General features: G+C 47.0%; 1 protein-coding gene and 2 long non-coding RNA genes across 4 annotated transcripts; 1 reads left to right on the forward strand and 2 right to left on the reverse strand.

Annotated features, from left to right (window-relative positions):
- Positions 1-8,237: 8,237 nt before the first annotated feature.
- Positions 8,238-11,464, reverse strand: LOC128403827 (uncharacterized). Its single transcript, XR_008328010.1, has 2 exons — positions 11,354-11,464; positions 8,238-8,670 (listed from the first exon to the last, which is right to left on the reverse strand). It is a non-coding gene; the product is annotated as an uncharacterized LOC128403827 (long non-coding RNA).
- A 12,510-nt stretch (positions 11,465-23,974) lies between these two features.
- LOC128403791 (uncharacterized) lies at positions 23,975-27,398 on the reverse strand. The gene is made up of 2 exons (XR_008328006.1): positions 27,185-27,398; positions 23,975-25,562 (listed from the first exon to the last, which is right to left on the reverse strand). It is a non-coding gene; the product is annotated as an uncharacterized LOC128403791 (long non-coding RNA).
- Positions 27,399-27,430: 32 nt separating this feature from the next.
- On the forward strand, positions 27,431-47,379 carry LHX5 (LIM homeobox 5). Of its 2 annotated transcripts, none has more exons than XM_053368869.1 (5): positions 27,431-27,940; positions 30,968-31,191; positions 34,367-34,611; positions 38,996-39,161; positions 46,018-47,379. In XM_053368869.1, the coding sequence occupies exons 1-5, from the start codon at positions 27,768-27,770 to the stop codon at positions 46,374-46,376; spliced, it is 1,167 nt and encodes a 388-aa protein (XP_053224844.1). In that variant the 5' UTR covers positions 27,431-27,767; the 3' UTR covers positions 46,377-47,379. The 2 variants fall into 2 exon arrangements, with proteins under 2 accessions (XP_053224844.1, XP_053224843.1); XM_053368868.1 differs by having other exon boundaries at positions 27,434-27,940; positions 34,334-34,611.
- Positions 47,380-60,948: the final 13,569 nt, after the last annotated feature.

The raw sequence follows: 60,948 nt of genomic DNA on the forward strand, positions 1-60,948 counted from the left end.
GGGGCAGTTTCACTATGTTGTTGGTCCATTCACCCCCAATACATAAATGTGTGGGTTCCAGGCTCACTAGCCAGTGCATGCTTGCATTTGACTTTCTGTCTTGTTGTCACACAACAGTGAGCAGAGAGAGGGGGGGGGATGGAGCTTTTATTTTATATATATATATATATATATATATTCCTGCTGCTTTTTACCTCTTTCCCACATTGCAATCCTTTGGGGATATCAAGGGCAAGCCAGAGAAGGGTTACCTGGAGAGAAGGGTTGCTAGGCAACCAAACACCCACCGCCCCCCCAAGCAAGCACCAGAAAGCCAAAACGCGTTCCAGGCCTGCAACCAGATTAGCATATTAATGAGGTTGTAATTTCCCCGGAATTGTCTGCCTGTACACGTTTTGCTCCGGCTACACGCTGGCCCAGGAGTTTGCTATGCAAATAAACTGGTTTTTACAGGCTCTGGCTTAATTAACTCATCAAGTTCATATTCCTAACCACACACACACAGAAAAGTGAGGCTAACTACAATTTAATGGACCTGTGTTTTTACTCTTCCCTCACAACTCTCTGGGAAGGCCTTTGGTTGAAACATTCCCCTTTTCTCTCTCTTTCTCTCTTTCTCCCAAAGACCCTCTGACAAAGTAGGAGCTGTCACTTTGACTTTTAGGTTGTCCCTATTTTCATTTGAGAAATCTTGGGGTATATGGCATTATCCAACCCTAAGCCATCTGAAGGCAATCCAGTACAGAGAAAGGTCTTTTAAATGTTTAATGTTTTATTATGTTTTTATATATGTTGGAAGGTGCCCAGAGTGGCTGGGGCAACCCAGTAAGATGTGTGGGGTATAAATAGTAAAATTATCATTATGGAATGGGGATGTCCCTATTTTCAACGGAGAAATGTTGGAGAGTATGCTTTTATTGACATTCCACCATCAAATGGAAAATCCTAAATATTCCAAGAAAGGGAAATTGCCTTTTGGTTCCATCAAAATCAGTGAGAATTCAATGGCAGGAATTAGCAGGCGTATGACTTCAGATTTGGGACCTGGGTGTCGGTGGGGAGGGTAGTGGGGCTGCAAGATTCTCCATGAGGCTTACAGATTGCTGTGATTTATTACTGATGCCCTCCTGTACCTGTTTACCCAGGAGTAAGTCCCACTGATGTGCTTGCGCATAGGAGTGCAGCCTATGTTTCTATCTCATCCTTAACACAAAGAGTGGCACACAACCTTCTCTCCCCACCACGTCCTCATTTTATCCTCAAAACAAGCCTTCAAGATAGGTTTAAGGAGGGAGAGAATGACTCACCCAGGGCCGCTCAGCGAACTTGGAATTCCATAGGGATGCTAGGTGTCTGTCTCCACTGCACTCCACTCTGTAGATGGGTAGTCACATTTGGTCAGATCCTTAACTGGGAAGATAGCTATAGCTATAGGGGAAAGTTTTTTTCTCCCTCACAGCACTAGAACTCATGGACATCCAATAAAGCTTAATGTTGGAGTATTCAAAACAGCTAGAAGAAAGGACTTACTCACCTAGCACATAAACTATGGAACTCTCTTCCTCAGGAGGCAGCATGGGCTCCAACTCCTAGGGGCTGAGGTCTCCCCCCCAAATGTTGATGGGCATTGCCATTCAAATGGTGTGTGTGTGCCACGTCATGTGATTGATTTTGTGGAGTGGGACTTACCTGGGCCACCCCAATATTTTATTCAAGTTGGCACCCCTAGAAAGCAGTGACAGCCACCATCTTGGATGGCTTCAAAAGAGGACTGGAAAAATTCATGGAGGATGTGGCTACAAGCCATTATGGCTCTGCTCAGCTTCCATGGTTGGAGGCAGTAATGCTTCCTGAAGACTACAGGAAGGGAGAGTGGCCCTGTGCTCAGATCCTGCTTATGGGTTTCCCATTGGGACATCTGGTTGGCCACTAGCCATTGGCCTGATCCAGCAGTCTCTTCTTCCATTCTTATCTTCTGCTTCCTCGAAAGATCAGGCTTTGCATGATAAGGAGAGTGAAGGGGGAATGCAACAGAAAATGTGGAATGGCGCTTGCTTTGACACAACGTCATCTAATCTCCCTGCCAAAGAATCAGAATGAATGGTCATAAAATAGCCACTCATCATCTAATCTCCCTGCAAGCGAACAAGGCTGGAAGCTCAATAAGTAGGTAATCTGGCACAATTATCATAGCATTAAAGTGAGCATCTACATCATATACTTTCATTGGTTTAACAATTATTCTCTCTCCCCAAACAAACCTTGGGGACTGTAGTGGTTCTATGAGTCTAAGGATTTCTAAACAGAAATCTTAGTGCCACTGCCAAACTACAAACCCCAGATTTCTTGGAGAAGAAATCAAGACAAACATGCTGCATAGTTTGCCCTCAAACCACGTCCTCACAGAATCATAGACTTGTAGATTTGGAAGGGACCCTGGGGATCATCTCGTCCAACTTCAGGAATATGCAGCTGTGCCATACGGGGATTGAACCTGCAACCTTGGTGTTATCAGCACTATGTTTTAACCAACTGCACTATCCAAGCTTATGCTCAAAAGAAAGGAACCAATGGCAAGCGTGTGTGTTTCTGTGTGTGTGTAAAAAGGGAAAGGACCCTTGACAGTTAAGTCCAGTCTTCAACAACTCATCTTGCTTTACAGGCTGAGGGAGCCGACATTTGTCCACAGACAGTGGCCAGCATGACTAAGCCGCTTCTAGCAAAACCAGAGCAGTGCACGAAAATGCCATTTACCTTCCCGCCGGAGTGGTACCTATTTATCTACTTGCACTTTGACGTGCTTTCAAACTGCTATGTTGGCAGGAGCTGGAACCGAGCAACAGGAGCTCACCCCATCGCGGGGATTAGAACCGTGGACCTTCCGATCAGCAAGCCCTAGGCTCTGTGGTTTAGACCACAGCGCCACTGGCGTCCCAGTGTGTGTGTGTGTGTGTGTACCTTCAGACCTTTTTTTAATATCTTTGAATTACTACTTTATTTCAAAATGCAATTCTTCCTCCAAGGAACTCAGGGGAGCTTCCATTTTATCCTCACAACTGCCCTGTGAGGTGTGTTAGGTTCAGGGCCACACTGGAATTCAGGATTTGAGAGTCCTCAGAGTAATGGCCTCTTGTCTGGAGACTTTCCTTTTTCCATGCCAAAACCCTGTCCTAGAAGACTGGAAGTAATAATCAGAGGAGAAGAATCCTCTAAGTATGTCAAGAGTGCATTTTCTTCACCACTAAGTAACTGAAAGTTGTTCCCCAATTTATCTGGGACTAAAACGTCAAGGAAGATTAGCATACATTCCTTAACACCTGGTATTCTCTCTTTAAAAGCATTAAGCACTTGGGACATTGTCTGAAGCATTTAGCATGAGAAGAACTCCCGAAGCTGCTGTAGCTCCCCATGTGTAAACCTTCAGGAAAATCGGCCAGACTCCTCTCCTGTTTCTGAGGCTCTGAACTGCACTCAGACTTCCCACATATGAAATGTCTAGACTCTGCTGCTGTATAATGTTCTTTCATTCCCTCTTCTCTTTGACTGAGATTATAAGAGGTTCAGAGATCATTCTGACATGCGGTCAGCAAAGCAGCTGAATAAAAAGTTATCCCTGGATTCCATTGGGCTGGTGGAAATGATTTGGCACTTTTGCTGTGGGGGAGGCTTAAGGTGGCAATGAATCATTGCAGAGCCACAAGAACATAAATGCAGACAGCCTAATGTGTTTAAAGTGAATTCACTGAATTGAGTATTAATAAAATGCAATCTAATCTTGCATTTAAGTGGCATAGATAGGTAGGTAGGTAGGTAGGTAGGTAGGTAGGTAGGTAGGTAGATGATAGATGATAGATAGATAGATAGATGATAGATAGATAGATGATAGATAGATAGATAGATAGATAGATAGATAGATAGATAGATAGATAGAGATAGATGATAGGCAGGCAGATAGATAAATAGATATTGGGCTGTGTACTTGCAATAAATTCAAAGCACATTTAAAGTACATGATTCCCCACCCCCCAATTATCCTGGGAATTGTAGTTTACCCCTCCTAGGGGTGCAATTCCCTACAATTCCCAATATTCTTCGGAGGACGATATCTGCTTTAAGTGTGCATTAAATGGGCATTGTGTACACAGCCTAACTGTATTTGCCATCATTGGCTGGGATTGGAAGAAGAAGGGCAGGATATAAGCCAACTAAATAAAAAACTTGCGGCCTTAAAGCATCTAGTTAGCCACTGTGAAATCAGAATTCTGGGCTAGATGAGTCTTTGGTCTAATCCTGCACTGCTCTTCTTATGTTCTTCAACAAGGCAGGATCCTGCAGGAATGCCTTCCCTTATAGTTCTAAAAGTACAAGGATTGGTGGAACCTCCTTCTTAACATTAAAAATTAAAATCCTGGGATTGACCTGAAATTAGAGGCAGCATCATATAGTGGTTAGAGCACCCTCCTCCTCCCTGCTTCCAAATTGGGTACTTTCCAAATGTTTTTTTCTACAACTTTCATCAGCCCCAGCTAGCACAATCATGCCATCTGAGGCTGATGGGGACCCTAAAGGTAAAGGGACTCCTGGCCATTTGGTCCAGTCGTGGCCGACTCTGGGGTTGCGGCGCTCATCTCGCTTTATTGGCCGAGGGAGCCAGCGTACAGCTTCCAGGTCATGTGGCCAGCATGACTAAGCCGCTTCTGGCGAAGCAGAGCAGCACACGGAAACACCATTTATCTTCCTGCCGGAGCGGTACCTATTTATCTACTTGCACTTTGACATGCTTTCGAACTGCTAGGTGGGCAGGAGCAGGGACCGAGCAATGGTAGCTCACCCTGTCGCGGGGATTCGAACCGCCGACCTTCTGATCGGCAAGTCCTAGGCTCTGTGGTTTAACCCACAGCACCACCCGTGTCCCGATGGGGACCCTAGTCAAGGATAAATAGAGGGCACTTGGTTGGGGAAGTGTATTAAGAGTGTCAGGGTAGAACTGGGAAGTTCTGAGTTCAAATCCTCGCTCATCCATGAAGCTCATTGGGTGACCTTGGACCAGTAACTGAGAACTGGATGGGGCCAATGGACCATCTAATCCAGCATCCTGATCTTACAGTGACTGATCACTATACCTGCAAGCATGGTGTTTGTAGGACTTCTTCCTTTGACTCATCCTCTGCATGTTAAGAGATCTCTTCCTGACTGAAGAATAGTCCAGGAGGAGATGCCCACGCAGAGTAACTGGCAACCTTGATTCCTCTTGGCCTTGCTTGGAGTCAGTCACAAGTGGGTAGCAAAACCAGTCTAAGTGGGTGGCCGGCTTTATAAATAAACCCCAAATAATTGCTTTTGATTCTTGAAAGGTGACGAATACCACTTGCAACTTGCAACCCAACGTCGGAAATGCTCAAGTCTTACATTTCAGCTTTTGGGAACTGCTCTCTGTGGCTACCAGACAGTTCACCATGAGCTGCTCAGACAGGTTCAGGAAAGGGTGACTCAAATGACCAAGCAGGTGAAGCAGCTCCACTATGAAGAAAGGTTGCAGCATTTGGGACTTTTTAGAAGATGCCACAGAACAGAAGTTTATAAAAGGATGCATGGCATGAAGGAAGTGGATAAAGGAAAGTTTTTTCCTCTGTGTGTCTCATAGCACTAGAGCTTGCAAGCATCCAGTTGAAGCCGAAGGTTGGAAGTTTGTATGTGAATAGATGCTAGGAGAGAATACATTTATTAGATATTACCATTCCCAGTGCCGGATTTACGTATAAGCTAAACAAGCTAGAGTTTAGGGCCCCATTTTCTTGGGGGCCCAAAAAAAATTTAAAGGAAAAAAGCCTGGATGTACATTTCCAGAATATAAGATAAAAAAACCAATAAAATAAAACCTACATACTGTTGGTTTGCATTGCCCCCTCCACAGAGACTGGCCCCTCTCACTGTCCTCGGAGCTTGCATACCGGTAACCTCCTCTGGCTGATATCCAGACAGACCAGGGAGATTTTGATAGGCAACATTTTCCCAAGCGTGGGTAAAATGCACAACCCCTCCCTCCTGCTTCCACAGGGGAAAGAAAAATAGTCAGAAATATATTTACATGATGTTTATTTCTGACATTACAGCACTTGAGAAAAACACGTCCTTTCAGTTCAGTTCTTCCAGCAGGTCTGACAAACTTCCTGAGCATGCGCAGTCAGAAGGTTTCAAGTTACACTCTTCACAAAGACTTATCCAGCCTGTGAACGTCCTGGGAAATTCTTCTTTCCCACAGACAGGCGCATCATGTGATGTCAACAATCTGGCTGTCTGCAGTGGTGATGTTTCCATATACTGACACATACAGCAACAGTGTTTTGTGTTGTGTAGGCTCCTATGATGTAAGTAATGGGCCCCGCCTGCTAGCCTGCTCCCTAAAATATCATTGGTTTGCTCATTTCTATATATAGGGTGCCTACATTCTGCATGGACTGGTTGCATGGCAACATGTAAAACATTACCTTCAGTAGCTTAAGGGACCCCTGACCATTAGGTCCAGTCGTGGCCGACTCTGGGGTTGCGGCGCTCATCTCGCTTTATTGGCCGAGGGAGCCGGCGTACAGCTTCTGAGTCATGTGGCCAGCATGACTAAGCCGCTTCTGGCGAACCAGATCAGCGCACGGAAACGCCGTTTACCTTCCCACCGGAGTGGTACCTATTTATCTACTTGCACGTTGACGTGCTTTCGAACTGCTAGGTTAGCAGGAGCAGGGACCAAGCAACGGGGGCTCACCCCATAGCAGGGATTTGAACCGCCAACCTTCCGATCGGCAAATCCTAGGCTCTGTGGTTTAACCCACAGTGCAACCCGCATCCCTTCAGTAGCTTAGGGCCTCATAAAACCTAAATCCAGCCCTGACTCTTCCTCACATTTGTGAGCTTAAAAGAGGAGCTTAGATAGGCTAGTTCTAGCCTTTTCATTTAAGTAATCCAGGATGCTTTAAGGCAGACCAGATTCTCCTGGTATTTCCCCCTTTTTTTCCCTTAATATACAAACAATCTTGTAAAATGTAAAAATAACATTTACTCACTCGGAATACTTGAAGAGTAACAGATACAGCAGCTTTGTTCAGTCAGGCTTAAGATGGTAATTCAGTTACAAAGACATGCTTAAGTCTAGCTTAAGATGGGGTCTGACCATTGGAGCTCAGACATAGCAGATTCTTCTTCACGTTTCCGGCTTGGTGATGAGATGAAGAGTAAGAGTGTAGAGAGGCAAAGGAGCAAAGAGCGAAGAGGAAGTGCCCAGCTAAATGAGGAGATTCCATTTTCTCCAACTTATCCTCCAAAAAACCCCTATCTCTGACATAGAATGCCTCATCATCTAAAAACAAATTGTTGTTGTTGTTGTCATTTATTAAATTTGTATACCACCCTTCATCCAAAGATCACAGGATGGTTCACAATGAAAAAATGCAAACTGAGAACACAAAATATAATGGAGGGGTGTGCTTCAGAAGTATTGTTTTTACTCAGATCCAAAGAAATACATATTTACCAGCTGATTAACAGCTCGAGCCTGTACGTGTTTTTTTTCAGAAGTCAACCCTACTGGATTCAATAAGACAATCTCAGGAAGCTGTACACAGGATTATAGCTTAAGTAATAAATGAATTCGAACCACGATGTAGTAGGAAACACATGTTCCTGCTCCTTTCATTTCAATGGGGTTTGTACAGCAGAACTTAGCCATGGATTGCCCATGTCCTTTATGAATGATCAGAAGTTATTATACCTGCAGACCAATCTTTTCTGCATGTTTTTTGTGAAGTACGTCCTACTGTGCTCAGGGGTCTTACTCTCAGATAAGCGTGCACAGGATCACAGCCAGCAGCAATGCTCCCGAACTTAACTGAGGTTTCACCAACACCGCTTACTGTTTGCTCTGATGGGAATGGGCGGAGCAACTCAGTCTAGCTTATCTTGCCAGGAACGTGAGGCGGGGTGGGTCACGCTGCAAGAAATCTGGAGAAAGCAGAGAGCGTTATTGGTGGTCGGTCCCTCTTTCGCGGACGTTATAGTTAAGGAACCTAGAAAACCAGGAGCTGCTTTATACTGAGTCATAGTATTGGTCCATGTAGCTCAATATTGTCTACACTGACTAGCAGAGACCCTCCAGCGTTGCAGGCAAGAGTCTCTCCCAGCCCACCTGGAGACACCAGGGATTGAACCTGGAACTTTCTGCATTATATACACACGTATCTCACAAATTCCTGCAAAAGAAAGAAGTATTTATTTCCTCCTTGCTCTAAACTCCGTCTCTTCTAGGGCTTAGCATCTTGGATGCTCTTCGCGTCACTTGTGAAGGACTAGATGAAAAGCTACAAGCAGACGCGTGTTAAGGTCTCCTGACATTTCCTTCTTCCCTTCCTTCCAAGGAAGCATGGCATCGGGGAACACTTAGCCCTTTCCCCTCCGGTCGTTTTCTGCTCCAGGCGCACGACCCCTCCTCCGCCAGCACTTGTTTCACCTGCGGGTGCCAACGCAGAGTGGGAGGGAAGGAATGACCAGGAGGAAAGGGTCACGTAGCCTTTCCCCTCCATGGAGTTGCTCCTTAGCTAAAACTCCATCCTTCAACAATCGCCTTCCCTCTTCGGGGGGGGGGGGAGTCCTGGCGTCTGCAGTGTAACGTCTAGCTGGGCCCTGGAAATTCAGCCGGGGAGATGTTGAATTCTTCCCTACACCTCAGTGCTTCCGCTGCCCCCCGAAGATATCAGCAACACGTAAGAGTTAACCTTCCTGTTTTTAGTAGTAGCAGAAGTAAGATTGCCATCCTCTGGGCCCTCGAGACCCAAAGTTTGCACATTTGTATTCCAGAACCTTAATTTTCCAGCCCTCTGAAAACTCCCTCTAGGAAAAGCGGTCCGTTATGTTTCCGGGTTGTAGTTATACAACTTCCCAGCGTTTGTTTTTGATTACCTCCCCTTTTCCGTTAAGGGTATTAGCGTGCTTCAGCTAATGAACGACACGCTGCCTACCATAAACATTATGCAGCGGGTGGGGGAATGAGCTAAGCCATGAGGCAATAAAAGTTAGGGACGTCACGGAGCACTCTGTGGCTTCATTGTCGCCTAACTGAAATAATGAGGCTAAAATAGAGGTTAAACACACGCACGCACAGACCCCAAAAGGGAAGGAAGGGATGAGCTTATGGAATCCTCATTACGGTCAATAGAACGACTTCAGCACCCTGGTCAGCTCCCGAGCGCTCTGCGTGAGCGCGCCGGCAATAAAGGCAAGGAAGTATGATGGATCTGTGTCCATTCCCGCCCCCACCCCTCCGCAAAAAGCTATCAGGAAGGGGTGGGATATGTCCCTCCCTCCCTCCTCTTTGGGGCAGTGAGAAAGCGGGCGGTATGTTATTTATTTCTTTTAAGGCGCAGGGTATTATTGTCAGCCAAGCGAGGAAACTCAGGTATTTATATACCAGCAGCGCTCCGGCGGTGTTCAGCTGTGATGGAAAGGAATAATAATTATTAGATCTATTTCAGATTAGGGCTTCACGACAAACAAAAGATTTAAATTACAGACCAATGGGGCGTGTGTGCGCGCGTTTCTTCATGAGTCTGCTTTGGTTAGAGGCTCATTCCCTGGCAAGCTTAAATATTAAATATTAAAGTAAATATTTTAAAGTAGGAAACCCATGTTTCTGAACACAATAATGAATATTAAAATATTGTTATTTATACTAATAATGGCATGGTCCAAGGGAATACAAACTCTCTTTAAATTGATGGGATTTTCTGTACTTGAAATACTCATACTAAACACTTTTCTTCTGGGATACAGCAGATTTTTAAATCCCTAGGTATTCACCGCCTGGTTGTTCTTGGTTTTTTGTTTGTTTTGGGTTGTTGTTGGGTTTTGGTTTTTTTAAAAGGAGGGAATAAACTACAATATGAAGGTTTTCAAAAAAATATTTTGGGGTCTCAGCAAAATTTGCCAGATTTCTACAGGTTCAAAATTCGTTGGAAGGATTTGGTTATTTCACTTTCCATGGTAGAATTCTTCCCCTTTTTTCAACAATGGGGAAAATGGAAGAAACAGGAGAATGAATCCCGAAGACAAATATGTGAGGATGTGACGTGAAGCGTCATTCGGATATTTAATGTGAAAATGCGAGGGGTTCAAACTAAGCCGGGAGAAAGAGCGCGTTGCTCGGGCTGTGCGATTTAACAGCGGCTGGGGGCGAAGGAGAGACAGCTCCTCCGCCGGCTCTCCGGTAGATCTCTATGTCCAGAGCAATGAAAGGCTGAAATCCTTTGCTCGCTTACAAGGGAGTAAGCCCCGTTGAATGCCATGGGATTTACTCCGAGCGCAATCAGCCTCCCAGAGAACCGGCCTCATTGAATCTAACGCAAAAGATTGCTACCCATAATAACCCCTTCACCACCGTCACTACCCCACTCCTCCAAGCAGCTTCGTTCCAAGAGAGGCAAAAAAAAAGATCTGTTTTGGTTTCCCGCTTATAATGGGCAGAAGGGAGGAGGGAGAGAAACTCGTCTCACTACTGGTCCACCGATGCCTGCAATTGTCTACTCTGACTGGCAGCCCTTGAACCCAGGATCTCTTCCTCTTCCTGAATGGAGATGGCAAGAATAGAAGCTAGGACCGCCTTGCATTGGCAAGGCACGTGCTCTGTCACTTTGGAGAGAGAAAGAAGCTTACATTAAAACCCACCATACGGCCGGAGCTTCTCCTGCGCAAACCCACCCACCCAGAGCCGTTTCCTTTTATTTCGATGGGACTCTTCTGCGCGAGAACTTCCACCTCGCCCAGCATCCTGCCCCCGCCACAAGCCCTCCAATTCCCTCGGGTGCTTTTTAGGAGACCCGTGACACACACACATACACACACCAAAATTCCCCAGTTTTATGCTTCAGTCCTGATTTCGTTTCTTCCCCGCTGGGCTCTCTCGCGAGCGGAGTGGTATTGTGGGGAGGGGGAGTACTGTAGGAGTGGGCATCGCCTCGTCCACGTGAACTGCTCGACAACCCGCACCCCCACCCATGCAACAATCCCCGCAAGCCACACGAAACAGCAACATAGGACGTCCCCCCCCCCGCCTCCTGCCACCTCCCAGTCACCCACTCTCAGCCTGTTAACATTGAGACGGCCCTTTGGGGTGCAGTTCCAGCTCCGGGGGAGAAGGGAGAGGACTCCAGATTAGGCCCCTCCTCCGCCTCCCCGCCTCTGCCACCCTTGTTACGGATTCCCCCTGGAGGGGCAACTGCTTAGCTCGGCCAACCCTCTCCGCCTTTCCCTCCCTCTCCCCTACTGCTGGAGAGCCGGTGAGTCGTCGATCACGGATTTCCCTTTTTCTCACCTTCTAAACAAAGGCAAACGAGGGCACCGCCGCGCAGGATCAACACGCAGTCATTAGCGGGAGCCTGGCAGGGAGAACGAGAAGGAGATTTCTCTTTTCCTCCACCGCTCCCAGCTCAGGCAACTCAGAATGTTCCATGGATCATTCGCCTAGCGCGCCAGAATCAGCTCGTGTGTGTGTGTGTGTGTGTGAGAGAGAGAGAGAGAGAGAGACACAGAGAGAGAGAGTTTGTGTGTTATAGACAGATGGACAGATAGATTTGTTCTTGTCCACGGCCCATCGGAACGAATGGGGAAAAACTGCTCACCTTCCTTCATTCCAGTGACAGCTTGACTGGGTTGGCGCGCCCGCAGCAGAGCCTTTTCTGTGGTGGCCACAGGTGCCAATTTGAACAAAATATTGTGGGGGCCCAGGTAAGCCCCGCCCTGCACAATCGATCACATAACGCAATGCGCACACACCATTTGAATGGAAATGCCCATCAACTTGGGGGTGCAGCCCCCTCATATATTTTATAGTGACTCGTAGAAGTTGGCTCCGGTGGTGGTGGCCCCACAGGTCTATGACACCCTTGGCCCAATGACGTATGATTGGCCCCCTTCCGTTCGGGATTTTTGGAGGGGATGGTGTTTGTTTAAATCTACTCCATCCATAGAAGCCAACTCCTAGGGACCCGAGATCCCTTCGGCCCCGCCCCATAAAATATTGGAGCGGTCTGTCTGCCGCCGCGCTCCCCCCAGCCCTATGTCGATGGGCATTGTTATTCAAATAGTGTGCGTGTGCCACATCATATGATTGATTATGTGGGGCGGGGCTTACCTCCCCCCCCCCAATCATTTTATTCAACTTGGCACCCCTGACTCCATCTTGCTTTTTGTGATGGTTGTAGGATGATGCTGCTGAATTTGTTTTTGTTTTGTTTTGTTTTCAGATGGGGAAGTGGAAGGCCTTAACGCTCAGTGGTTTGAGCATGCCCAGGTTCAATCCCCAGCGTCTCCAGGGTGGTTTTGAAAAAGGCCTGAAACCCCGGAGAGCCGCTGCCAGCCAGTGTAGGCGATGCTCAGCTGACTCGAGATAAGGCCGTCTCCTGTGTTCCTGTAACGATATGGGGTTATCTGCTGCCGGTTTGCTGGGCGTTAAAACAGCTGTTTGGGTTCAATGATCTGTGTGTGATGGTTGAATGAGCCTCAACAATAGTTTAGGAATTAAACATTAAAAATAAAAAGAGCCATGCTGGGTGACGTCAAGGCGCCATCCGGTCCACCCCCCTTTCCTGTTTCCGGAAGTGGCCGAAGCTCCAGAAGCAGGACTTAAGGGATACGTCTCCTCTTTGCTCTCCCCACGCCACCGCAACTGTTTGTTGCAGGTACACTATTCCTAAACATGGAGGATCAGCTGGCACAGCTAACGTAAGAAGATATCTGACTAAGGGTATCTCTTGGTGCTGGAATTAGAGGGGGCCTGGATAGGTATTAGCAGTGCTTTTGAAGAAAAATGTTTAGGGGTACTCTCATTCTCCTACTCATATTGAAATACTGCCCCTCAATGAGGCCAAACTTAGATTCACAAAATGTTTAGGGGTTTGCGTACCCCCAAAAAAGCACTGGTTATTTGGGAGGGGGCTTTAATGAAATCAGCAAGTCCAGACTTCTCACCAATCTCTGCCAATATATGTCCCTTCCTGTAGCCTTATTATTTAAAATAAAACGTGACGAGAAGCTGTTAGGGTTTGGGTGGCGAGATCCTTGTTTTAGGAGCAGTAGTGTAGCAGTCATAGTCCAAGCCTGCTCAGGCAAAGAGAGCGTGAAAGGTGAAATCGTAGCCCTACCAGGCTAGAACTTCATCTTCATAGCTTGGTTTAAGGCATCTCTAGGTCTCCTCAATGTTTTTCACTCGTGGTCAAGAATTAGAGGCTCCCTGTCATGGAAGACTTCCAGGTAGCCGACAGCCTGGACACTTCTGCATAACAATTGAGAATGACCCTTCCTCTCTCGGAAAACTAAAGCAAAACAAAAACAAAAAACGGGGGTCTTTTGGAGAGAGACGCCACTTCAGATTTGGGGACTTCGTTTTCAGCAGAGTTTTAAAAGCCCCTTTAAATTCAACCTAAAGTTGAAAAGGAAAATGAGTTTATTTGCTGTCGTTGTTTTTAATGATGGTTTTAACTAATAAGTGATTTCTTTGTTGAAGGCCGGAGTTCAGCAGAGTTATAACAACAAATTAATAGTCACCTTTTGTGTATGCACCAAGGCTGGCTACACTGACCCATTCAGTTTTTTGTAACCACCGTCACACAGCGTCTAGTTCTGCAGTGGTCCTTTCTATAAAATATGAGGTGTAGAGGGTGCGGGGCGGGGATCACATTGGTCAGAAACACAGAGGAAAGGGAAGAGAATGTTGACGTTGTGTTTAAAATTACATAAAAGGCTGCGAATTCTAATTAAATTGTGTCCAACACTGTAAAGAATGCTTAAGCGCATGTCAATAATTTTCCATGAGGCTTGTGTAGAAGGCGATGTGAATTAGACCTTAGGACCAAACCACAAGGTTTGGATAGAGTTACATACTGTTTGCATATGTTAATAAAGTTGCCCCCCCCCTCCGGATCACAGAGTTTTTAGCAGTGCTTAGCTGGGTGTGGTTCAGCATGTATGTAGCTTGAAGCAGGAGAGGGAGCGAGAGAGACAGAGTATTGTGGATTTCTAGCTGGAAAAGCTATATTTTAGTAAAATATACTGTTAAGCGGACACTGTTCTAAGACTAAAACAAAATGTAACAGAATTATTCTTTTCGGAACGTTTAAACTAAGTTCTGCAAGTAAAGTTTGTGATTTTCTCTGTGTGTGTGTGTTGCAGAAGATTTATTTCTACACAAATGGTCTGATCAGAGAGACATCTTGCAATTTATATTTTTATCTGAAAAGCTCTTCCTACATCGTGGTAAAATATATATATATACAGCGCTCCCGCATTATTCAGGGGGCTCCTTCAGCGCTTCCTTTGTCCGGGTTATTTTGCTGCGCTGGAATTCGTCTACAGACTTTCGTCGGAAGAAGGAACCGGAAGTTTGGGAAATAATCCGAGCAAAGATAAAGAAAAGCCCTGTGGCTATTTACTTTTTCTCCCCGCCCCCTACACACACAAAAAACCAACTCCCGCGAGACCTGAGACTTCTGGTCCAAACCAAATGATTAGCTTTAAAGAAGGAAGGTGGATGTTAGCATAACGTTCAACTGTGAACGAGATGATCAGAGTAAGTGCTGGGGCCAGATGAACAAAACTCTGTTTAATTGGGGGAGGGGTGCTGGAAAGACTCAAGTGAGATTAATAGAAAGGTTTCTTGACTTTACACAGGAAAATGAATGGGTGGGTGGTCTGGTCCTCTGATGGGTTCACAGGTATACACTATGTAGATGCACACAACTTCATCAGGTGTGATGAAAACCATATGTTTCCCAGGATCCAGTCCTGCCTGCATTATTTTCAAATGTTGCTGGTCAGGGGTTGCCTAAAGCAAAGAGAGTGTGGCCTCTGAGAGGAGGAAGGAAAGCTCTGCTGGATCAGGTTAGTGGCCCATCTCGTCCAGCATCCTGTTCTCACAGAGGTCAACCAGATGCATTATGGGAAACTCACAAGCAGGACCTCTCTTCACTTGTAATTCCCAGCAGGCCACCACAGCAGAGGGGGAGAATAGCCATCATAACAAGCAGCCAATGTTAACCAAATCCTTCATGAATTTGTTGAGTGCAGGGTTTCCCAAACTTGGGTCTCAAACTGTTGTTGGACTACAATCTCCATCGTCCCTGACCATTGGTCCTGCTAGCTAGGGATGATGGGAGTTGTAGTCCAACAACAGTTTGAGACCCAAGTTAAGAACATAAGAAGAGCCTTGCTGCTGGATCAGGCCAATGGCCCATCTCGTCCAGCATCCTGTTCTCACAACGGCCACCCAGATGCCTGCGGGAAACTAGAACCTGAGTGCCACAGAGCTCTCTTGGGGAATGGGGAGGGAGAGAAAGCACTTGAGCCCTCCCCACTCCCTCTCGGAAGCTCTATGCCAGAATTATCCAATAAAAACCAGTGTCTTCCCTCCAGGGTTTTGGGGTCAGGGCTTGCTTCTCCAATCTGAGTTGCATACTCCAGTTCGGATAATGGGGCTCAGTTATGATCCCTTAACACAGGCTTCCTCAACCTTCGCCCTCTAGATGTTTTTTGGCCTACAACTCCCATGATCCCTAGCTAGGAGGACCAGTGGTCAGGGATGATGGGAATTGTAGTCTCAAAACATCTGGAGGGCCGAGATTGAGGAAGCCTGCCTTAACACTACCCACCTGGTGCTACTGAACACTGGCTTTTCAGTACTGTTTGTGAACTTTCTAAGGCACTCCAGTGATGGTGAGTTGGGAACCTGGGCATGGTAGTTCTTGTGGGTTGATTATCATGGAGCAGAAGAGTGGGGCCTCTGCTTGCACTGCTTCCAGTTCCCTTCAACCCAAAGAGAAATGCAGGGGGTGGGGTGTCCTCTAAACCTCTGTATAACATTAACGCCACTAATTTCAGACTGTTCCATTAACATAGCCATGACTCAATAGGAACGAGCGAAATACAGATTTAAAGCAGAACGTGTTTGTAACGTCAAGGTTTAATTGTGGGACATGAGGAGGTGGTTGAGAGTGTCTCTAAGCATGTGCAGAAGCATAACCATATTTTCACCACCTCCATCACTAAAAAGAAACCCAACATGCTTGACATTCAGTTTTCACCTAGGATGCATATGCGCTGTTTTCCAGGTCAAAGGGGTTGGTTTCCAGAGTTTCAAGCGTCAGGCGCGTTTATTTAGATTGTAAAAAAAAACTTGTTTATTTCAATGGAAAATACTCCCAGGTAGGATATATAGTTCACTTTGCTGCCTTCTCTGTCAAGGGATGGACAGGGGGAGACACACTTCAGTGATGGAGGGGTAGCATAACATACGGTTTAGTAGTATACATGAGCCATTTCATGTGCACACTGACCTCATTCAGTCATTAATATAAGGGTCTAGTTCTCATTGAGGTTCCCAGGTTGTAACACTTCAGAATGGGGGAGCTAACCGGCACTGCTGGTTACTAGCATAACAAAATGCTCCTCCCGATTGGAGTAACACTTGTAGTTTAATGTTGAATTTTGGATATAATGGAGGTGTCAAAGATTTGGATGCAGGAGGAAATGGTTAACAAAAGGACCCACAAAGAGGAGGGAGGAAGTCCAGGAGACTCTATGGAATCTTGTTTTTATGGCGATTGTTGGATAATCAATTGTAAAACCATAAACTGAAAAATTATTATTATTATTGATGCTGCTCCCAAACAGCACCACCACACTTTCAGTAAAGAAAATGGATAGATCAAGCAGAAGGCTAGGTCTGAATCGTTCTCCTAGACCCAGTTTTCTACCTACCTGGATGTTGTCGTTGTTTTCTCCCCTGTGGAGCAGCATTCCATCATACAAGTTCCCACTAGTAGTGCATTGCAGTGGTTCACCCCTGACACAGCTGCTTCTGTGCAAATGAGGCCCGGCTCACAACCTTGTGCCAATGAATGTGCAAAGCTTATAATGAACCCTGGTATGACATCCACAGGCTCTCCACCTCATCCAGAAGAAGGCAGGGGCAAAGTGTGGGGATCAAGCCCACCCTCTTGACAAAGTCGGCCAGAGAGGTTAAACATTGGCATTTTACATTCTTTAGGTTGCACATGACCTATACATTTAAAGCACTAGGATTCCATTTTAGGAGTCATGGAGTCCTTCAAAGAACCTTGGAGGTTGTGGCCTTGCAAGGGTGAAGAAAGTAGTTAGGAGACCTTCTCAATTCCCAGGGTTCACTGGAAAGAGGTTAAAAAAAAGGTAAAGGACTTACTCTGGGAACTATAACTGTGAGCGGAATTCAGGGGTCTCTTAACAACTCTCAGCACCTTTACTGAACTACAATTCCCAGGATTCTTTGGGTGAAGCTGTTTAAAGTGTTATCATAGCGCCTTAAATGTATGGTGTGGAGTAGAGACCAACATTCATAGTAGAGACCAATATCCAAAGCAGAACCCGATTCACCCTGTATCCCACCCAACCCAGAATGCTTGTCCGTCAGGCTGACTCACACGTTTCTGTACATCGCTTGATTGCTGGCAGATAAGGTGTGAACCGGTTCCATGGAAAATCATTGTGTCTGGAGACACGTGGACATTCCAGCTGAAAAACCGATCTGTGTTTGAAGTTGAAAGCGATAAGCTTCTGAAGATAGATCACTGGACTGAGCCACTTCTAAAAGTGTGATATGAAGGCGCACAAGTTTTTAAAACTATCTGCGTGTAATAAACATATCTGAGAATAAGATTTAGCGCAGCCTGATAACGATAATTTATTTCACGCAAAACGTTTTTTTAAAAAAACTTTCTTAACTCGCACAAAGATACACGGATCACTCCTGCTCTCTCTCTCTCTCTCTCTCTCACACACACACACACACACATACACACATTCTGAAATGGCAGGGTCCAGATGTCTACCCTCTCATTCTGCCTCACGTGCAGAAACCTCTCCCCCCCATCTTTGATATGGAGCAGCACATTCACACGTGCACGTTCACTACTTCGTTCACTACTACGCAGTCGCTTCTAGACAGAGAGCAGATTCTTTTCAGAGACGGATCTGGAAAAGTTCGCCTCTAATTTTAGCAGCCAGTAGCGGCTGCCGTACAGAGACAAGCTCAGCACACGCGGGCACAGTTTTCCCCCGCGTGTTGCACACGACCGGTTCCTTTCCCCTGGTCCCCTCGACTGACGAACGGAGCAACAATCCGTCGATCACAGCAGTCTCGTCTGAGATCAGTCGTGATTCTATTGCTTCTTTCTTTTTCTTTTCTTTTTTAAAAAAGGAGGACCTCTTTTTCTTAGCTTTTTATAACCCCTCGAGGCGTGGGTGGGCGGGCAGACGCCAAGGGTTCGAGGCTGCGCTTCTCCTCTTTAAAAAGAGAGAGAGACTGGGGGATTCTTTCTGCAGTTCTTTCTTGCCGTCCGACGGCACCCGGCGGGTCCTTGTTCCAGGTACGCAGTTTATCCGACTTCGAGTGTCCTTTCTGTTTCTTCACCCCTCTCTTCCTTTCCTTCCAAGCCAACTGCGGAGAGTCTGTGCAGCTCAGAGAGAAGAATTGAGGGCGGGGAGGAGAGAGAGGGGGGGATTTGGAGAAGGGGTGGGGTGGGGTGGAAGCGGAGGAGGAACTCGAGATGAGCGCTCTCCTTCTTTAGCACCGCTTCCTCGTATACCAAGCAACCCGTTTTATTTTCCTTGGGTGGGTAGACGATGCTTCTTTAATGACACAATTAATTAGCAGGGTTCCATAAACTCGGCCCGCCTGCTTCTCGATGCGCGCCTCCCTCTCTGTCTCTCTCTCTCACACACACACACCTCCGTTTCCAGTAGGCTTGATGGAATTAGAAGTTTGAGGGGAAACGTGGAAAGAACGGGCAGCTCACTGGATCCACGCATCCCAGCCCAATTCCCGGGCGTGGGAGATGTGGGGAAGTCACACGAACTCGAGAGGTAACCCTGCGCATGCTGCACGTGTGCGGAACGCGTGGGAAGGCGGGCCAGGATGCATAAACGCGCCCCAACTTAACGCGCGTAATTGGAAATACCCCTCCAGCTTATCCTAAGATATACAGAGAAACGATTCCAGAGTTCAGAGGCGTGTACTGTCTGAGTGTACCATAATCCGTTTACTTATGAAATAACGATCCCTGAAATCCATTTAAGAATTCGATATCCAATGTCCAAAACCACTGATAATATTATTTATTAAATAATAATAATAATAATAATAATAATAATAATAATAATAATAATAATATTTTTTTACTGTTTTCTTTCTTTATTCTATTGCGTTCTTCAGATTTCTACACCAACCTATTCCCAGCTCAACTCTATAGCACTTTCCGGTCGCTCCATTTCCCTCCAAGCTCTGCTGACTAGCGATTCCTTTCGAAAAGCTCTGAAATAATTTCTAAGTGGCCGCTGTTTTGGTAAAAGTGTGGACTAGTGAGCGGTGTGTAAAAATGGAACAGAAACGGTGGACTGGGTGGCTGGGGGACTTTGCGTGCACTTTGCTGTCATGGGCTGGCAAAGGAAAGTATGAGATTTGGAGGTCCTGGATTCGTGGAGGCTCATTCACACGCGCGAGTCATCACGGTTTGTTGGTTGGTTTGTTTTGGCAGTCGCCACGTGATGAATATGCATGTCTGAACCAGCACCTACAAACCCCGGTGTGTATAGGCGGGGGTAGCATTATAAATGACAATATTGAACTGACGCCAAGATTCTTTGCGCACGCCGGTGGGCGTCCCTAAGAGAAAGCGAGTCCTGGCACTACGTCTGTGGCTGGGGTGGAGGGAGGGGAAAGGGGGGATATTATTTATTTCGGAGGCGACAGACGCGAGGGTCGCCTCCTATCATTCGTTTCAGTGCCAGGAAGAGCCTGGAGTGAGGTCTCCGGAGCGCAAGCTGGTGGGAACGTCTCCTGCGCAACTGACCAGACCCCCTTTTGCGCAAAGAGTCCGTTCTTTCCCGAAGGGCCTCGCGGCAGGAGATTCAACCCCCAGCTTTGGAGAGGGGATTTCCTTCTCCACCTCTTTGTTCGCGGAGGGAAGCTTGTGAAAGTGTGTGAATGAACCCCTTTCAGCTTGCTTTTACGTTTTATTTTATTTAAAATCTTCCTTTTTCGCTTTCTTTCTTTTTCTTTCCCCCCGCTCGCACTCTCCTTTTAAAAATAATTATAAAAAATGGTGTCGTTTCCAGATGCCTGCTGTATTCCTCCCCCCTCTCTCTTTCCTGTTTAACCTTGGTATTAATTTCGGACGGATCTCCTTTAAATGCGCTCCGTAATGCATTCAGACGCCGCTGGACTTTTTGTACCGTAGGTTATATTTACACCCAAAACAAAATAATTACACTTTTGTGGGAGAGAGAGAAAGCTGGGTGATTAGGGCTGTTGCTCTTTGCGGCAAAACACTTTCGCAGTGGTACACCAGTAACAATTTTTCACGGCTGACTGAAATCAAAGGGAGGCAGTAATGAATCCGGCGAGCAATTTAAATTTACAATTTGTAACGCAGCCACTCAGAAAGAGCCCCACAGCCCACAAGCCCCGAGAACCTCGCTGGGTTTGGTGAGGTTGTTTAATGTTATATATCAAAAAAGAACCCTCCCCCTCCAACATCTTTTCCTTCCCTACCTATTCTTTTATTTTTCCAGAAGGAGGTTTTAATGAGGAAAATCAGAAGTCATTCATACGCGCACCCCAGCACCCCAACGCTCTCATTGTCGTCAAACCTATTCTTCGCTTGCCCTTTTCTCAAAACTCCTCGCCTCCTTTTGCAGAAACAAGCACATTCCATTCCGCACCTACAATGTGCGCGCTGTGTGTGTGTGTGTGTGTGCAGGAATCAAAGACACGATCCTGCCAAGGTTAATCATTTTTAAGGCTGTCTCCTCCTGGGAAGGAATAAGCCCCGCTTGGATTCCCTGGGACTTGGTTTCAAGAAGTGTGGAAATGCAATCTGAAAAATTTTTATTTTATTTTTTATTTAGAGACTCTCCCTCCCGCCTTTGGAACAAGGGAGGGATTTAAAGCGCGCGCACATACACATGCACCCTAGCTAAAATAAATGGAAAGTGAAGGCTTTATTTTCCTGATCGAGGCTGCTTAGAGAGAAAAGCCGGTGGAACACAGCGGTGTACACTAACCCTGGCGGGGATTGCGGCCTTGCGCACGTTTGCTTGGGAGTAAGTCCCACTGAATGCTGTGAGATCTGTTAATTCAGTGCAGGGCGGGGTGCATATATAGAGGGAGAAAAATGTCAAAGACTAGGCCCCATTCGACAGATTTCTGAGTCATACTTCTCTCTCTCTCTCTCTCTCTTGTAAGTTCCTTGGAGGCAGAGACCTGTTTTATTGCGCCCTGCAAAGTATCGTGCAAGCAAACAAATAAACAAACAAGCCTGCGTTGGATTTTGGCAAAAAAAAAGCGCCTTTCAGTCTAGCTTTAACTCCTACTCAGAGTAGACCCACTGAGATCAATAGGCCGAAAGCATTTTTTTCTATTAACTTCAGCGGGTCTACTCTGAGTAGGACTAAGATTGGACACAACACAGAGACACATTCCTTTGGGGGTTTTGCTGGAAACGCGCTTTTAGACTACGCAGCAACACTAGGGAACCAGACCCCGCAGAAGTGCAACTCCCATCATTCCGGACCTATTGGCCCTGGTCCTGGCTGCCGCCGCTGGGGCTGCTGGGAATTAGAGTCCCAATATCTGGAAGGCCACGCGTTCCCCATCCCTCATAATAGACAGCTTGGAGCCCCCGAAGCCACTAACACGCGCGCCCACGTCTTTCCCCCTCCCTTCCTCCCCCATGTGTGTCTTTTAAACAACACTCCTGTAAGGTTGGCGGGGGCGATGGGGAGTGGGGAATAATTTGGAATATCAACAAAAGAAAAAACCCGTCGCAATGCCAAACAGATAGGTAATTAATTACAAAACTCAGGGGGGATATGCAGAGTGCAGCCTTACAAATTCTACAGAGCTTAACTGATTGGAAACAGATGATTATCTTGTTTGTCTTTTCGCTGTTTCCTTTATCCCTCCGCCGTCTGTTGCGCTGTAATGTTGATACACTTTACTCTCTTCAAAGGGGCGCTTTGCTGCTTTCTTTTCTTTTCCTTTCTGTTTTTTTTAATATAGTAAATTCCATCAACAGCGCGCGCGCCTCTTATTACTGTCACCGCCGCAGTTGCCAACGCGCAGTCGCTTTATGAACTAAGGAGAGAGAGAGAGAGAGAGAGAGAGAGAGAGAGAGAGAGAGAGAGAGAGACTGTAGGGTTTGATTCTCTCTAACCATCTGTTCCAGCGCGCTCGGGACCCCGGAATAGGCATAGCGGGGGAGGAAGCAATGGAGGAAGAGCTGGAGATTTCGGGGGGGGGGGTTATGGGGGAGCTCTAATGTAGTACAATTTGGGGAACGGGAGCAAAAAGATTCCTCTCACACACACTCTCACACACACACTCACACACACACCCCTTCTTTCCAATGGAAAAAGCTGAAGATTTGTGTGTAGGGAATTGGGGAAAGGGGAGGTTCTGATCTAATGTATTACAGTTAGGGGAATGGAGGTATATATAATATACATAAACATACACACGCGCCTCTTTCTTCCAAGCGCAAGAGGAGTGAAAAAGAGTTGAAGATTTGTGCGAGTAGAATGGGGGGGGGGGTTTCCAATGTAGTACAGTTCGGGGAATGGAAGGTGAAAATATCTCTCTCTCTCTCTCTCTCTCTCTCTCTCTCTCTCACACACACACACACACACACACACACACACCCCTTTCCTTCCCAGTGCATTAAAATGAGGAAGAGGGGTGAAAAGCCTGCTCCATCCTGGATGAGGGAGAACTGAAAGGGTGGGAGAAAGAGTTATCTCCTCTTCCCAGATGCTGATAGGGAGGGAAATTATCGATTTTGTGGGCATTATCAGTTCTGATGTATAGATGCCCGGTGATGTGTAAGGAATCGTAGCTGGGTGGGAGAAGGGCTTTCGTCTCCCCCATGCAGATTTTTGAGTAGCCGATAGTTATGAAGGCAGGGGGTCCGGGGTGGAGGATTTGTGCGTGTGCGCGTTTCTGAGAAAGAGAGGATTGGGTTTAATATGGCCAACCATATTCGAGAGGGATGCTAGCGCCATAAAGGAAGGACCCCTCCGTTGCACTGTGGCTGCGATCCCAGCCGCGCTGAAGGAAGGAGCGCAACCCCCTGAAGTCATCGGGACTTACTTTAAAGTAAATGCAATGCGATTAGGATTGCGGCAATAAATAAAAGAAATCATGGTGGTTGTTGCGGCCGTTCACCGCTCTTTTTCTCCTCCACCTCCTTCCCATAACACCGAAGAATAAATTGGAAGAAGAAGCTGCCAAGGTTGGGTGAAAACGATAAGAACCCCTACATATATCAAATATTTTATAGACGATAAAGGAGGAAGGAAGCACGTGGCCGGGAGATATTAACGATGAGGTTCAGGGTATTCTACGCATTCATAAGCGCATGACCAAGTAACTGCGTATCTTTCCACAGATATCTACGTATAAGAAAGGCTCTCTAGGTAGACGTTCTTCATGCCGAATTGCACTGAAGTTGCACAAACTGGAATCCAGATTCAACCACCTTGGAGTACACATCTCTAGTCTAAAGCTATAGAAACGACCCTTGAAGGCTTTGTGGGGGGTGCATTAATTTTCAGGCTTGAGGACTTTTTCAGTCCAAAGCCCCTTCTATCTACACACCATCAGGGTTTGGATGACTTGTTCTCTACTCGTTTTTCCTTCGTTCCATATAGATTTATGGCCAAGTGTGTGCGTGAACGTGCGCGCTACCCTGTCTCGGCGCTCAGCACACACCTCGTTTATTGGTACATAACAACCTAAACTTCTGCGGTGCGTGGTAAATATAAACGCAAGGTAATTCCTCGGGGTTTTATTCATAGGTAAGGAAACACTCGCCACAGGCAAAGCCACACTAAAAAAAACACAACCCACGAGTAACAATGCATGTTCTACTATATTGTATACGTATACGTGTATATACGCGGGACTCGATTTTCCCTACGCAGGTAAAAACATAGTTTTAAAACTGGAAAGAATTTTTTAAAAAAATCGTTCCCTAAAAAAACACAACCAACCTGCAGATAAATGCAAGTCCTATTGATATATTTTACCCAATAGAAAATATTTGCAAGAAAGGGCGCGCGGGGCGCCTTTGGAAATGTATGTGTACATAAAGGTCTTTGTTTTGCCTTGTGTTTGGAAGGAAACAAATATCTAGAGTGTTTATCCACAGATCTCCCCCCGCCCTGCAAATGCTTCTCGAGGACGTGGGTTTCTGCGTGGGAGTCTTTCCGAGTCTCTTCAAGATTCAAAAAGATTTTGAGACCAAAAGGTAAAGGGAGATACGAACGCCAACATTAAATGCCACCAACATAGTAGGTAGGATACGGATTAACTTCACGTCTTACATGGCAGTTGTGTGAGCGGTATGTTAATCATAGGGATGGAGATAAGTGCACGTGTGTGTGCGTGCGTGTGATATATGTGTCTGGATGGTACATATAATTGAATTTCCGTTTAGATTGGAAAAGCTTTCGCTAGGAATAATACACCCACGTTTGACAAAGACCTTCGGACCGTGCTAAATATGGGGAGAGGGGGTGGCCGTATCTCACACAGAGACCCAAAGAAAACAATCCAGAATCTTAAAACCGAAGTACTCTGCTTTAAGTCGAATTTACCTCCCCACCCTCCCCACCCACCCACAAACCTCTACCATCCTTAGACCTTTCCTTGGACACAGAGAACTCCTTCAAACGGGTGGAAACCTGGAAAGATCTTGCCAAAGGGAATAAGCTTAAGAGTGAGAGTCTCAATTTACAATCATTCACACACAACCCTTTTCCTTTTTTAAAATCTCACTGCATATAGTCAAGACAGGAAACGATTTCTGTTTTAATAATAAAAAATAGGTTTGCCAGACTGAATAACATTCCATTTTTAGAACTCTCCACTCCGGTCAAAGTCCAGCGTCTCCCTTGTTCTATAGCTGGTCTCTCTCACTCACATTGGGAACAAAAGTCTTGGCTGCTGGACTCACAGGACAACACACCAGTCCTTTGTTTTGAACAGATTTTTCTGCATTGGGTCCAGGAAGGGCCATTAATATTCCCTTCGCCACCGACTTCACAAACACACACACACAAACACGACCCTCACACACCGAAGCTTTGCCATTCCGCCCACCCACCCCCTTCCCTCTTGCTCCGACGCGTATTTTAAAATCGGGGCCTTATCCAGCCCAGCGCGCTTCCTCCTTCCCCCCTCCAAAATTAGAAATTGGCCAACAGGCAAATTAAGTGGCTTGGGTTTTTGTTTTGTTTTTTTCCTTACGAAAAATTAGATTCCATTTGAAAGAGGAAGGGGGTCTTCCTAGAGTAAGGATGTGGGAAGGATCCCGTTGAGTCCCCGCCTGGCCTCCTAACGCACCGAGCTCACGTCGAGGAAATAGATTTTCTTTAGGAAGAACGAACGATTCCCATGTTCTCTCTTTTCAGATGGCATCTATTTCAGATGGCGAGCTCTGGGGAAAACGAAGGAAGGGGCATTTATTTGGGTTTCTGCCCTCCCCCCCCAGCTCTTCTTTGAAGCTCTGCTTCTCAGCTCCCCCACCCACCCACACTTCTAATGTTGTCGTACAAATGAGGGGGGAGAGAGTTCTCTCTTCATTATCAGACTTAATGAAATGACTAACTATGTATTTGGGGCTCGGACCATTCACGGCGGCTTTGTGAGAGGCTTGTCAAACCCTCCCATTTCTAGAGAGCAAGGAATGGTTTGGGGTGTGGGGGAGGAGAGAGAACCTTGTAAGTTAATCTCTCCTGTCCCCCCTATTGTCCGTGCACCTTGCATGACAAAAAGAAGGGGGGTGCCAAGCCCTCTCTCCAAATTCCTAGGCAACAGGCGCACGAGGCCAACGACTCCCTCCTCCTCCCCACTCCTGGATCATACACTTCGAAAGCCTTCCTAGATCAGGAATTTTATTTTATTTTATTAAGGGAAGGGAACCTGCCAACACACTCCCAAACCTTCCTAACTGGGCCATGTGGTGTTTCAATGGACCTTACTCCCAAGTAAGCAAAAAAAAAAACCCGCCCCACCGATAGGCCTTGAGAGAAACGGGGCTCGGAGAAATCCAATCCACACAGGAGAAGTTAAAGGGGAACACGAAAGATATCGCGGTCTAATTACTCTCGCTTTTTCGCACTCCCCCAGCCTCCGAGTAGCAACTTTAAGCATTCGAGTCTTGGTGAAAATTCTATTCGAACGCTCGTTTCGCGCGAAGATTATTTTATCCTTTTCATTTTCTGCCTCTGCAATTGCTTCCTTGGACAGTTTTCAAGACCCTGGAATTGGAGGGCGGCGGCGTGCGGGGGAAGGGCGGACTAATTGGCAAAGTTTTATTGCTATAATTATTCGCATTAGTATTATTCACTGGGAGGGGAAGATTCTAGGATTCCCAGTCCCTTTCCCGAGAAGATAAGGAAGGAGGGGGTCCCAAAAGGTTTTATTTTCCATATTTATTAATATTACTATTATTAATGAGGGGGAGGGAGAAAGAGAGAAAAAGAAAAATTCAGGGGTTGCATGCCAGTCCTCCTCAGAGTAGACCCACTCGGAAGAATGGGCACAACGAACGCAAGTCCATTCATTTCAACGGGTCTACTCTGAGCAGAACGTGGTAGGATGGGCATTCCGAGAATTACCGGTCCCTTTTCATTTTACTGCCGGGGTGGATGCGTCATCAGTAATATAGTAAATATAATATAATAGTTTTACATACAGAGTCCCTAATAAGTGGCTCGATTTCACACAAACTTTACAGCCCAGATCCTCGCGCGCAACTGTTTCAGACAGGTAACGCCGCCTGCCCGCTCGCAGCCCAAGCCCCCTCCGGAAAGGAAACCGCGAGGAAAACTATCCTTGCATGCCTTCCTTGCCCCCCACCTGACACCTTTTTAGAGGTTTCTCGAGAGGGGGGCATAAAAGGGCGCCTTTTATTGCTAAAGCTGGCTTATTTCTTTGGGGTGGGGGTCTCCCCAGGACCGATCTACCGATACACACACGCGTCCTCCAGCCCCCCGTGGGCCCCGATCCGCGAGCACCCCCTCCTCCCCAAGGCTCCTGAGGAGGCAAAATACTCACAGAGTACCCCGGCAAGCCAGGTGAAAATCTCGCCCCTCAACAATAGGGCTGCCTTCTTTTTCCCCCTCTGTGCCAAGCGCAAGGCTGGAGCCAATTTAGATATGCTATAAATTAAGAGGTTGCCATAGCCACCGGCTCGCCATTGGCCGCCGCCCACCCGACGTGGCGCCCGACGTCACCAAATCTGAATAAGGATGCGCGAATTACTAAAGCCGGGAGACAAAGCTGGGCGATGGGAACAGCATGAAAGTGGAGCAAAGTCCCGGGCAGCCACCCACACGCCGGCGGAGAGGACCGCGGAAGGGGAGGAAGCGCCGGGCCTGCTGGGCCTCGTCTCTCTCCGCCACCGCTGTCGTCGAGGCTCCCTGCCGGGCCGAGGATGCGTCGCTGCTGACCTGCCCGGACGGCGCCCTGCAGGCGGACCGAGGCGGAGAAAGGAGCTAGCGCGCTGCCCCGACGGCAAGTAGAGAGAGCGAGAGCGCACCGAGAAGCGCGCCGGAGAGGGAGCGCGCGGAGAGGCGAGGTGGGCTGGCAGCGGGGCGCGGCGCGGCGAGATCCCCACCACCCCCATCCGGCCGCGGCTATGATGGTTCACTGTGCCGGCTGCGAGCGGCCGATTTTGGACAGGTTCTTGCTCAACGTCCTGGACCGGGCCTGGCACATCAAGTGCGTCCAGTGTTGCGATTGCAAATGCAACCTGACCGAGAAATGTTTCTCCCGGGAAGGCAAGCTCTACTGTAAGAACGACTTTTTCAGGTGAGGGGCGACGTCTCTCCATCTCCTTCCCCCACCCTTAAGCCTCCCCCCTCTCTTTTCTAACCCACCCCCACCAACACCCCAATAGTCCCTCTTGGATGATGTGGGTTGTAGTCGTAACCCCACTTCCTTAGGGTCTGAGCCCCCACTAAATGGAGTGCGACACCTCTGAGTTTACAGTTGCAGCCCCTGAAGTCTTTCCCCCCCTCACCCCGGAAAATTGCACGCCATAGTCCATCCCCTTCAGGACTGCGGTTCTACTCTCCTCTCCACTCTCCAAAAAGTGTTGCTAGTTCTGTATAGCCAATGTGTAAATAGACGCTAAGGGCCCTGAGTCTGAACAACGCCCCCCCCCCACTCACACCCCACACAAAGGCCTGATCCCTCTATGGCTGTTTCCTTGGGGTTAAGCCAGGCATCGCCAAGCGTGGTCCTTAAGCATGCGCCCTTTACCCAGGAGTAAGTTCCATCGAAATGGAGGCTTGCTGCTGAACAAAGGGGCATAGGATCGGGCCATCCTAAATTCGGTTCCTAGGGAAGATAGTCCCATGGGGGGGGGCAATGGGATTTACTACCGTGTAAGAGGAAGAGGCTTGCATCCTTTGATTTAGAAACTCAGCCCAAAGACAGAAAGGGGGGGGGGGTCCTGTGATTTTTTATTTTGTTATTTTAAAGGTTTTTATATAGCTTGGTATTGAAAAACACTGACAAATGGGGCGGGGAGTAGCAAGGTCAAAACCTGCTCTCTCCACCAGCGATGGATTTATCCGAGAGGGCGCGAAATCGGGCTACCCGAATTACCCAGGAAAGACTGAAATAAAAAGAAATACTCCATATCCATTTTGACACAGGCAAGGAGAGCCTCCTTCCTTTAGAGAAAGGGTCGAAAGAAGATTTAGCCTACCATTACGTACACGCTTTCCGTAGGAAGAACACCCACCCATCGAATTCACTAGGGCTTCCTTCCGAGTAAACTCAGGTCTGCTGTTTTGACGTCGAGGCTGCGCTCCAAGGTGGGCTTAGGCGCGCCAAAGCCCATGAATTTCCCGGCGGCACGGTACAAATATTTGTCAGCATGACAGAGGCCCAGAAGCTGGTCCTGAAGTTATTTCGTCTGGAAGTCCAAACGCCCCCCTCCCCGCCCCAACAATGCCAAATCGACGCAATCCCCTTCCCCTTGATTTTATATTTTCCTTGAAAATATAACCAGCACCCCCCCCTCCACCCCCTGTTAGTCTGGGCAACCGAGGTTTAAATATATGCAGTCCGACCCTACTCGGGAGTAAGTCCGATTGATTTCAACGGTCTCCTTCACAATTTACAGCTGTCTGCGCAGAAGTTAAAGTCCTATTGATTTCAACCGGGCTTACTCCCAGGTAACTGGGGCTGCAATTACAGCCTATATAAGCAAAGGATGACAGTTTCGGGGGTAGTTGGGGAGCGGTACCTGTTCGCCACCCCCACCTCCTAATATAGACACATTTAGGCGAATCTATTTTTGTGGCTATTCATAGAGGCACATTATTTTTTCGTCCAGAGGAAAGGGGTCCAAGTCCCCGCCCAAGTATTATTATTATTATTGAACAATAATATTTTTCAAAGCCCCTTAGATCTTAAAAGCCAGTTGTTTTCAAGTGTTGTCCCCCACCCCGCCAAAAACCTTCGGAGAAGGAGGTGGAAACCTTCGCCTCCTTTGACTGTGGCCCACCCGCATTTCTCACTCCCCCCCCACCTCCCTTCCTTATTGTCTTCGGGAAAATGAAAATCAACAAATAAACCCTCATTTTGCAAATGCAAATCCATTCCAGCCTTTTGTTTTCGGGCATTAATTGGAGGTAAAGCGCCTATCTGTTTAGAGATGGAAATGGCAGGCACGGGAAGGTGCGGTGCTGTAGGGCGGGAGAGGGGGAGCCGAAGTGACTTCAGCGGGCATAGGGCCCCCCAAGGCAAACGCATGTGAATGAATGGAGGCTAAGCTGCTTTTGCACATGTAAACGGGCCTGTAATGGCCATTCTGAATTCTTAGACTTTCCAGCCCCTTCCCTCCCCCACCCCCACTTTTAAAAAACTTTAAACCCCTTGAACGGTTTGGTTTAAAAAATAAAAAATTCTTAATAAGGTGCAGATGAGGCGACCGCCATACAAACTAACCGCACCAAAATGATTTATGGGTTGTAATGTTTTCACTAAATCAACGTCACCGTGGGCCATCCCGGGGAGAAAATGGTGCCAAGAGAAGGAGGAGGTGATGACTTGGAGCCTTGTGCGCTCTATACCCCAAATTCGAGGTGTATGCGGGGGCAGACACACTGACACATCGATACAGAGACCTCGATTTTGGTTTTTTGGACCACATTTCAACAGGCCATTCTTACACGTTACACACACGCACGCCTAGCTGCCCACACAACTCGCTGCAATAAGGAAAATTAAAAGCGTTTCCACAGCTCTCGTTTCCCCTAACGCAGCGCGCTTTGCTTTTTGCGACGGCGAGGGAGTGGTTCCTAATGCCTAGATCTAAAGGACCCCAGTTTGGGTCTTTCTACTGTGGCCCCGATTCAGTCCAACGCACCACACACGCCTGGGGGGGGGGGGACGCACCCCAGCTGCCAACAAACAATCAAAAAAGGACCTAGTGAGAGTGTTGCTACAGGCCTCAAGTAGATCAAGCACCCGGGACTGGATCCGACGGGGGTTCTCCTGCGCAAAGTCGGCCGCGATGGCCCAATTCCTCTGGACTGGAGGCGGGAAAGATTGCGTTGGTCGGATCCTGTTCCTTCCCCGTCGCCAAAACTTCTCCAGGGCTAGGTAATAAAATGACCCTTCTGTTCCCCTCCCTCCGCTCCGTCCCAAAATTATTTGGCAGCTTTTACCGGGAAGGTCTAGAAGTTCCCAGCGCGCAAAAATACCACGGAGAGCGGCTCCCCGCTAAGACTCCTTTCCTTCCTTAGTGGGTCCTCATCCTCTCTTTCTCTGACCTCCCCCCTTTTCCTCACCCCACTCTTACGCTATCTCTTTTGTATCCAGGAGGTTTGGGACCAAGTGCGCCGGGTGCGCGCAAGGCATCTCCCCGTCGGACCTGGTGCGCAAAGCCCGGAGCAAAGTCTTTCACCTGAACTGTTTCACTTGCATGGTGTGTAACAAGCAGCTCTCGACGGGCGAGGAGCTTTACATCATCGACGAGAACAAATTCGTCTGCAAGGACGATTACTTGAGCTCGGCCAGCTTGAAAGAAGGCAGTCTCAACTCAGGTGAGCCGACGGAGCCGGCCCTACCCTAGGGTAGGGGGAAGGAGTCGCCTTTGGCAGCCGATATGGAGTGTCAGCCTTTTGTTAGCTATTTGATTCGTGATTCTTTTATGTGTGTGCGAGCGCGAGCGCGCGCCAGGGAGAAAGAGAAGCGCCTTAGCTCAGTGGTAGAGGATCCGCTTTGTGTGCAGAAGTTCCCGGAATCAGTCCCCGGCATCTCCATATAGGGCTGGGGGAGATGTCTTGTCTTAAAGCCTGGAAAGCTGTGGGTCGGTGCAGAGGCAATACATGGACCAATTTGTGTCTGATTCAGTATCGGACAGCTTCATAGGTTCCTTTGCTTTTTGCCTCAGCTGCCAAAGTAACTCGAACGGCCTGCAGTTGGATAGCGTGCATTTGCTGCTAGATAGGGGCGGTCTCCTGTAACAACTGTACTGTTGCTCTTAGTGAGCGGTACTAGGGATTTTGCTGTTCCTGTTATTTATTTTTTGCTGATTGATTGCTGAAGTGTGGACACCTAGCCACACTCCTTTGGGAAGTAGGACTCATTGAACTGGGTGCGATTGATTTCCCAGTAAAGGCGCAGAGGCTTGCGCTGTAACGCAGGTCCCTGCCCCGAGTTGCTTGCAAACCTACGTTGGACGGAGAACGAGCAAAGGGAGCGGAGATGGATGGGTCAGAAGGGACACATGAGGACGAGCGCAGCCCCCAGCCCAGACCTTCAGAGTGATTCTGAGGACCTTCGACGTTGCATTTCTATCGCGCCTTTCTTCCGCCTATTGAAAGGTCCTTTTCTATATCCCACCAGGCGCCGTGCAGAAGGATTTCTGCGCGAGGCGGGTCTCTGCCTGGAGGAGCTTACAGTTTAACTTTAGACAAAGGGAAGCGGGGAAAGGAGGGAGACAAAAGAGGGACGAGGAGAGTGAAGGAAGGATTTCGCATGGGGAGGGAACAGAAGAATGAGCCGCGGCGGTGAAGACCGTGGTTCCAGTTCTTTCTGTTTGGGGAATTAACCCGTCGGTGCCGAAATGGATTGCACAGCATTAGGGGTGTGTGTGTGTGTGCTAGCAACAAGGGAGAGTGAAGGAGAGAAGGAAGACCTTGTATTTGTCTACTCTTAGAGCTTTACCCAGAAAAATATCGCTTGGGGTCTGTCGAATTTGTCCCTTTCCTTCTCCGTCTTTGTTTTGTTTTCGTTTTGTTTTGTCTTTGTAAAAGAGGGGATTTGGAAGTCACCCTGTTTAGGAGGGCCTTCCCGCTTCCATCTGTGGGGGTATACGACCCTGGTTCCCTGCAGCAGCCGTCGAGGGGGAGGCATCTGGCGGTCCAATCCCTCCCCCCCCCCCTTGGAGACACGTTGCATTCGTTTGAATACAATAACTGCTTTTGCTGGATAGGATAGAACCAAAGACCCTCCAATCTCGCGTGTTTTTCTCCGGAGCTTCCAAGCAGGCGCCTCTAGGGAGACCTACAGACCAGTAGAGGTGTCTCCAATGCCTCCTAGAGCCTTTTTGCTTCCTTCCAGCGGTATCAATAAGCTCAAAGCAAATTTCAGAACGGCCTCCCTCTCTTTAGACGGGGCGGGCGTCGATTAATAGGGCCAGCAGGGGAAGTTACTGGTGAGAGCGGGGCCTCCAAGAGGGGCCTGGCTTAGCAAGCCAAACCTCACAGGAACGTAGGAAGCAGCCTTATATTGTCTACCCTGACTGGCAGCGGCTTTCTAGCGATTCAGGCGGGGGAATAGTCTCAGCTGTATCGGGGGGGCTCGGAAATTCAAGCAGCTAGCTCCCTTCTGCATGCAGAGCAAATGTTCTACCAGTGAGCAGGAATAAAATTAGAACTTTTAGAGCGGGGAGACAAGAAAATTCGTAATGAAAGTAGGCTGAAAGCGAGTGTAGTGTAGCGGTTAAAGTGTTGGGCCTGGGAGATCAGGGTTCGAATCTTCGCTCGGCCATGAAGCTCACTGACTGACCTTGCGTCGGTCTCTGCCTCTCAGAGTAACCTACCTGGCAGGGCTGTTGTGGAGGGAGAACCACGTGTGCCACCTCGAGCTCCTTGCCGGAAAAGTGGGATATAAATGCAAATAGCAACAGCAGCAAATTAGAAGGCAACGTACTGAAGAGGTTGCTGACGGTGTGACGTTTTTGAAAAACAAACCTCATTTTATTTCACAACTCCTGCAACTGGGACATGCTTCCCTATGCTCAGAAGTCAACTCCCCTTACTTCCAAGAGAGCCGCCTTCCCAGAAACATGCGTCTCCGATTAAGGTGTGTAGAGAGCACATAGTCTGGGATTCTTCCCCGCCCCAATGGTCCTGCAACACCCTTTCCAAAACCAGACCTGTCCATATCCCTCCCTCCTTCCATTTTTCTTCTTCTTCAGGATCGGGACCCGGGTGCTTTGGGTTGGGTTGGGTTGGATCTAGGGGAGAAAATGGGGGGAAGGGGTCAAGAGGACTGGGGGTGGGGCGCCGCTGGCCTCTGCTTTTCAGACGGCTTTATTTGTTTGTTTGTTTGATTCATTAATGAATCAATTAATTGATTGCATTTCCCTCCGCCTTTGGGATCCTCGGTGCTCCTCAGGGCAGCCTGTGTCCTCTTCCTCCTGTCTTTTCTTTTCACCTTCTGCGTATTTCTTTCGAGGGAGCCCAACCAGAGATAGACAACTGCTTTTCTCTGAAAGCAGTACTTGGTGGCTCCCTCCTTAGTAAGATTGAATTGTTTGTGTCGTCCTCCTTTCCCAAAACGGCGCGCAAAGTTCTCCTCCCTGCTCTCACAGCAGCCCTGCAAGGTAGGATAGGCCGAGAGGCAGTGGTCGCCCTGTGAGCTTCATGGTTTGAGTGGGGATTTGAACTCTGGTCTCCCAGGTCCATGTCTGACCACTACACCACACTTCCACCTTCCTTTCCAGGCCTGTCATCTCTCCTACCCTAGGTCCAAACAGGATGAAAGCTGATGTTGATTTTGCAGGAGGGGAGGGGTCTTTGCATACCTAAGTCTGGTGACTGATGAACGCTGTCCTTCCAAGTGATCCCTTTGGGAAAGAGAAAGACTGATACCCCTTTCCTTCTGTAAATCTGACCCGTGCAGCTGCTAGTCCTCTCTTCCCAAAGAGTGACGCCCACTCTCCCCTTTCCTTGTCAGTGTCCTCTTGTACCGACCGAAGTCTGTCTCCAGACATCCAGGACCCGATGCAGGACGACACAAAGGAGACCGACAACTCCACCTCCTCCGACAAAGAGACCACCAACAACGAGAATGAGGAGCAGAACTCGGGGACCAAGCGGAGGGGACCCCGGACCACCATCAAGGCTAAGCAGCTGGAGACCCTCAAAGCAGCTTTTGCTGCCACCCCGAAGCCCACCAGGCATATCCGGGAGCAGCTGGCCCAAGAAACGGGACTCAACATGAGAGTCATCCAGGTAAGAGGACCCGCGCCCGGTTGTTGAGTCCGAGCTCCGATGGGACTATCACCTTACCTGTTCTGCACTAGACCATAGAGGGATTTGCTCATCTCTGTGCATTTTGGTGGCCTTTAGGGATGATAGAGCCACTGTTCTTTGGAATGCAGCGTTCCCTATAACAAGCCACGCACCCTTGTCTACCGAAAGGGGGTGATCTTCTACATGTTGCAGATTGCATCATAGCTTGTCACCAATGACATCAGCAAAGGGTCTCCTGTGATGTGATGTCATCTGGGCTGTAGATGATGTGACACTCATTCTCACTCACTCACATCAACCAGCAACAACCAGGAAAGTTGGAAGGAGCTACAGAAATCTTCAGGCTTTTTGTCCTCCTTACCAGAAGGTGGCCATCATTTTACCTTCGTTCTTCATCCTGAAATGTTTTGGGAAACCTTCGTTTACTTAAGTGTGGAATATTAGAGTACTTGTTTTTATGGATAGTGGAAATCCGGATGGGTAGTACTAAAGTATAGGTTTGTTGGTTTGTTTGTTGCAGGCTATGTGACACCTCCTTCTCTCTTTTTGTAGAAAGGGCAAAACTTTCATGCTTCATCAAAAGGACATCGTACACCCCATTATTCCCATTGTCCCACCATGCTAGCTGCCTAGGAAAGCCCAACCTGAGGAACACTTTATGAGGAAGTAAACCCCACCAAATTCATGGGATTTACTCCCCAGCAGACCTGGCTGAAAATCAGTTAAGGGAAAATATATGCTCAAGTCCCTTTAAAATGAATGTGGATACCAGCCTATTCTTGTTTACTTTGAAGTAATAAGTGCTACGAATGCTCAGTCAAGCTTCCTCATAAGGATGCATGCCTAGAATTGTAAAGCCCAGCCCTATCCATGTTTGCAGAGAAGTGTTTCCTAGTAATTTCAATGAGATTTACTTTTGGGTAAATGTGCAAGGAACTGCAGCCTTGGTCCTTAAAGTGCACAGACAGTATTTATGCCCGGCAAAGTTAAATCACTTGTTGATGTTTAGTCGTCTCCGAGTCTTCGTGAGCCCATGGACCAGAGCACGCCAGGCACGCCTGTCTTCCACTGCCTCCCTCAGTTTGGTCAAACTCATGTTAGTAGCTTCAAGAACATTGTCCAACCATCTCGTCCTCTGTCGTCCCCTTCTCCTTGTGCCCTCCATCTTTCCCAACATTAGGGTCTTTTTCAGGGAGTCGAGTCTTCTCATGAGGTGGCCAAAGTATTGGAGCCTCAGCTCAGTTAAATCACTGGTGCCCTTGATTTCAACAGGAAAATGAATCCCTCAGTTTACTGCTCTCCAATTGAAATTAACACATAGACAGGTGCTTTACATACCTAGTTGGGCCTTTGGTGCATCTAGCTCAGTATCCTCACTGACTGGGCAGCAGCTCTCCAGGGTTTCAGGAAGAAGAATGTCTTCTTCCCAGACCTACCAGGTAGCCCAGACCTACCAGGACCTTCTGCCTGAGAAGCATAGAGCTATGGCCCTTCCCCCAGCAATTTACACTGCCCCCATGAGGTTGGAGGTTAGACTGCAATCCTTGGCACAATAGTTATGAATTTACCTGTAAGTCTTGCTGAAATCAGGACTTCCTCTTGAGTAAACATGCATGGTTTTGAGCTGGTGTTAAGACAGCCATGATGATGTTGTAAGGTTACTATTTATTTGTTCTGTCCAAATAAGTCGTACTCAGAGCAGACCCACTGAAACTATTGATTGATTGATTGATTGGACTTGGATTAGTCATGCCCCTTTATTTCAATGGGTCTATGCTGAGTATGTCTCAGTTTAACACAACCCTGTTCTGCTTGAAATATTTCCAGCATTGCAAGCCATCTAAGGGAGTTTTTGATAAGCCATTTTAAACAATGGGAAACATTACATAAATGCAATATTACAATAATATAGAGGCAAGTGAAAGGATAGCAAATTAATATTTAAAAATTTTTGTTTTGATTTGTATTGTGCACAGAATTTGAAGGAACTCAAAATGGAACAGTGGTACCTGGTAGCATTCCTATGCAGGGCATTTCAGCAATTTTTATCACACTCCTGTATGATTGCCTTATGTTTTAAATTGGGATGGGGTGCAGGCCAAAAGAACAATGAGTAGCTCTGGTGAGATTCAGGGACTCTTGCTTGACTTACAAAGCAGGCTCTCTTACAATGACTGTTTCGACCCCGAGTTGTAACTTAAACATTAATGGAGCCACAGGGTCGTCAGTTGTATCAAGAGTAGACCCACTGAAAATTAATGGACATGGCTAATTTAAGTCTATCATTTTCAATGGATCTAGTCTAACTTAGCTGGATACAAACCTCAAATCCATCAACTTGGCTCCAGTTATCAATACATTATGATGGCAATATGGATTAATGTCATGAATTTTAGAATATCGTCACATAAGGTAGCTTATGAAAAGCGGGTGAAAAAAATTACTGACTAAAAAAATAGTACAATACAATCCCCACCTACTAATAAGTAAATCCTATTGAGTTCAGTGGGGCTTACTCCCAGATAAGTGGACAGAGGACTGGGAAAAAGTCATAAAATCATATAGGCATTAATAAAAAATATAGTCATCAGAATTTAGCCATAGAAATGTAGAGAGAGAGACCTCCAAAATGGAAAGGATGGGTTGTAACTGTTGATAGTCCTACTCAAAGTAGACCTATGGAAATGTATCTATTCTGTGTAAGGCTTGCACTGGATCCAATCCTTTGATGTTTACCTCAATTCAGAGGGCAAGGCTGAAAATGAATAATCCAACAACAACCCCACCCTCAAAGAGGGTTTTTGAAGGATTGTGGATTTGAAACATGGGATCAGTCTTCTTTTGCAAAGCTACAATGGTGCCATGTAGCGCAACCCCAGTCCTCTTCCCCAGGTGTCCTTCCATCTGGGTGGTCCAGTAGCATTATGCCATCTGGAGTCTACTGAAGCAAACCCTACTATTAGTAGTAGTAGTAGTAGTAGTATATTTTATTTATACGCTGCCCATCTGGCTGGGTTTCCCCAGCCACTTTGGGCAGCTTACAGATCAGATTCCTCTAGTTCCCCCTGCCTTTTCCTCCTGTCCATGATGAATGAAACAGCCTGCCTAGGACTGAGCATCTTGCAAGTGTGGCTTCTCTCTCTGGAGCAGTTTAATGGAGAATGACAGTGGAGCTTCCAAGTTCAGAGGCACTATACCTCTTAAGTTCAGCTGCTGAGGTCAGGGAAAAGAGAGAAGGGTGTTGCCTTCACGTTCCGCTTATCTGATTCTCAAAAGCACCTGCTAGTCAAAATGGATGCTGGTCTAGATCAAAGATGGGGAAATGGTGGCCTTTTAGGTGGGACTCCAACACCCATCAGCCTCAGCCAGTATGACCCATGACTAAGCATTATGGGAATTGCAGTCCAACCTGACCTGGCAGCCCACAGATTCCCATCTCTGGTTCGAATGGACCTTTGATCCCATCTAACAGGAATAGTCTTGTGGGTAACATAGGACATAAGGGAATCCCATTCTGGTACTTTAAAGCACCAGGTTTTTTGAGAATACTGGAGCAAAACCAATACAAGCACCACCAAGAAGTATTAAAAAATGCAGTGGAAAATCTCTCGAGTATTCTAGGTCAACATGCTTTTTAAAGGCGGGGAAAGTGATGAGTTTAAACAGGAGATATGTTTGGATTGTTTCCCCACACTGCTAATTGTACCATTTAGAGCACACACTACTCCTAGTAGTTGTTTCTCCTAGTAGTTATTACTACAGGCATTGCTATGTTGTAGTAGTAGACTGATGCTTAATTAGGGCACAAAACAACAGCAGCAGTCATAGCAGCAGAGCCATTGCGCAACCTTTCACCCCACAAATTAGCGGGTCTACCCACCTTACTACCCGTCCATGGCAATATAACATCATTTATTAGCGTAGTAATACATAGGGACTTTTCAGTGTCCTAGAGTCATAGAACTGTAGAGTTACTTGGAAGTGACCCCAAGGGTCATCTAGACCAACCCCCTGCAATGCAGGAATTTCAACTATTTAGTCATGGGCAGATCCTGAACCCCTCTCCTCCAAACCAGGTTTCCTCTTGATGGACCTACAAAGAAAACCCTTACGTTTTTCTGCAAGCAGGGGGAGGGGGTATCTTTTTGTCATTGCATGCCCTCCCCCACTTTCTCTTCCCCTCCCCGCTTCTCCATCTTCTCTTCTCTTTATGTATATTTTGAGTTTGATTGGGTGGTGTGTTGGTTTTTTTAATCCCAATTTCCTGCCTCTCTATCCGTCGGCCTTTCTTCTGGGTGTTTGTTGGGGTTCAGTCCGGCCGGAGGGCGTTACCGTGGCCTCTCTCCTTCTGTGCCCCCCGCAGGTTTGGTTCCAGAACCGACGGTCCAAGGAGCGAAGGATGAAACAACTGAGCGCGCTGGGTGCCCGGAGACACGCTTTCTTCAGAAGTCCTCGACGCATGCGCCCTCTGGGAGGCCGCTTGGATGAATCCGAAATGCTAGGCTCCACCCCTTATACTTATTACGGAGGTAAGAAGCTCCCCCCACCCCCGATTGGGGGTGGGCGGGATCGTGGTGGGCGCTTTCCCTTCCTTCCCTTCATCCATTCACTTTTTTCTGAGTTTTGTCCCCAAAACCTATTTGAATCCCAATCAAACAAGGACCACCATCCTAGAGGCATTTACCTGGGCATCCTTACCTGAAGCAGATCCACACTAGTTACATTTAAAGCACATGACTTTTCCCAAAGGATCCTGGGAGACTTTTTTTCCCCCTGCGGTACCGGAGACAGTAGGTCTGTGAGTGAGGAACTACAATTCCCATGATTCATTGAGTAGAAGTGCTGTGCTTTAAACAGGGGTTGAATGTTGTGAGCACAGCCAGATTTTACTTCGGAGTAAATGTGCATTTATGGACTAACTTGAAGTCAATACTCTCGCTGCTGAAATTCCGCCCCTTTTGGACATCCCACCAGCTCCTGAAGACGCGCCTCTCTAGACAAGCTAACCTTGATCTCCTGGCCACAACCTCCTTGTTTAACCGTATTAATTGTTTCTTCAACCATGCTGTTTTAATGAATTTGTCCTCTTGTATATTGCGATTATGGATGGTTTGATTAACTGGTTTCATTCATTGTGCGTTTTAACTGGGCGGATATAAATATTATCATTGGGTTTACATTTGTAAACCGCTTAGAAGCCATTTTCTGACAAGGAAGTTGTATATAAATACACATATAAATAATCACTAGAGCCCAATTTTCCCTTTCTGCGTATACTGTAATGTTTTATTGTTGCTATGGCCATTGGCTAATGCGAATAAAGTTTTATCTATCAGTCACTAGCGCAAATAACTTAGGGGCTACTTTGAGTAAAACTTGGACCAATCTTGGCTTTGGAGCCAGCCTCTTTAGAATCTGAACCTCCTGCTTCCTGAGTAGAAAGAGTAAAATTTTCTTTCTTTCTTCTTTCTTTCTTTCTTTCGTAGTTTTTCATCTACTTCCTCTCCCTTCCACACACGGATTCTTCCTTTCCCACCTCTCCTCGTCTTCCGCTTTTCTTCCCCTTTCCTCCCTTAATCCCGCTCTTTTCCTGCCTTCGCTAAAATCACTGAAAATCCGAGGGTGCTCGGAAACCAGGGCCGCCGGTTGCTTGAATTTGCCCGCCCCTCCCCCCAAAAACACACCCTTCCCCCTGCTTTTTGCTGTTCCTCTCCTCTTCGTTCCTCTTCCTCCATAGTTGCCCCCCCTTGTTGGTTCCTCCTCTCGTTGGTTCCTCTTCTTACCCTCCCCCTTGTTTCCCCTATCCCCGCCCCCCAGTTGGTTCCTCAGTCTAACCCTTTCCAACGGCTTCCCCGACGTTTTTCCGGCCAGCCTCTCCCTCCGCCCCGTCGGTTTTCCTTGACGGGGAGGAGGCGTGGTCCTTGCCTAGATCTCCTCCTCCTTCCCGCCGCCCCGCCCGAGAAAGGGGGCTTTGTGCGGGAGGGTCCGGCTGTGCCCGACCCCTTTGACGCCCCGCGCTCCCTCGCCCTGCGCTGCGACGAACAAAGCTCCAGCTGCCTCGCCTTTGTACTCTTTTCAGACGGCATTTGTTCCAATTACGGCCGAACCCCAGGCGCGTATGGAAGGCGGCCGCCGCCTCTGGCCAGGGCCCCGGACATTTGTCTTCCAGGCACCGCGTCCCCGTTTCCCCGCACCCCGTCACCTTCCAGCTCCCTGAAGGCGAACCCCGTTAAAAAACAATCCCCCCAAAAGGAACCAAAGGCCGGGAGGGAAAATATTTATTTACTTCTTTGAGCAAGGTTCGCCTGGAGGGAACCTAGAAACCCCATTTTCCCGAGGATTCCGAGGTCTGTCTGGTTTCCTGCTCCTTATACCCAGTCTTTGGAGGTAGGGGGTGTTATTTGGCATTCTTCCTCCCCCTAGGGGTCCAGATCCCTTGCCCCCCCATAAAATATTTGAGAGGGCTGGGCCCTCCAAAGTTGACAGGCATTGCCGTTCAGATGGTGTTCAGATGGTGTTTCGTGATCGATTAGGCAGGGCGGGACTTGCCTGGGCCCCCCAATATTTTATTCAATTTGGTACCCGTGGAAGGGCTGTAGCTCCGTGGCAGAGCATCTTTCTGGCATGCAGAAGGCTCCAGGTTCAATCCCAAATGGTACCTCCAAATCCCTTGTCTAAAACCGTGGAGAGTCGCTGCCAGCCAGTGCAGGCAAACAAAGCTTGAGTTTAGCTGGTCGGACTCGGCATCAGGTCGTTTTTATGGCTGTGTGCTCCTCCTCCCCTTAAATCGCCAGGGGTAGTTTTCGGGTAGTGACGGGAATGATGCTAGGCTGGTTTGGGAAGTAAACTTATTTGAACACGGCAGGACTTATTTTCCAATAAGCACTGCAGAGGATTTACTCGTGTGTTTTACGCGTCGCTTTAGCTCTAGTTGTTCCGTGCGCGCGGGCGCGTGTGTTGTTAGAAAGAGGTACACACGAGTGTTATTAAACAATTAAGTAAATAATTAATTCAATGTGCATTCTATGGAACTATCTTCTGGTGTCAGAAATAAAAAAACTAATAAATAAAGCCACAATTTAAGCATCCGAGAGGAACGGGAACAGCCTGTACGTTGGATATTTAGCATGAGAAGTGAAGTCAAATAATATATATTAAAATACACTGCTACAACGTGGTGCCCTGCGGGGGTTTCGGGCTGCCTGAAGAGAAACTCCTGTTCGCTGGCGAATTCTAGCTGTTCCCAGAAGTTTTTCCCTTTATTTCTGAGAGTGTATGTGTCAAATTATGTGCAGAAAATGCCCTCTTCTCATGGAAAAAAACGTGTCTGTGTGAGTGTGCGTAATATAAATGTATACTTCCGGGAAAAGGGCCTTTTTTTCTGTGGCAGCTCCTAAGCTGTGGAATGCCCTCCTCAGAGAGGTGCGTCTGGCGCCTTCACTACGCAGCTTTTTGCGGGAAAGCTGAAGACCGTGGCCTTTGACACTTTAGTGTGTGCTTCCAGATCCCGCCCTCTTCTTGTGAATCAATGTTTTCAACTGTGTCTTTTACTCTGAATTTTAAATAGTTGCAACTGGCCCCGAGACCTGCTGGTGAAGGGCGAGTGATGAATTATTTTTAAAATTATTATTATGAAAAGCAATAACAATAATTAGAGCGGCAAGATAATGTAAGTAACCTATTCCCCTCTAGAGGATAAGCGTGCGGACTTGGCTCCGGCTGAACACCTTTGTTCTAGTCTTGTGTGGGCCTTCTCCCCCCCCCTTTTTTTTAAAGGAATGGGTGTATCTTTAATCGAATTAACATCCTATCCGCCACTGGCGGAGGATGATGGGCGGGAGGGGGGAGAGGAAGGTGCAGGCGGGGAGAGAATTGATTAACTCCAGCCGGTTTAAAGCGACTGCTTCTGCCCTTCCTTCCTCCTAGTTTTCCAAAACTAAATTTGCAGCCCAATCTTGCAGCGCGTTTACTCTGCGTTGAAGTCCCACCGAATTTTAAGAAGTTTTTTTTTCTCCTCCCACCCGGGTTCCTGCTAGTAAAGATTAACTAATTTGAATGTGAAGCTCCAATTTCTGGAGATTTAAGATTTTATTTTTTTTAATTGTTACAAGCCCCTCTTTCCCTCCTGCGCGTATTTTCTTCAGGCTCGGAGCGTATGGAAGGGGCGTATAGAATCAGGAGCGCATCTGACAGCAGTCCATAAACAAACGAACGTTAAGGCGGCTCCGGCCTTTGATGTGTCTGCTACTTTCTCCACGAACGTTCTGTTTGGAACGCTGTGACGTATCGAATAGAATTCGATGCGGGAGGGGGGGCGGATGTCCTTTGAGGATGCTGTTATACCGCTTGAGTGTGTCGTCGGGGTTGTTTGTTTCTGAAGCATAAAATTGGGAGAGGTTTGTGGGGCGTTTTAAACTGCTCCATGACAGTTTAGGCAGGCGGTAGTAGATAGTTGGAGGGTGGAGGCGCCTGCCTGATGCGTCAGGCCAAAAAAAGTCCAGTTTTTGGCTTTCCACATCCGCGGAACACGCCAGCCAAGCGCTTAGGCAAAAAAAACAAAACAAAAAGAGCTGGCTTTTCACCGTCCTCTTTCTGCCGTATTTATTTCGCGGTATACTGCCTCTGGGGATGGAGGTTTGATTTTTGAGCTCCGGCAGCTTATAGTCGTGGCATCCGCCATTAAATTGTCCCAATGATTAAGACAAAACTCACCAAAATTATTGCTTAATTTATTATTGAATGCATTTACTTATTTCTTGTTTTTAAACCCCACACTTTATAAAGAATAATCGCCGTAGATTCACACTGTGTTGTTTTCGGTGACCCCAAACCGTCCACCCCCCGCCTCTGTGCGCGCGCACATCGATCCCACCCCACAGTAGCTCGTCACAGACCCTCATCCTCATGCGGGAAATGGCACAACCGTCTTGCGCGCCATGGCTGCGATCCTACACCCACTCACTGGGGGGGGGGGGGCGCTATTGAATTGAGTGGAACTTTTGAGTTTACCTGTACAGCATCCAGCTATAAGTGGGTTTCTGGCCTGAAGGCCGTGTCCATGCCTAGGTTTCTGTGGTAGAAGTTTATCCTTTGTATAAATGTCTCTGTGTATGTTTCTCTCCCTCTCCCTCTCTCTCTCTCTGTGTGTGTGTGTGTGCGCGCGCGCGCGCTCACTGATTTATAATTTGTGCTGTGAGCTGTTTTGGGGGCAGATCAATGTGAAAATGCGGCACACTAGCAATAAATTTAGTAGCATTATATTGTATTATTTTATTATTATTATTATTATTGTTGTTGTTGTTGTTGTTGTTGTTGTACGTTGTTGTTATTACCATGTTATACTAATAATAAAATTATTAGTAGTATACTATTATTATTATTATTATTATTATTACAGCATGCTGTTGTTCTTGCTGTTGTTGATAATGCATGCAAATAAAATATCAGCTGTTATTGTACTACTATCAAAAATAATAATATATTTCCTTGCCATATTTCTATTATTTGCAATAATCGTGGTTGTTAATAATCTTCGCACTTCTCCTGGGGTTATGTCCTGGCCTGTTTCATCTGGCCCACGGTGGATAATTTCAAGTTTGAATCCTGACTGGCGTTTGACCATAGCTGTCAACTTTTCCCTTTTCTTGCGAGGAATCCTATTCGGAATAAGGGAATTTCCCTTTTTTTAAAAAAAAGGGGAAAGTTGACAGCTATGCGTTTGACCCTTCTCGGGCCTTCCTGAGTGTCCTTCATTCTTTTACGACTGTCCTGGCCTCTGCAGACGTCTTTGTGAGCCTCCCTCTGCTTATTTGAGGGAGGTCAGGGGGCGTGGAGCAGAGAGGGTTTGCTTCTGAGCAGAACAGTCGCCCAACAATGCACCTCTCCGAGGTGTTTCTCCGGAAAGGAGTCGAGCTGGATTCAGTGGCGGAGCTGATGCTTGAACTCGGTTGCGCGTAAAGCAAGACTAACATAAACGGCTCTTGCTTCCGGGAGATGTCAATGGCCAACTATGCTTCCGGAAGGGCTTTTGTCCCAGGTCCCATCCCCGATGATATCTCCGGGTTAGTGCTGGGGAATATTCCCTGCCCGGAACCCCGGAGAGGAGCCTCTGCCAGCCATTGCGCGCAGCACTGAACTGCATGACGCGCAATGGTCTCAACTCCCCAAACTGGCAAGGCAAGGCAGTTCTGTGGGCGCGGCTGCCCACCTGCCCTGGTCGTCCAGGAGAGAAATGGCAGGAAGCCAGCGGTGTCTTCTTCTGTTTCCTAGCCCAGGGCTGGCAAATCCCGTTGGCATCGATATGTTGATGTATTGCTTTTTTGTTTGCTTGCTTATCCCTTCCTCCACGGAGATTGCTATGTCTCCCCACAACAACCCTGTGAGGTAGGGTAGGTTGAGAAATAGTGATTTGCCACAGGTCGCTCACTTAGGGATTCATGGCCGAGCGAGGAATTGAACCCCGACCTCCCCAACCTCGGTCCAGAGCTCTAACCATTGCACCACACCACCTCTCCATCCATGGGATTTTTTAATGGTTAACTGAGGGGAGGAAAGCTCATACTAATAACAAACTTTTGTTGTTGTTTAGTCGTTTAGTCGTGTCCGACTCTTCATGACCCCATGGACCAGAGCACGCCAGGCACTCCTCTCTTCCACTGCCTCCCGCAGGTCAAACTCATGCTGGTAGCTTCGAGAACACTGTCCAACCATCTCGTCCTCTGTCGTCCCCTTCTCCTTGTGCCCTCCATCTTTCCCAACATCAGGGTCTTTTCCAGGGAGTCTTCTCTTCTTATGAGGTGGCCAAAGTATTGGGGCCTCAGCTTCAGGATCTGTCCCAGTGAGCACTCAGGGCTGTTTTCCTTAAGAATGGAGAGGTTTGATCTTCTTGCAGTCCATGGGACTCTCAAGAGTCTCCTCCAGCACCATAATTCAAAAGCATCAATTCTTCGGCGATCAGCCTTCTTTATGGTCCAGCTCTCACTTCCATACATCACTACAGTGGTACCTCAGGTTAAGTACTTAATTCGTTCCTGAGGTCCGTACTTAACCTGAAACTGTTCTTAACCTGAAGCACCACTTTAGCTAATGGGGCCTCCTGCTGCCGCCGCGCCGTCATCGCGCAATTTCTGTTCTCATCCTGAAGCAAAGTTCTTAACCTGAAGCACTATTTCTGGGTTAGCGGAGTCTGTAACCTGAAGCGTATGTAACCTGAGGTACCACTGTAATAACAAACTTAGTTGGTCTCTAAGATGCTACTGGGAGGAATTTTTTGGTTTTGAGGGGAGGAAGGTTTTTCTCCTTGTAGGATCTCGTCAGCCCGGTTTTAGATCCTGTCTCAAGTGCTCTCACTCTCTCCTCTCTTCCCTCCCTCCCTCTCCCGCTCAGATTACCAAGGCGACTATTACGGCCCTGGGGGCAACTACGACTTCTTCCCGCACGGCCCCCCCTCGCAGGCGCAGTCCCCCGCCGATTCCAGCTACATCCCGACCTCGGGGGCCGGATCCACGCCGCTCGGACCCCTGGAACCCCCTCTCCCCGGGCACCACGCTTCCGAGAACCAAAGGTATACGGATATGATCTCTCACCCCGACACGCCCAGCCCGGAGCCCGGGCTGCCAGGCTCGTTGCACCCCATCCCGGGCGAGGTCTTCAGCGGGGGTCCCAGCCCCCCTTTCTCCATGTCCAGCTACAGCGGGCCCCTCTCGCACCCCAATCAGGAGCTGAACGAGACGGCCGTGTGGTAGAGCCACCCCCTGGCGGAGGGCGCGCGCCTGACCTCACCGGACCGAAAGAAGAGTAGCCCCTTTTTTTTGTCCAGCTCCGTCCGCTCCGTCGGGGCGAAAACTCCGTTTACCAAAAGCGCCACCACCGTGATGCCAAATCGCGCCTCGCCAGACCTCCTCTTCCCCCCCACGCCCCTCGGGGGCCGCTCAAGGACCCCGCGCGGCCCGCTGTCTGGCCCCGGGTGGGCTCACAGTGGGGACGTTGGACATGGCTGGCGGGCCCCCCCAACCAACAAACCAACCCACCCACCCACCCCGGTTGCAGCGCCCAGAAGTGGTTCGCCGTCTTTGTTCGAGGAACCTCTGGCAGCGAATCTCTGGAACTCGCCCATTCGTTGGACCAAAGCTGGACTCGCCTGTTTCACAGACTGGAGGATGTGAGAAAGAGGTTGGGGAGCAAAACGACCCACACCTGTCCCCGCCCCGTCCAGGATTGCGTCTTGGGTTGTTGTTGTTTTTTTGGGTTGTTTTGGGTTTCTGTTTTTCCTAAATCCGAAAAAAAAGAGAGAGAACCAGTTTATTTTAATTAAAAGGTTTATTTTGTGCGTGTTCGATGGTGGCAGGAGAAGGGACTTTGGGAAAAGATCTCCGGAAAGGAGGAATGTTTCATTGGTGACACGTCGCCCCCTCGTGGTAAGTGCTGGAACGACTTGCAGGACTTATTTAAATATGTTGAGAGGGATTTGGGGAGGGTGTTCTTTTTTTTGTTTTCTTAATTATTATTATTATTATTAATATTATTATATTATAATTATAATTATTTTGGCGGAAATATAACCACAACTACCAATAAAAGTTTTTTAAAAACCCAATTTTGGAATGCCGCTAGCAAACGCCAATCCAGTCTAAACCTTTCTCGGAGGCAACACACCTGTTTAAGAATGTATTATAGTTTTTTGCTCCTAGTTTCTTTATTTTGTATAAAGAAGAAACAAATAAAGTATGTTTTTGTGTTTATTGGTTATTTATTGTACCTTAGTCATCTGAAGTGTCAATTTGCAAATGTGGTAACACCATAAGTAGGAGCACTGGAAAGATTCTCATTCTACTGCTAATTATTTTATCATTTAATGCAGTTAAGAACAACAATAATAATTACAATTAGTATTAATTGGAATAATTCTCATTATTGTTATTCAGTGCAAAAATGATTACTGTTAATTGCAATTAATTGGTGCTGCATTTCTCAGAGTAATCATGAAAAGATGGGGATCTGCCTCAAAGAGTGGGAGAGAAATGCCTTGGCTTTAACACATACACAGCAGCTTGGGAGTAAACCCCAGAGATCTTAAACTTAAAGGGACTTACTTCTGAAGAAATGTTCAGAGGAGTACAGTGCCTGATTACAAAGTACAGTATTTTTCCATCTATAAGATTCCCTCATATTTTGGGGGACTCAGATTTAAGAAAATAGGGGAGAGATGTATCTGTATATAAGATGCCCACTAATTTTTGACATTATTTTTTAGGGGGGAAACCTAGTCTTATACATGGAAAAATATGGTAGCTCTATCTAAAACATGTTTTTGGTTTCTTTGAGCCAATTTAGCACATGGTAAGGTAAAGCTAAAGGGACCCCTGACCATTAGGTCCAGTCATGACCGACTCTGGGATTGTGGCGCTCATCTCGCTTTATTGGCCAAGGGAGCCGGCATACAGCTTCCGGGTCATGTGGCCAGCATGACTAAGCCGCTTCTGGCGAACCAGAGCAGCGCACAGAAACGCTGTTTACCTTCCCGCCAGAGCAGTACCTACTTCTCTACTTGCACTCTGACGTGCTTTCGAACTGCTAGGTTGGCAGGAGCAGGGACTGAGCAACGGGAGCTCACCCCGTCGCAGGGATTTGAACCGCTGACCTTCTGATCAGCAAGTCCTAGGCTCTGTGGTTTAACCCACAGTGCCACCCACATCCCTTTTAGCGGCAGCTTTCAAATATTTAAAAACATCCCAGACAACATAGGCCAAAGATGTATCTCATTCAGGAATGGAGAATCTGCAACTGGACTCCAACTCCCATCAGGCCCAGCCAGTGTGGGTTATGCTTGGGGGTGATGGGAGCTGTAGCTTGGCTACATTCGAAGGACCACGGCTTCCTCACCTCTGCTAGAAGAAATCCCAAAAGGTGTAGATTTTCTCTTTCCTGAATGACAAGATGACCTTGCTGAGATTTCTTCCTTGACCTCTCTTGCATCCAGTCATCCTAGGTTTTAAAAAAGCAAAACAAAACAGGAACAGGGGCATAGATCGCTGGTCCAAAAAGAGAGAGAGATTTCTGCAAAATTTGAAAAAAAACCCCATACCCTCTTGATAACCTTCAACCTGTGTGCAGGTTTTATCTACATAATGTGCATTTACATACCATCCAACATTTCTCCCATGAAAATAGGGACGTCTGTTTTAGCTACACAAGCAGTGGTGCGCACAGCCCTGAAGAACAGTGATGAAAGGAATGGTGATAGATAAGATGCCAGGAAATGTGTTGTGCTGTCTTGAAGATCCCAGGCCGATTTACTGTGGCAGATGCTTTCATGGACCAGAGTCCATCTCGTCAGATGCCTGGCGTGTCCTCAGTCGGCTCAGATGCACATGAGAAAGGGGGCAGTGTGTGTGTGTGTGTGTGTGTGTGTGTGTGTAAATTGGCAGGCCATTAAGGCCTCAGACCCAAGAGGTATACAGTCTGCAATGTTTCTATGCAAAAACACGCAGGTATCCCAGTTAAGTGCAATGAAAATAAATGACCTTCCTACTTTGGGTGTGTTAATTTAACCTTTGGAGTGTGTGAGTGAAAGCCCTGCTCCTGAATGAGTCCTAAACGGACAGCTTCAACCTTGCCAACAAATTCTAATTCAGCCGTTTCATGCCGGAGTCCCCCTTAAAACACAAGCTCCACATTTGTGAGGCTTTTGCTGTAAGGTACTTGTCTTAGCAAGAGGATAACAGCTGATCAGTGGCTACTGGCCATCATGGCTATGCTTCCGAATACCAGTTGCCAGAAACTGCAGGAGCAGAGGGGGTTCCTTTCTGCTTGGGTCCTGCTTGCTGGTTTCCCATGGGCATCTAGCAGGTTCTTCTGATATTCTTATGGTAGTCCCACTTTCTAGGAAGTGTCTCAATCTCAGGCATGTACTCAAATGTAAGTCTCAACAGCTCATCCATATCTGAGAGTTAAAGGTAAAGGTACCCCTGATCATTAGGTCCAGTCATGGACGACTCTGGGGTTGCGGCGCTCATCTCGCTTTATAGGCCGAGGGAGCCAACGTTTGTCCGCAGACAGTTTTTCTAGGTCATGTGGCCAGCATGACTAAGCCGCTTCTGGCAAAACCAGAGCAGTGCATGGAAACGGCGTTTACCTTCCCGCTGGAGTGGTACCTATTTATCTACTTGCACTTTGATGTGCTTTTGAACTGCTAGGTTGGCAGGAGCTGGGACCGAGCAACGGGAGCTCACCCCGTCGCAGGGATTCAAACTTCCGACCTGATCGGTAAGCCCTAGGCTCTGTGGTTTTGACCACAGCGCCACCCGTGTCCCTACAGTGCCACCCGGGTTATTTAGCTGTTAATCCACTCCCCCACCCTTCAAATTAGACCAGAGTCACCCACACTCATCTGCATTTGATTTTGTATCTGAGAGCAACTTTGGTCCAATAGGCATTACCATACTGTTGTTTGTCCCATATTTGTTGGGTCTTAATGCCCATTAAGTACCATCAGGGCATGTATGCATGTATGCAAATAATTACATGGTTAAAAAATGAAACACTCCCCCCCTCCCAGAACAAAGTGTGCAAAAGCACAAGTCGGGCAATTGTTAATTTGATTGTGCAGTCTTCTGGCTTTTGCACAAATCCACGGGATCAAAAGTATCTTGTGTTTTTTCTACTGTGGTTTTATGGTATGGAGTACCCTGAGATCTACAGGTAAAGGGCTGTATACATAAAGGGCTGTATACAAATTAAATAAATTATCATAATAGTTGGTGTTTTTTTCTGGGTACACAGTATTGGCACCTGCCCACCCCTAAATGTTCAAAGTGTGGCACTTACTGCAACAACTTCATGGTTTCAGTAACTTCATGGCATCTTTTTCTCCCCCCAAAAGCACTAATAATTATAATTATTATTTATTAAATGTGTATACTGCCCTATACCTGTAGATCTCAGGGCAGCTTGAAGGGTTGACCACCCAGCACAACTCATTACATTCCCCCTCAAATACCAGCAAAAAAAAATTTTAATGAGCAAAATGAGAATTATCCTGTACATTTTCTGTTTGTGTTGTTTACACATCTTACAGAATTCAGTTTTTCTTAGAGCACAATTTGAACTTCCAGGATGCAGAATGTTAAGAGACTTTTAAAAAGGCACCATGTATACTTAATTAAAAAATAACATCATGATTATTATTATTTAAGAAGGCACTATGCACATACACTGCGGCGCTTATACCGTAAGCCGTTACTGTGTCTTACAGCAGTGAGTTGCAAAGATGTGTGCGCTGGGGTGCACCTATGTGTCCTCTTTGTTCGTTTCAGATGCAGTGTATTCTGTTCTTTGGCCAACCTTCAGTTTTTAATCTTACACAGCAATCAGCAAGTTACCAGCTCAGTGGTGAGAATAGATGTTGTGACTGTCACTTCTCTTCCCCAGAAAGAGGATGGAGGAAAAGGAGGGCGGGAGAAAGAGAGACCAGCAATGGCAAAACCTAGGAGGACAAGTCGAGACTTGTATAACAGCTTGGGAAAAAATGAAAGAGAAACACAAGATGCTTGTTTTTAATTATGCTTTCCAAGGCTGACACAGGGCCTTTGAAACAAGAGGCCTGGTTAGCTCAGACCTCCTTATGTAAGGGTGGAGGCTGGTCCACTGAAGCAAATATCTCCAGTTTTGCTCCCATCCTGTTTCCTGATGAGTTCTCTGTCTTGGCAAGACAGGGGCTAAGAAGGAGGAAGCTGGCACACAATGCCAACCCACTAGGGTGGAAGTACATGGGAAGGCAGGCAGGTGGGGCTTGGCAGAGGCCAGAACAAAGCTAATTCTGCATTCTCTTCTCAGAGAGGCCAACCAGATACCTCTGGGAAACCCGCAAGCAGGACTTTACAGTAGAAACATAGAATTCTAGGGACCCCAAGAGTCATCTAGTCCAACCCCTGAAACACAGGAATTATAGCATTTCCAGTTTGTGATCCCTAGCAACTGGTATTCAGAGACAAGGTTTTATTTTATTTATTTCATAAAAAATTATATAATGTTCTACTGTTAAAAAATGGCAGAAAAAACCCTCAAGACTAAAACAATGAAATTATAATTTTTAATGAAAACAAAACCCCAGTTAAAAACAGTTATTTAAAACATTCAAAGTAATTAAAATCAACAATAAGCATAAACTGGATAAAAGCGCATGTCAACGTTCTGCGTGTCTGGATAGCTTCCCTAAACAAACAAATGTTTTTGGTGGATGGTGGATGCTGAAAAGAGTACAGTGAAAGTACTTGCATGGCGTCAATAGGCAGGGAGTTCCAAAGGGTCAGTGCTGCCACACGGGGGGGGGGGGGGAGATCCATTTCTTACAAACCTGGAAAGGAGTATTACATGGCACCTGCAGCCGTGCCTGTTCTGCAGATCGAAGCAATTGAGAAGACATGTATGGGGTTAGGTGATCTTGCAGGTAAACTGGTCCCGAGCTGTTAGGAGTTTTGTACAGTCATAGTAGCAAACTGGCCTCCTCTGTTGCCTCTGGTCCTTTCTGGAGTTAATATACAGCTGTCATGACTAGCGGCAACCGATAGCCTTATCTTCCATGACGTTGCCTGATCCCTATCAGAAGACCAAAGGCACCTAGTCAAACATTCTGTTCTCACAGCCAAGCCCACAAGCATCACCTGCGTGTAACAGAACTCTCACCACTTATGATTACCTCAGACAGGTAAGATAAGCTGGTGTCCATCACCACATCTTGCGGCACTGCACCTGTAGTTAACTATGTGCCTTCCTGTCAACACCCAGTTGGCCACTGTGAGAGCAGGGTGCTGGGTGAGATGTTTGGTTATCATCTAGGAGGAGTGGAAGGTCCATAGCTCAGTGGCAGAACATCTGCTTTGAATGCAGAAGGTCCCAATGGAAAGGGCTCGTGGGGAGGTTTCAAGCATACGACAAAGGCACACATTTTGGAAACCTCTGTCTTAGGTCTCAGCAGGGGTTGTGGCCCCACTAGGGTTGAGCCAATGTGTTTTTCTGGTTGAGGTGGAGCTCGCAGTTGGCTCGCAGAAAATGTCTTTAAAGGAACATCGCTATTTCAGATCAGTAGGTAAAGGAAACAGAACCCATATCATTGTGCTGCCTGACTTCTCTTTGCATGAGGCCAGAGATATGACCGCCGCAAAACAACAACAACCATCCTGAAGTGGAGCCTGAGATGAATATTTGCTGTAAGGTATGGTACATATCAGGGGTTAAACCACAGAGCCTAGGACTTGCTGATCAGAAGGTCAGTGGTTCGAATCCCCGCAACGGGGTGAGCTCCCGTTGATCGGTCCCTGCTCCTGCCAACCTAGCAGTTCAAAGCACGTCAAAGTGCAAGTAGATAAATAGGTACTGCTCCGGCGGGAAGGTAAACGGCGTTTCCGTGCGCTGCTCTGGTTCGCCAGAAGCGGCTTAGTCATGGTGGGCACATGACCTGGAAGCTGTACGCCGGCTCCCTCGGCCAATAAAAGAAGATGATCGCCGCAACCCCAGAATCAGCCATGACTGGACCTAACGGTCAGGGGTCCCTTTACCTTTACGGTATATATCTATTATGGAAATGGGGGATCTCAGCCCCAGGAGCTGGATCGGGCCCTTGAAACTCTCACCTAGCCATACCTTCTCTCACCAGGCCACACCCCCTCACCAGTCCTGCTTCACAACCTCAGTGCTATTTTTTGCCTGACTGGCCCAAGCCCACAGACAGTGAGATTCATGGCTGAGTGGAGGGATGTGAACCCTGGTCTCTCCCAGGCCTTAAATCAGTGCTCTAACCACTACACCACACAGCCTCCCATTTTTAAATGTTAGAAGCTGCCTTGAATCCCAAGTTGGATTTTAAATATAAATATCAAATAAATGACTACATAAATCCCCAGCTCGGTGTGGCAAGGAGAAATCCGGAATCAGAAACTGACGCAGGGGAGGGGAGAGGCCAAGAGGCAGAGTTAAGTCAGGCTGTTAAGAAGTCAGGGTGTCTCCCCCTCCTGTTGCAACAAGCTCCCCGCTTCCCCTAGGATTATGGGAGGTATGATGTGAGAGGAGCAAAGACAGGCATGCCAGCATAGTCTCAGATTGCTTGGGAAGGATCTGGGAGAGGAACAGACATAGGCAGCTATAGGAAGGTGGGGACCTTCAGCCTCCACAACTGCCTCATGGGGCAAGACCTACCGAGAGAGTTGCTGTGCTCAATTGGCCTGGCACAACTGAGAGACCTTGTTTCTTCTAATAAAGAGTTAACTTCACTTTCTCTGTGTGATTTATTGCTGGCTCGCTCCTGACACTAGGGCTGAGAAAGATGGTTTCCTTTAAATTCTGGACAGCTGCTGTCAGTCAGTGTAGGCAATACTGAGATATCAAGGATCTGGCCCTGTGTAATGCAGTTTCCTTTATTCCTGTGGCAGGGAATCTTCTAGGAATGATGTGCTGATCTTCCTCCTTTTTTTCCAGAGAGAAAAACGAGACCTAGGGTGGACAGCAGCCCCCAACTCATATTGAAAATGCATGACCATTCCAGAGCGCTAACCCCTCAGTTTCCTCTCTTGCAGTAAAAAGAAATAAACAGACCAAATTGCTTTTCCCTAAGTGGATTATTGGACAACCAGTCTCCTGACTGGAATGTTAACTTCCCCACCCACTCTGTGGCATTGTAAACCACTGGGTTTATGAAAACCTGGCTGCTGTTTTGAATATTAACTCTGTCCCTATGAAAACCTGCTTTTTACTGGGCCTAAGCTCAGTCAGCATGGTCCAGTTTGAATGGAAGACAGCATGGTGTAGTGGCTAGAGCAGCCTTCTGCAACAGCTGTGATGGGCTGAACTGAGTTGTAGTCCAAAATATCTGGAGGACCCATCTGGAGGCTATGAAAGGCTGGGTTCCAGCAGGAGTCACCAACCTTGATTCTGCTACTCCACCCCAAGAAAGTGAGACGAGGCCACTACACAAGCTTCACTTTTCTATGTGGTGTCTGTGTAAAAGTCAGATCCAGTAGAATTAATCAGGGTCTTGGAAAGCACAAAGAGCTGAAAGAGGAAGTGGGAAAGAGCGGCACTCTTTCAACTTCCTTCTTCAGCTCAATGGACCTTTCAAGGGAAAAAAGGTTAGCTACCCTGACCACCTCACCACCAAATGGGCAGTGAGCAGGGAGAAGGACTGAAGGCTTTGTGGGCCTCAAGTGCGCCTTGAGATTCACAAGTGCCGTGCTGGGAAACGCCCTGAGGTAGAATCATAGAATTGTAGATTTGGAAGGGATCCTGAGGATCATTTAATCCAACCTTGCAATGCAGGAATATGCAGCCGTCCAATCCAAGGATCGAACATGTATGAAGAACAGTATGCAAATTTAATTAATAATAATAATGACAATGCTGGCAAACCCTGGGTTGCAGTGTTGGTCGAAAACTGAGGAAACCAAGACTTGTTTATTGTGAAGCTACAGATTCTGAAAACGTGTAGGCTAAACATATAGTTACCCTTGAGTAGTTCCATTTCAGGTTACAGGCAGAGGATTGAGAGTCTGCAGTCCCTTCTTCCCTATGCGATGGTGTACTGGTATGGGGTCAGTGGGGGGTGTCAAATACCTGCTACTATTTCTCCAGCATCTTAGAGCCGCCCAATAAGCAAGGAGTGTGGGGGGGAGGTTAGCCACTGAGAAGAAATCTTCCCACCCTTTGTGCTGACTGGCGCAAATCAGGTTGAAAGGAGGTGAGTCAGCCATTGAGGATCGGCTCCGAGGGTCACTCTGGAGAAGGTACACTGGAAGAACACCGAGTCATTCTGTATGCTCCAAAGCTAAGCATTTAGGAACACTGAAAAGCACAAGGCGCTTCGGTTTCAGGAGAATGGTGTGCAAGTTCTGTTTCGTACAATGGAACGTCATGGAAAACACAATTTAAGTCCCTCCAATATAAGATATTGAAGCACTCTGAATCATTTGCCCATGTACGCCTTCTAGGTAGTGGCGCCTGCCTTGTGGAACGCTCTCCCATCAGATGTTAAGGAAATAAACAACTATCTGACTTAGAAGACACCTGAAGGCAGGTGTTTTCTGTTTAGGGAAGTTTTTAATGTTTAGGGAAGTTTTTAATGTTTAATCTTTTATTGCTGCTATTATTATTATTATTATTATTATTATTATTATTATTATTATTCTGTTGGGAGCCGCCCAGAGTGGCTGGGGAAACCCAGCCAATGGGAGGGGTATAAATAAATTCTTCTTCTTCTTCTTCTTCTTCTTCTTATTATTATTATTATTCCACACGTAGAAAATAGAAGATCTAGCTGAAAGGCAACACCTCAATATCTGCACTGAACATTGCAATGCATCCATTATTATTATTATTATTATTATTATTATTATTATTATTATATAATTATTTTTGTGTCATCTTAGAATATTGTAATATATTAGAAGCAGTTGTTTGCTGTGACTACCATGAAGGCTGCACTTCTCAAATTGCTGCTACACCACTACCCCCACATCAAAAACTACCCTGCCGTTTGAAAGCTAGCAATTCAGGGGTTAAAGTTCCTGTCCCTAGCTGTCCTCCTGACACCCTAGTTTTCCATATACAATGAGTTTTTGACACAGGGGTGGAGGGAAGCAATCAAACCTGGAATCTCGTCCCCGTCCCTCTCCTGCATTCTGAAATGGTACAGTCCCAAATGACTTTGTCACATGCTTTCACCCGATCACGAAGATCTGTGCTCAGCCTGAGCTTTCCCCCCTTGGCAACTCTTTCCCTTTTCTAAGTTGGTGTTGCTTTATTCTTTCGAAGGTGAAGGGGTGGCGGAAGGCGGAAAGTAATCAGTTTTGAGACTTAAGATAAAAAATGGTGCAGACTATGTTCGGCTGACTGCCTTATAATTAATGGAGTTCGAGTAATAGGGTTCAGCAGCCCCCAACACTTCTTGGGAGTGCCTTTTTCTTTTTTAGGAACTGGGGGTGGAATTGCCCAGAGTTTTGATTTATGAGATTCCATCTTCCTGAAAACATCTCCTGGGGTGGTTTGGCCACTGCAATTCATCAAGAACCAAAGAAAAAGAAAAGGAAAAACCCAAAGAGGCAGGCGGAAAATGTCCCTGGATGAGACTTTGCCGTTTTCCCAAGATCACCCATAGAAAGGCTATTGTCAGCACATGGAGACTGCCACCTGTGCCTTTGGCTTTCCTGGGAGGGGATTGGCTGGCCCATCGATCCTTTCTTGGTTCACAATACAGGGTGCTAACTTCTTCCCCACTGGAGCAGGCCCGTAGCTTTTAAGGGTGCTCCTGGATCCCGGAATGCTTCGAAAAACAATGCTAGCTCAGAGCAGCTCTTTCTCCTTTCAGTCTGAGGCTGAGGCAATGTCTCCTGCACATTCCTTGGGGCCACTTTCATAGTCTTGGATTGACCACTGCAATGCACTTCAAGTAGGGCTGCCCTTGGAGACTGCTTGGAAGCTGCCGCCAGTATGGAATGAAGGAAGAACATACAGGGCAAGATTATATTTCACCACAAAAGCAGTGGTTGTGCTGGTTGGCAGTTTGCTTCCAGACTCAATTCAAGGTGGTGGTTTTAGTCTTTAAAGTGGGGGGGTCATTCGTGGGTAATTTGACAAGGGCCACCCATTGGTTGTTGGCCCAAAATGGGCAGGGAACCCTCTTTTTCTCTCTTTCTGATACTCGTTCTCCCTCCTTGCCGCTTGCATGACATTAAGGCAAAGGCCTGCATGCGCCCACAGGTTGCCTACACCTGCTTTATAACCTCAGAGACCACCTCTCCCTTTATTTAGCATCTTCCCTCTGGTCTTGCAGAATTAGTGTTTATTATTGCCTTTATATCTCACCCTCTCCTCCAAGGACACGACCTTCACCTGCTAGCATTGCCATATTTCAAAAAGTGAACATCAGGACACAAAAGTTGTTGAGCATTCTTTTCTTTTTTTCTTTTTTGGGGGGCCAAAGTTGTTGAGATGTGTTTTTTTGGGGGGGTAAAGTTGTTGAGGGACACGGGTGGCGCTGTGAGTTAAACCACAGAGCCTAGGACTTGCTGATCAGAAGGTCGGCGGTTCGAATCCCCACGACGGGGTGAGCTCCCATTGCTCGGTCCCTGCTCCTGCCAACCTAGCAGTTCGAAAGCATGCCAAAGTCCACTCCGGCGGGAAGGTAAACAGTATTTCCGTGTGTTGCTCTGATTCGCCAGAAGCGGCTTAGTCATGCTGGCCACATGACCTGGAAGCTGTACACTGGCTCCCTCGGCCAATAAAGCGAGTTGAGCGCCTCAACCCCAGAGTCGGTCACAACTGGACCTAATGGTCAGGGGTCCCTTTACCTTTTAAAGTTGTTGAGCTTTTTCTAGTTTTGCCCAAAGTTGTTGAGATTTCTTTGCAACCCCCCCCCCCCATTTTTTTGCCATTTTTGATATATTTTAGAAATATTGGGGGAAAGCAACACGGCCAACATGGCTTGCCATACATCTGGATTTTCCAGAACATTTTTTCCCCATTTCTGACCAGACACTACTTCCAGGGTAGGTCAGGCTGTCAGGCCATGACACACAGTGAACTCCATGGCCAAGTGGTGATTTGAACCCTGGTCTCCCTGGTCCTAGATCAACATGGTAACCATAACAGCACCACTGATACTCTCATTATCTGCAGGCCACACCTTTCCCCTAGCCACACCCCCTCTCCCCAGGCCACTCCTTATCCAGCCAGTCCCTGACATCCAATGAACAAGACAAAAATACTGTGTAAAGGTAACATTTAAATTTGTTGCTCCACCTGCTTTTGCCTCTGGCCCCACCCACTGCTGGCATGTGGTCCATGGAAGGTTGTCCCAGAAGGAATGTGACTCTTGGGCTGAAGAAGGTTTCTTACCACCAGAAGCATTTTTATTGGGCATTGTGGGGAGTGATATAAATAGAAAGGAATGTAAGCTTTTTTTATATGCAATAACAGCAGCAAGAATATTATTGGCCCAAAAATGGAAGCAAGAAGAGTTACCAATGATTGAAGAATGGAGGATGAAGTTAATGGACTATGCAGAACTAGATAAACTAACAGGAAGGATTCGAAACCGGCAGGACCAGAAATTCACGGAAGACTGGAGTAAATTTATGGACTATTTGAAAAGTATTTGTGAAGATCAGACGACGTTTGTAGGGTTGCAAGAAGTTTTGTGAGGAGTATGATTGGAAGTATTGCAAAAATGGAGAAGGGGGAGGATGATTTGTTAAGAGATCTAAAGGCAATATAAAGTTAAGAAATGCATAAGAAGTGGTTAAAACGGTGGATCATCAGAGGTGCTGGTGGAAGTCCAAAAAGACTGTATAAGTGATAAGTTTTTGTGGTACATTTTATAATTTATATGTTAAAACCAATAAAAATTATTCTTAAAAAAGAAGGTTCCTTACCTGTGGTTTGTTTGTTTTTTATTGCAAACATTCTTGAGCACTAGAAGAAAGGCAGACTACAATACTGTGTTTCAAACCCAGTGTTTAAAATTAGCTGCCAGCCCATCACCACACAGATCTAAACAGGGAGTATATGCCTGACAAAAGGAAGATTTCTTGCTTTCCATCGCTCTTCTAAGCAGGCATGTGGGTTTGGAGTGCTTCCCTTACGACCCAGCGCCGAACGCAACAGCTGGCGGCGGCGGAGGACGGGCCGTAATTAAAAGTAATTATGACAATAATGCATGAAGACAGTAGCAAAGAAACAAGCCCGAGAAGGCGCGCTTGCTAATTAAAGCGCAGAGTTGCAGTCAAAACAATCTGACTGTGGATAAATATTGATGGGGATAAACAATAATAATATTCGCACCAGTGCATGAGCCAGGGGGCTGGCAGAACCGCTGGGACAGCGCATCAATTTAAATAAATAGAAATAAATGTAAATAGAAATTTCATTAAGTAAATAGGAAGGCGGGCTCATTTGGAAAGCACTGCATGGACCACCTCCGCTACTGTTGTCTCCTGAGTTTTCTTCAACTCAGGTCCCTCAAACTCACCCATCCAAATTCTCTCTGGCAGAGAATTTGGTCCTTTTGCCCCTTGATCTTTGACATCACCAAGAGCCACCCTTTTTATCTGCATCTGGTAGCAGATCCAGTGTCGCTGTTTACATAATATTCACCTAGAGCTGTGCACCGGCACTCTGGCTGAATCCCAGATCCTGAACTGAAATGGACCCAATTGGTTTGACTTGGAGCAGGTTGAAGCAGACCTGAATTGCCATGGGTTGGCTTGGAGCTACCTGGGGGCAATATGGGGCTGGCAAAACAGTGGGCAGAAGAGAGCAGGGGAGAAGGAGATGAAGGCAAGAAACCTGTGTGAGTCTCCTGTTTCTCTCCGCCTCCCACCCACAGGTTTTATTCGAATTTTAAACCTTAATTAAAGACTGTGCAAGGCTCCCGGTTCAGTTTGGGGCTCTGATTTAGGTCAGGGTTACCCTGGATCAACCTGGATCAGAGTGTGGTGGATCAGGGCTTGAACTGGATTGGGGGAGCAGTAGGCAAAACGAAACAACAAAATTCAAACTTCCCTGAATTTTGAAATCCAGTTCTCTAACAAAGTAATGTGTACAAAATTGCATACACTGTAACTAGGGCAATGGTTCTTTCTCTCTTTTTCCTATCTCTCTGGGTCACACTTTCAGAACAAAAGTTTGCTTGTGCCACACCAATTTTTTTTATTGATAAGAAATACCATATTTTTTGTTCTATAAGATGCACTAGACCACAAGACGCACCTAGTTTTTGGAGGAGGAAAACAAGAAAAAAAAATTCTGAATCTCAGAAGCCAGAACAGCAAGAGGGATCGCTGCGCAGTGAAAGCAGCGATCCCTCTTGCTGTTCTGGCTTCTGGGATAGCTGTGCAGCCTGCATGTGCTCCATAAGACGCGCACACATTTCCCCTTACTTTTTAGGAGGGAAAAAGTGAGTTTTATAGAGCAAAAAATACGGTATATTAGAAAACCAAACGAAACAACAACTAGCAGTGCTGGCTTTATAACACAGAACACAACTACTTTATAATATGCTCATGGGACTTCTGGAAAGTATACAACAACGAAGAGCATGAATCGTTCCCAAAATGTAATTATAAGCGAGCCTCTTACACATGTACCTTAAGTATCTATAAAAACTCAAAGGGAGGCGTGAATTTGCTTTTCCCAGTTAATCTCATTTATATTAGGTCTAACTGGAAACAGACACACTCTCATCTCCTCATTAACACAAGAAGCCTTTCTCTTTTCTGCTCTTTCATATTTGTCAGAGCTTAAAATCCCTTTTGACAACAATATGTCATGGAA

The sequence above is a fragment of the Podarcis raffonei genome, chromosome 16 (assembly GCF_027172205.1).
Source record: "Podarcis raffonei isolate rPodRaf1 chromosome 16, rPodRaf1.pri, whole genome shotgun sequence".
Lineage (NCBI taxonomy): Eukaryota > Metazoa > Chordata > Lepidosauria > Squamata > Lacertidae > Podarcis > Podarcis raffonei.

Coding starts and splice junctions, on each gene's coding strand:
- LHX5 (XM_053368868.1), top strand. CDS start 27,768: ATGATGGTTCACTGTGCCGGCTGCGAGCGGCCGATTTTGGACAGGTTC. Junction 27,941..30,967: donor TGTAAGAACGACTTTTTCAG/GTGAGGGGCGAC, acceptor TTTTGTATCCAG/GAGGTTTGGGACCAAGTGCG. Junction 39,162..46,017: donor CCCTTATACTTATTACGGAG/GTAAGAAGCTCC, acceptor TCTCCCGCTCAG/ATTACCAAGGCGACTATTAC.